The sequence below is a fragment of the Pan troglodytes genome, chromosome 8 (assembly GCF_028858775.2).
Source record: "Pan troglodytes isolate AG18354 chromosome 8, NHGRI_mPanTro3-v2.0_pri, whole genome shotgun sequence".
NCBI lineage: Eukaryota > Metazoa > Chordata > Mammalia > Primates > Hominidae > Pan > Pan troglodytes.
In genome coordinates this window covers 21,720,111-21,792,199 of record NC_072406.2, presented here as the reverse complement: position 1 = coordinate 21,792,199, position 72,089 = coordinate 21,720,111, and the positions used below count along the sequence as shown (strand labels likewise).

The 72,089-nt window shown below is 35.6% G+C and overlaps 1 long non-coding RNA gene across 1 annotated transcript; it reads right to left on the bottom strand.

The window, feature by feature from the left end:
- Positions 1–32,002: 32,002 nt before the first annotated feature.
- On the bottom strand, positions 32,003–48,446 carry LOC107966899 (uncharacterized). Its single transcript, XR_001706956.4, has 4 exons — positions 48,338–48,446; positions 42,392–42,550; positions 32,691–32,771; positions 32,003–32,106 (listed from the first exon to the last, which is right to left on the bottom strand). It is a non-coding gene; the product is annotated as an uncharacterized LOC107966899 (long non-coding RNA).
- Between the last annotated feature and the right edge of the window lie 23,643 nt (positions 48,447–72,089).

Sequence of the window (72,089 nt, the reverse complement as noted above, 5' to 3'; positions counted from 1 at the left end):
TACAGTTTTGAAATACTAAGTCTGATATATCATTTTGGATGGATTTTTCACAGAGATAAAAACCGTGAAGCTATATGCTTAAATCTATAAACTCAAGAGAGGGAGAATGTGTGAATGATCATGTGGTTGTATTAAGCATAAATCAACCCCAATTTATGCGCTAGATTCAAAAAAGCTGAATGTAACACAATGGAGTAACTGAGACAACTTGATTTAATCTGGTCAAGTATGTCATCTTACCATTATCATTGTTTTTAAAAATTTTTTTTTGCTTGTTTGTTTAGGTTTTTAGATTTTCATGGATTAGGGGTGATGGTGAAGTTGCTCTTATCCAGTTATAATTCTAAATTCAATTTTCAGGTTTATGTTAATAGTGAGAATATCAAAATAGCACTTAGAGTACAATAATCATGTAATGTTTTCTCCATCCCTATATTTAATTTAACTGGTTGGCACTATTCAGGTCAAAGTCAATTTAAATTTTTGGATTAGTAGAACATATCCTTTGCTGAATATCAGACTTATCTTCAAAGTGATACAAACACTTCCCTTGCTTTATTTTCTGTCTATAAAAACTTTGGAATGTTTTTAAAGACATTAATATTTTTACATGTGCAGATAAAGTCTTTAATAAAAAATATTTTTCTTAATATCGCTGCTTACTTTTACATCTCGATAGCTCACTAATTCATTCTACAAAGCCAGGATCACCCTGATACCAAAGCCCACAAAGGACACATACACACAAACAAAACCACAGATCTATATAATATTCCTGATAAATATACATGAAAACATCCTCCACAAAATAGCAGCAAATCAAATCCAACAGCACATCAAAAGATAATTCACCATGATCAAATGGGTTTCATCCCAGGGATGCAAGGATGGTTCAACATAAGCAAATCAATAATTGTGATTCACCACACAAATAATTTAAAACAAAAACATATAATTATTTCAGTATGCAAGAAAAGCATCCAGTAACCCTTCATGATTAAAAACCGTCAGGAAACTAGGCATAGAAGGAACATACTTCAAAATAATAAGAGCCGTATTTGACAAACCTACCACCAACATCATACTGAATGGAGGAAAGTTGAAAGCGGTCCTCCCTAGGAACTGGAACAAGACAAGGATGCTCACTTACACCACTCCTATTCAGCGTAGTACTGGGAGTCCTAGACAGAGCAGTGAAGTAAGAGAGAGAGAAATAAAGCACATCTAAATAGAAAAAGGGAAGTTAAACTATCTCTGTTTGCCAATGATATGATCTTACATCTAGAGAATCCTGACGTACCAATGTTTTATTAAAACAAAAGATAAAATCCCTTAAAACTCTGACTCTATTTCATATCATTTGCTCATTTATACATTGCCTGAAATCAAATGTACATGAACTTGTCTGTTTCCTCCACTTAAAATCCTGAATATAATACTCTCATATGAGGGAGAAAGGAGAAATACAAAATGATGATTATGCGTTGAAGAGAACAAAAAATTAAATGGGAGAATTCTGAATGAACTACTTATCACTCCACGTTAAGCAATAAATAAAATTGAACTTCTCTTTAATCTAGGTGTACTTATTAAACATTACATATAAACTGGGTTTTTAGAAAGTAATATTTAATTCTCTATCAAGTCTTTATCTTAAAGGCCCATCAAATTAATACCTTTGTAAAATAAATATGCATACTTTATGTTATGGGTTTTATGTAACGTTTGGCAATTCTAGTTTGCTTATGAGGAATGTGTCTAGATTCTGATCCTCTTCTCTTCTTTATGTATACTACTATCTAAGAGATCTCACCAAGTACCGTGGCTTTAAGTACATCAACCTGGTGTTGACAACCAGAGTCATGTCTTCTGGAATTCTACCCTAATCAATAGAGTCTATCTGTAGCTATCTACCTGGGAATGCCTAATAGACTTCACAAATCTGACATGCTAAAATGAAGTTTTGGGAGTTTCTTCCTCTGAAACCTATTCCATCTCATTAACAGGGCACTATCCATCCAGTTGCTTAAGCAAAACCTAGGAAATAATGTTGATTTCTCCTTTTGTCTTTTACCTGTATTCCCCAATCCCTTCATCCACATCAGAGTTTACCTGCAAAATGTACCCTGAAACCAACTTTCCTCTTCATCTAGTCAAAATCTATTTGGAATTTTCATCACCATCTTTCTTAGACTTCTGCAGTAACTTCCTTAGTGGTCTCTGCTTAATGTTTCGATTACTTTCCTTGTTTTTACTTTTGACCTAGAAGAAATAGTACACTTACTGAAACACCAAAAAGATCATTTGGATCCCCTGTTAAAGTGGAAGAGAAAAGTCCTACTTGGTGATTAAATTCAGCCACTGAAGAGGCAAATAGAGAAGACTACCAAAAGGCCGGCATCATGTACACCTACAGAAAGTAACAAAAGAAGAGATCCCATTGGCATTTTCAGTTAAAAGTATTTGATAAGAAAAAGAGTTACAAACATTGAGCAGGATAAATAAACACTATGACTATTTTCAGAAATATACTATACCTGGAAAATATAAGAGGAATAACTAAAAAGTAATTTCAGACAGTATTGTGATTCAATAAACAGAAGGCCATAAAATTAATATAGAAAATTCAATAGCATTTCCTATCCCCTTTAAGAAAAGGCAAGAAACCAAACCAACTATCAGTTAGAAGGTTTTAAGAAAGCAATCATTAACTAAAGCAAAACATAAAATAAAACAAAACAAAATAAAATAAGCCATGTTGGGGTGGGAGACACAGAAATCTATTTGAAGGGAATGATTGGCACACGACACCTTGAACAAATGAAAAGTGATACTATTCTTTTAAGGGGAAAAATTCAACATCCTAAAGATGGTTGGTTTCTTTAAGTCAATTCAACCTGCTTTTACTACAATACTACCTGCTTTTTAAATTGATTATGTGTCACATTTTTCTTCCTTATTCCTATGTCTAGTAACTTTTTGTTATATGCTTGTATTTGTGGATGATAAATTAGGGACGCTGGATTATTTTCCCTAAAAGGTGTTAGGTTTTGATATGTCAACAGTTAAATAACTGCTAGAATGTTTGGTCCTGTTAGATTTGGTTGTATTATTTGCTAAGATGAATTAAATTTTGTTTAGTCCCTAGTCTTAATGAGGAACCTTCCCTAGAGTATGGCACTTACCCATAAAGCATGGCTCCTCTGATATCTCAACTGAATGTGAAATATCTAGTAAGTTAGCTCCTTTCCTTCTGAGCTCATCTCTAACTTCTCCCTATGTCATGCAATACCTCGTATCTCAGTGAAGCTGAGGATCACAGTAGACATCCCTGCTTGGGCTCATGGGAATTACCTTACATTCAGCCCTCAGAGAAGAGCCTATGGGGGACATTCACCCCCTACACACAGCTCCTCAACTAAGGGAGACCACTGCATTGTTTGGACTCCACCTCCCTAGCTCAAAGTCTGCAGTGAATCTGGACTCATCTTAATATTTTCCTTTTCTCAAGGATCATAGTTCTGCTCAGCCTATTGTACAATCCTTAAAAAGAATTGCCTCCTATATTATTCTTGTTGTTCTTTGTTTACTGCAAAAAGAAAATTCCAGTACGAGATGCATTGCTATGGCCCCTGGAGGTCGCTATCTAAATATATTTTTAATAGTATTTAAAAAATGATACTTATAGAATACCTTTTAAAATTTTAGTTGGAAACTATGTCTATGCAGTGCCATTTTAATTTTAAAAAGTATGTATTTTCTTGTCCCTTCATTTCATATATCAAAAATAAATCTATTATGCTTTCCCAAGGATAACAATAATTTCTTCTGAAATTTTCGTAATAAACAAGTATTATATAAAAACCTAACAATAAGTTCAAACCAATAAAAACAATAAACAGTAAGCAAGACAAAAAGATAAAGGGAAATGCTCTTACATTTCAGTTTACATGATTGCCTCTTTCTAGGCTAAGGGTAGATAAACAAGCACTATTTTTTTGCATTGCTAAATTCTTCTCAATGCCAAGTACAACTTCAACCTAGTAAATAAAAATGACAATTCCATGATATATCTGCACAAGGCCTCTAGTTGAAAATAGAATATAACACAGAAGTTATTTTGAATTATTAAATGTCATGCTTTGCAATATTTTTTTTCCAGTAGTATAGGTGTATTTTATTTTATTTTATTATTATTATTATTATTATACTTTAAGTTTTAGGGTACATGTGCACAATGTGCTGGTTAGTTACATATGTTAATGTTGCCTGAATATATTTTTTTAAATTAGACCTTTTAAGATAATTGTGGGTTCACATGCAGTTGTAAGAAATAACAGAGAGAGAGTTCTTGTATACTCTAGCCAGGTCCCCAGCAATGTTAACATTGTTAAGTGTTTCTATTTAAACAAACATGTCACCAGCAAAATTTCTTTCTTTCTGACTTGTATGCGTTTTAGTTTTGTTTCTTGCCTTATTGCATTGGCTAGCACTTCTGTCACAATGTTGACTAAGAATAGTGGGAGCAAACATTCTTGTTTTGTTCCCAATCTTGAGAGAAGTCTTCAGTTTTTCACCATTATATATAATGTTTGCTGCAATTTTGTTTGTTTTTGCAATGTTTCTTATCAAGTTGAGGAAGTTTTCCTCTATTCCCATTTCTCTAGAAGTTTTAAAAATTATATATGGGTAAATTTCTGAGGCCGAGCATGGTGGGTTCACACCTGTAATCCCAGCACTTTAGGAGGCTGAAGTAGGAGAATCACTTGAGACCAGGAGCTCAAGACCAGCCTGGGCAACATGGTGTGACCTGTCTCTACAAAAGATTAACAACAACAAATTAGCTGGGCATGGTGGCTTGCACCTGTGGTCTCAGCTACTATGGAGGCTGAGGTGGGAGGATTGCTTGAGCCTGGGAGGTCAAGGCTGCAATTGAGAAGATCCTGTGATTTTTTTCTTTTTTAGCCTGTTAATAAGATTAATTGATTTTCAAATACTAATCTGGCCCTATATTCCTGGAATAAACCCCACTTGGTTGTGGTGTAAATTATTTTTATATATTGCTGAATCCTATCTGCTAATGATAAGGAAGTTTGCATCTACGTTTGTGAGAGATATTTGTCTTTAATTTTCTTTTTATTTCTGTACTAGTTTTGTCTGGTTTTAGTGTTGGGGTAATACAACTTCATAAAATGAATGCCAGTGTATTACCTTCTCCTCTCTATTTTCTGAAAGATGCTGTGAAAAATTAATATTAACTGTTTAATATAATTATCCATTGTAACCATCTGGGAATTGAGATTTCCCTTTTAGGAGTTATGAATTACAAATTACTGATGCAAATAATGAATGCAAATTTCATGATAGTTATGAGGCACTTAATTGATATATTTTGTGTTTGATGAGTTGTAGTAGTTTATGTTTTTTTGGTGAATCAATCTATTTCATATAAGCTGTCAAGTTTACGTGTGCAAAATTGTTTTAGTATTTTGATGATTATTTTTATGTTTTCAGGGTCTGTAGTGATATCCTTGACTCATTCCAGGTATTGGAAATGTGTATCTTTTCTCTCTTCTTTTCTCTGTCAGTCTTACTTAATTACAAAATTGAGCTTTGTCAATTTTATTGACTTTTTAAAAAAATAAGTTTTTTTTCACCAATTTTCTCTATTGTTTTTATGTTTTCAATTTCATTGAGTTTTGCTCTGCCTTTTATCCTTCTTTTGGCTTGATTTGGGTTCAAGGTACTCTTCTTTTTTCTAGTTTCTTCAGATGAGAATTGTGATTATGGATTTGAGACTTTTCTTCTTTTCTAATGTTGGCATTTAGTGATATAAGTTTTCTTCTCAGCACTGCTTGAGTTTTGTCCACAAATTTTGATATGTTGAACTGTAATTTTCATTCAGCTCTATCTATTTTTGTTTACCTTGAGGCTTTCTTTTTGACCCATGGATTATTTAGAAATAGGATGTTTCATTTCAAGGGTTTGGAGATTTTCCTGTAATTTTCTTGTCATTAATTTCTAGTTTGATTTGATCATGGTCAGAAAACATGCTTTGATTTCAACTTTTAAATGACTTTCATTGAAAAGCAAAAAAAAAAAATAGATATTGGTGTGAAGTTGCAAAGAAAAGTGAACACTTAATGCATTGTTGTTTGGAATGTAAATTAATTCAACCACTGTGGAAAGCAGTTGGGAAATTTCTCAAAGAATGACGAGTTGAAGTAGCATTCAAGCTGGCAATCCTGTTACTAAATATGTAGCCAAAGGAAAATAAATTGTTCTACCAAAAGGACATATACACTTGTATGCTCATTGCATCACTGTTCACAATAGCAAAGACGTGGAATTAACCTAGGTGCCCATCAATGGTGGGTTAAATAAAGAAAATGTGGTACATATATGCCATGGAATACTATGCAGCCATAAAAAAGAATAAAAGCATGTCCTTTACAGCAACACAGATACAGTGGAGGCCGTTATCCTAAGCGAACTAATACAGAAACAGGAAAGCAAATGCTGCATGTTCTCACTTATAAATTGGAGCTAAACATTGGGTGTTCATGAATATAAAGATGGGAAAAATAGGTACTGGAGACTAATAGAGGGAGGAGAGAGGGAGGGGGACAACAGTTGAATAACTTATTATTGGGTACTATGCTCACTACCTGGGTGACAGGTTCAGTCATACCCTAAACCTCAGCATCAAGCAATGTAACTTTGTAACAAACCTGCATATGCACCCCTTGATTCTAAAATAAAAGGAAAAATAAAAACAAAATAAAATAAAGCAACAAAAAAATTATTGAGGTTTGTTTTATGGCAAAAATATAGTCTATCTGGATATACATTCCATCGTTGCTTTAAAAAAAGCATATTCTGCTATTCTTGCATAGAGTGTTCTAAAAATGTTGATTATATCTGTTCTTGAATGGTATTATTGAGTTCCATATCCTTCTGATTATTTGTCTAGTTCCATCAATTTTTGAAAGAAGGATGTTGAAATCTCTAACTGTGAATGTGGATGTGTCTATTTCTCATTTCATTTCTGTCAGTTTTTGCTTCACATATTTTGCTTGCCAAATGCGTTGTTTGGTGCATATACATTTAGGATTGCTATATCTTATTGGTGGATTGGTCTGTTTTATCATAATGTCTGTCTCTGATACTATTCTTTGCTCTGAACTTTATTTTATCTAACATTAACATAGCCGTTCATCTTTTATTTTTATTAATATGTGCATGATATATATTTTTCCATCATTTACTTTTGACAAGCTCATATCATTATATATTAAGTTGGTTTCTAACATTCAGTACATAGTTGGGCCATGTTTGTTAATCCACTCTGCTGATCTCAGACTTATTGGTCCATTTAGATTACTTAAATTTAATATATTTGTTGATATGATGGGGCTTAAATTTGCTATTTTATTTTTTGTCTGTTCTAGTTTTCTCATTTCTGCTTCATTTTTCCTGTCTTCCTGTGACTTACTCAAACATTTTTAGTATTTTTAAATTTATTTATAGTGTTTTTATGTACAGTGTTATAATGTTACTTGTTCAAGTGAAGTATAGAACAAATATCTCCCTTTATATTCCTTTATCTTACCCTGTTTATGATGTAATTGTCTTAGATATTTTATCTAAATTAATTTAGAATCACATCAGTGTTCTAATTTTTAACTGTTAAACATAATTTGGAAGACTCAAAAAGAGAAGAAAATGTATTGTGTATTATGTTTACTCATAACTTAGATTGTCTTCTTTCTTCTTTCCTGATGTCACAAGATTCCTTCGTTTATCATTTTCTTTGTTAAGAGTATTGACTTTAGCAGTTCTTTTAGAGTAGATGACAAATTCTTTAGGTTTCTGGTTGCAAATTCTCTTACTTTTTTTTCATCTGAGTCTTGATTTTGCATTCATCCCTGAAGGATCTTTTCACTTAGATATGCTATTCTGACTTAACAGTCCCTCTTTAGATACGTGAAGTATGTTGTGTCACTTCCTTCTGGCCTCTATGGTTTTTTATAAGAAATCCATTGTCATTTAAATTGTTTTTTCTCTATGGGTAAAGTATTGTTTCTCTCTTGCTGTTTTCAAAATTATATTCTTTGTAGTTAAAAAATTTTGTCTATGATGTTTCTTGTGGTGGTTTTCTTTGGGGTTAGCTTGCTTGAGATATATCCAGCTTCTTCTTTTTGAATCTGTGAGTTTATTTTTCTTTACAAATTTGGGAAGTTTTTAGTAACTCATTCTTGAAGTACATGTTAATCCTTGCCCTTTATTCTCTTATTCCAGGTCTCTAATACAATGAGTGGCAGAATTTTGTTATAAGCCCACATATCCCTAAAGCTTTGTTAATTTTTTTCTCAGTCTATTTTCTCTCTGCTGTTCAGATTGGGTAAGTCCTCTTGTTCTATTTTCAAGTCCACTAATTCTTCATTCTGCTTCATCCATTCTGCTATTAAACCCATCTATTGAGTATTTGATTTTGGTTATTATATTTTTCAAAATGTTCCTTTGGTTCTTCTTTATATCTTCAATTTCATTTTCAGACTTTCTTTTTTTAAATCTTTTTCTTTTTGCTGAGACTCTCTCTTCTGTTATTGACGTATGTTGTATGTTCGTAGTTTCTCATTAAAGAATTTTTATGATCATTGCTATAACATCTTTGCAAGTAATTCTAACATCTCTTGTCATTTTGCTGTTGGCATTTAATAATTATCTTTTTTACTCTATTTGAAATTTTCTTGGTTCTTGATATGACGAATGGTTTTATATTGAAATCTGAGGATTTTGACTATCATGTTATGAGACTCTGGGTCTTGTTTAAACCTTCTCTTTTTGCTCTCCTTCTTTCATAACTCCTCACCTGGATAAAGAGGACAGCACGTCATTACTACCAGCTGTAGGTGTGAGTACAGGCCCCCTCACACCTTCTGTTGATGGCTTATTACCACCAGGCAGAGTAGAAGTTCTGGTTTCTCTAAATTTCAGTTGAATCTGTAAACTTATAATACTTATCTTATAATGCTGGTGAGAATATAAAATGAAATGATGCATGTAATATATCAAGCCACTGTCTGATGTAGAATAATATTACTAACATTTATGATTTTGAAAATTAATAACAAAGTTGGAGGAAATACACTACCAACTTCAAATGCTAATATGAAGTTACAATGATCAAGATAGTGTGGCATTGGTGTAAAAACAGACATGCTTATCAATGGTGCAGAATTAAAAGAATAGAAATTAACTTCTGCTCTGATAGGCAATGGAGTTTCCAAACAGCACTAAATCATTCACTGGGGGGAAAGATGGTATTTTTTTTAACAAATAGTGTTAGAAGAATTGGATCTATAAAAAATAGACTCGAACCCTACTCACACTATACACAAACATTGACTGGAAAATGGATCAGAGACTTAAATGTAAGAGCTAAAGCTATAAAACTTTTAGAAGAAAATAAAATAGAAATCAAGCACACAATATACAAAAGAAAAAATGATAAGTTAAACTTATAAACTCTTATGCTTTATTGTTTTAATTTTTTCTCCTGTTGCACGTCTAGAAAAAAAAACTCTTACGCTTTAAAAGACACTGATAAGGCAATGAAAAGGTAAGTCACAGACTGGGATTTGAAAAAAGTTTTATACATCTAATTTAAAAAGGAATCAAAAAACAGCATCTAGAATATATAGAAAAATTTTATGACTAACAAATAAGGCAAGTAACACCATTCAAAAATGACCGAAGGAGTTGTGTAGCCATTTAGCCAAATAAGTTATGCAAATGGATAATAAGCATGTGAAAAGATGCTCAACATCATTAGAAATTAGAGGAGCACAAATTAAAATCACAAGGTTCTAGCGTACATCCACTGAAATGACTATAATTAAAAAGTCTAATAATAGCAAGTATTTGTGGGGATGTGATGAAACTCGAATTCTCATACATTGTTGGTGGGATTGTAAAATCATAAAAACAACTTGGCAATTTCTTTAAAATTTAGAAATGTAGTTACTCAAAATTCCACTCCTGGAAATCAACTCAAGATAAATGAAGCATACACCTAAACTTTATTTGTGAGTATTCACTGCAGAATTATTGATTATGACCCCAAACTGAAAATAATCCAAATCTCAATCACTAATCAACAGACAAGATGTGAAATGTCCATAGCGTGGAATGATATTCATCAATAAAAAGGAATGAACTATTGAAACAGTCAACAACATGGATAAAACTAAAAAATAATCCAGTCAAAAAGACTACATATTTTGTGGTCCTATTTATTCAAAATTTCTAGGAAAGACACATGTATAGGGACAGAAAGCAGATCAATGGTTTCCAGGGGTGGAAGGTGAGAGTGGGATTGATTAAAAGGCAGCTGGATAGAAATTTGTGGAGTGATGGAAGTCTTGTAAAGTTGTGGGGATGGCTACGAAACTGTAAATTTGCCAAAAATCATTGAATTGTATATAGTATTCCTCCCTTGTCCATGGTTTTGCTTTCCATGCTTTCTGTTACCCACGGTACAATACCATAAGACATTTTGAGAGAGAGAGAGAGGCCACATTCACATAATTTTTTTTATAATAGGTTGTTATACATGTTCTATTTTATTAGTAGTTACTTTTAACCTCTTACTGCACTTAATGTACAAATTAAATTTTTTCCTAAGTACATATGTATGGGAAAACATAGGAGACCTGGGGTTCAATACTACGCATGGTATGCATGGTTTCAGTCATCCTCTCCTGGGGTTCTTGAACCATATCCTTCCAGGATAAGGGGAAACTACCATCCTTATAAATGGATGAATTTTATAGTAGATAAGTTTTATCTCACTGAAGCTGTAAAAAGAAGCAAATTTCTGTAAAAACCAACAACCAAAATACGCTGGGTGCGGTGGCTCAGGCCTGTAATCCCAGCACTTTGGGAGGCCCAGGTGGGAGGATCAGGAGGTCAGGAAATTGAGACCATCCTGGCCAACATGGTGAAACCTCGTCTGTACTAAAAATACAAAAATTAGTAGCCGGGTGTGGTGGTGCATGCCTGTAATACCAGCTACTCGGGAGGCTGAGGCAGGAGAATCACTTGAACCCAGGAGGCAGAGGTTGCAGTGAGCCGTGGTCTCGCCACTGCACTCCAGCCTGGGCAACAGAATGAGACTGTCAAAAAAAAAAAAAAAGAAAGAAAGAGAGAGAAAGGAAGGAAGGAAGGAAGGAGAAAGAAAGAAGAAAGAAAGAAAAAAAAAAGAAAGAAAGAGAAAGAAAGAAGGAAAGAGAAAGAGAAAGAAAGAGAAAAGAAAGAAAAAGAGAAAAAGAAAGAAGAAAGGAAAAAGAAGGAAGGAAGGGAGGGAGGGAAGGAGAAAGAAAGAAAAGAAAGAAAAGGAAGGAAAGAAAGAAAGAAAATTAAAAAATGAGATGTGATTATCAAGAGATATTTGAAGTATTAGTTGGTATTATCAACTGCTGTGAAAATTCAGTTTTGCTTTTACTCTCAGGGAGGAAACTGTAACAGCAGCTATTTTTCAAAATTGTTTCTGGTGCTAGCTTTCCTGCTTGTACTACTACAGTGTGCAGTTTCTAATGAGATTCTCTAGAACTGATCAAAGTGTTTGTCACTATGGCATCCAACCATTTGAACAAACTTTCACTGGACATGCAGCCACCTGCCCAGGAGAGAGGTACCTAATCCTTACCATTTTCTAATTTTGGGTGCCAGAGCCTTTTTTCAGATGGCAATTGATCAATGAATTAATTTGGAAGAGCTTATCTATAGGTTTTCTACACTAGAGCATAAGAAACACCTATATTAAATATATAGACATATGCAAATGTAGTATGGTGAGGATTCAATCATACAATGACCTTCTAAATTTTAAAGCAGTATGAAAATATACAGTGTTATTATTCTGGCATTTTCATTTATTTCTTACAGGTTTTCCTAGAAAAAAATACATAATGAAAAATATAATCATATATATAGACATATTTGTATATAGGTATACACATAAATGTACACACATTTGCATGTATAAGCATACATGCTCATAACCACATACATATCCATAAAAATAGGCCTATATAGATTTGTTTTTATTTTATTTTATTTTATTTTATTTTAAGATGGAGTCTCACTCTTGTCCTCCAGGCTGGAATGCAGTGGCCCAATCTCAGCTCACTGCAACCTCCGCCTCCCGGGGTTCAAGCGATTCTCCTGCCTCAGGCTCCCAAGTAACTGGGATTACAGGCGCCTGCTACCATGCCCTGCTAATTTTTGTATTTTTAGTAGAGATGGGGTTTCACCATGTTGGCCAGGCTGGCCTCAAACTCCTAACGTCAAGTGACCCACCCACCTTGGCCTCCCAAAGTGCTGGGATTACAGGCGTGAGCCACTGTGCTTGGCCCCTGGCTGTTATAAATTGAGTTGTATCTTCCTAAAACTTACAGGTTTAAGTCTTAATTCCCAGTACCTCAGAACATGACCTGATTTTGGAGATAAGGTTTTTATGGATATGATCAAAATGGGGTCATTGGGGTTGACCCTAATCCAATATGACTGGCGCCCTCATTAAAAGGGAAATTTTGGATACTGAGACACATGTAGGGGGAAGACAATGTGGAAAGACACAGGGAGAAGACAGCTGACTACCAGCCATGGAGAGAGGCCTGGAACAGGCCCTACCTCACAGCCCTTGAAGGGAATCAATCCTTCCCTCACAAGGAAACAGGACACCTTGGTTCTGGAGTTCTGACGTCTAGAACTATGAGACACAATAAATTTCTGTTGTTTAGGCTCCTGTGTTGCTTAAGCTGATCTAGAAAACTAATACATTGGCTCACAAGCTCCTTACTGAATTTTAAGATCCTGACACATTTAAATTACTTTGGACACACTAATAAATGAAACTACTATACTAGAATATCTAGCATTACACTTAAATCCAAAAATTCAACTTTATTAGTCTCCAGTCTTCAAAATAGAGTTCCTGCATGTATATGCATATATATGTATATTGATCATCATCCTTTATTCACTCAATTCCTATTGAGTGTTGACTATATGAGTAAAAGTGCTGTGGCATTATAGATAAAACAGGTATAATGTTATCTATCTGCCTAACTACCTACCTACCTAACTACCTATCTACCTACCTAGCTATCTATCCATCTATCTAGCTGTCATCTATCAGTCCTGCCTCCTTATTCTGTATGTAAGCTGAATAAGTGGCCTCATGCTTGATTTCTTTATTACCCTGACACATTGCCACCTTCCTTATTCGAGAAAAGAGGTGCTTTATAAATATTATTGTACTATTGATCCACCCTCACTTTGAGAAAATCCCATCTTCGATGCTTTCTTATTGCATGAATATATCGTCTATCATGTCTAGGTATCTCTTACCAAAGTGTCTTTAAGGACCTTTCTTTAAAGATCTCATAGATGCTTAAACAAAAAGCCTATTGGCAGCGAGCTTATAGACACCTCCACATATCCCTATCTTATCACCATCCATCCAGCAACATGAAGCAGAATCTAAAAGTTAAGCTTGGACCCCATATCCAATGTGTTGTTAGATCCAGCAGAGTTACCTTTCTAAGAAATTCATTTCTTTCCCTCTCTCCCACCAATCCCAATCTTCATTTGAATCCAAGTTCGGCATCACCTTCCCTTTGGACTATTGTGACTATTTTCTCCTAAATGACCTGCTGATATTCTTTCTTAAGCCTTCCAATCTGTTCTTTACATTGCATTCAAAAGGATCTTCTCAATATCAGATCTGATCTTGAAACATTCCTGATGGAAAAATTCAAAACTGTCTCTTGCTTTTAGAATAAATATGTAAGTCCCATCGCATCCTCTATAGCCCAGACATCTAGTATGATATCTCTTCCACATCGGTGGACTCAGCTCTCACGAATTGCCCTTGCTCTTCCCATCCAAGTTACATTGACCTTTCTATGTCTTTCTGTTTTCCTTCCTGTCTAGTAAATTCCCACTCATCAGTAATCTTTGGGTCAATTGTCTTCTTTGGGATGTCTTTCCCGATGTTCTTGAATAGATCAAATTCTTCTATTTTAGGCTTTTATATTACCATGGATTTATTTGTTACGCCACATAAAAAATTTGATATTTCATATTTACTTATATAGTTATCTTGTGAATATCTGTCTCCCTACCAGCATCTAAGCTTCCAGGTTTTAGAGATAGTGCATGTTCTCTGTTCAAAACTGATTACTCTGTACCCACTTTCAGGATAATATGTATTTGTATAATGAATAAATGAACACAACAGCTCTCACAATCTCAACCCTTGGAGATCATGACTCGCTAAGTTTGAAGAGGGAGTATTAATGTCAGTTTTAGTGAATGTCTTTTGCATTAAATTTGAATTGGGGAAAAACATAATCGCAAATGAAATGCCACGGGTAAACACAGGTATAATACAAATAGACCTCTATGTTTACAAAAAATGGTCATATATTTGAAAAGAATAACTTATAGATCAGTTTATCTTCATTCACAGCTTTTTAAATTGAGAAAGGTCATTTTAGAAGGCAAACATCTCACAGTTTTAGTGATTTAAAATATGTTTTTATAGATACGATTCAGTCTACATAAACCAAGCGAATTCCATCAGTTTTTGTCTATGAAATTGTTGCTGTTGATAGCTAATGTTTGCTTGAAGAAAAAAAAGTTAAAGAATTAAAACAAACAAAAAGCCATGTATTTGAGTTACCACTGTACATCCTTCTAATAAAGCTTCCCTCACTAGACTCAGAGCTTCTTACTAGAATGACTCTTTTCTGTTCATTGTGTTTTACTAGCACCATGTCAAAAACTCGTCATTAGAGATGGGCTTTTTAAGACATTATGTGTATTTAAAACCTCATCATACTCAGTCATAGTGAGAATATACAAGATATAGCTTTGTCATATACTGCTAATAAAAAATAAATGCATCTAATATTTTTGCAGAAAAATCGGCCAATATTTCAAAAGCCTTTAAGGTTGGAGTATACTAAGACCCACAATTTCCACTTCTAGAAATAATTATTTGAAGATGTCAGAAAGTAAACAAAGCTACAAGTACATGAGATTACATTGTACCATATTTTATAAAAGCTTAGTATTTAAAATATTCCTGAGGTAAAGGGCTGTTAATACAAATTACATTACATCTATTTAACTGAATACTACTAAGCTATTAAATAGGTTCAACTGTTAACTCTCAACTCAATATGGATGTCTAACATGCATCACAAACCTCTTAGGCTTAAAATAAAATTCTTGATCCCAGCCTCTACAATTCTGTTCTTCTTCTACTTTTCTTCTATTTCAGGAACAGATACCACTGTTCTTCCAATCGTGAGGCCAAATGTCTACAGTGATGTTGTTTAATATGCTGACTACTAGACACACATGGCTCTTGAGCCCTTGAAATGTGTGTGTTTCACCCGAATTAAGATGTGTTGTAAGTGTAAAACACAAACCAGGTTTCAAAGGGTTAGCACAAAAAAAATTTAAAAGAATGTAGAATAGCTTATTAATATTTTATTAATTACATATTGAAATAATATTTTGAGTATGATGAATAAAGTGCATCATTAAAATTAATTTCTCTTGTTCCTTTTACTTTTTTAAACTGGCTACTAGAAAACAAACTACATATGTGCCTTACATCTTTTTCTATTGGACTGTGTTGATCTAGAGCTGATATTAATTTTTCTGATTTCCTCAGATACCACCCCAATTCCCAACCATTGGCAGACCCTGTTTCATCATTCTCCAATACCTACTGTGAGCCTGCCTGTCTCCCCAACAGTTTTCACAGTCCAGGAACCTATGATCTCTGCCCTGGCCACTGCAAGAGCCTGCTACCTGATCTCTGTGCTTCTCCTCCAGCCTCTGTCTAGTAAAATCTGCACCCAGAAGCCAGAATGATCTTTCTTTAAAAATATTAATCAAAACATAGCACTTGCTGGGCGCTGTGGCTCGTATCTGTAATCCCAGCGTTTCAGGAGGCTGAGGCAGGAGGATCACTTGAGGCCAGGAGTTTGAGACCAGCTTGAGTAACACAGCAAGACTTCAGCTTCTAAAATTATTATTATTATTATTAGCCAGGAGTGGTGGTGCTTACCTGTAGTCCTAGCTACTCAGGAGGCTGAGGCGGGAGGATCATTTGAGCGCAGGAGTTCAAGGCTGCAGTGAGCCATGATCGTGCCATTGCATTCCAGCCTGGGCAACAGACAGAGTGAGATCCTGTCTCTAAATAAATAAATAAAACAGGCAAAGGGCATGGCACTTGTATAACTTCCTATAACACCAAAGATAAACTCTAAATTTGTTTACTTGGGATTCAAAACCTCACAAATTTTGGCACCTAAAAATCTTGCATCCCTTTATATGCAGTACTCCCTCCACCCACACCCCACACCCTTTTTCCTGTTATGCCAACATTCCAAGGCCTTGGGACGTTTCACCTCAATGTTCTCTCTGTCTCATTTCACAAATACGATCTGCCAACATAATTCTTTTTTCTTGTCATTCAAATCTTACAATTCAAATATTATGGATTCAGAGATTTTTTTTGGACCAGTCAAACCAATCATTCTCTATTCCATCACTGTAAATTATTTTTCTGCCTTACATGAATCAACATCTGATATTTTCTTATTTGTGGGTGTATTTATTGTGTTTAATTTATCACTAGAATACAAGCTCCCTGGGAGCAATTACCTCCTGCCTATCTAGGTATCTGCCATGTCTAGAACAATACGCGACACACAACAGGAATATTATAGACAGTGCTTGAGAAAGAAATGAATACATTAATTAGTTAAGAATATTGTGGTTAATGAATGTTTATTGGCACAAAGTTGACTGTTAAATGTAAAAAGGTTTATAAAGCCTATTGCACTGGGTTCCTTCATGTTTGAAAATAATACATATGTATGTGTGTGCATGTATGCGAAAAAATAGGAAGAAAGGAAAGGAAGAAGAAGAAATATAGGAAAATTATACATACATCAAAGTGGAGGCAAAAGTGGTTATCCCTGAATGGTGAGATAACATGATCTTTATTTTCTTTTTTAAATGTCACTGTTCTTTCTAATTTCAGGAGGGTAGGTAGAAAATGTATATATTGCTTTTGTAGTTAAAAGAACAAAATTTTAACAAACAAAAAATATTTACAGATAAATTAATTCTAGTCTCAACTTCACAATTTCTTCCCAAAACTTATTACTATAATTACTCATTAGATCATATGGCCTCTGTTTAGCAAACACACATGCGCGCGCGCACACACACACACACACACACACACAAACTCACACCCCAGAGTCTTACTTTTCATTAAAAATTTAGAAAAATAAGTTGTAACATATCTTTTACTTCAATTGCACTGTATCAATTTAGCATATTGTACAAAGGAGTCCATGAAATAGGGTAGGGTCTCACAAAATAATCCCTGATTAGAGATAATTTAATTTTGATTTGATCTTTTCTCAATTAGCAACATGCTCATTTTAGACATTTTAGATATTATCCATTAATCCAAATATTATTGTGTAGAAAAGCACCATATCTAATGGGTCAGACCAAGCTTGGCTTCCATCAGTCCTGGTGTTGTATAATTTGTACGAGAAACAGATAAATGGTTTTAAAAGGTTATACTGTCATTGTTAAACCATATATCATTATATTACTATAGTCATAAGAAAGGCATGTGAAAGTCAACACAAAAAGAATATAATAATGGAAAAAAGAATATAATATTAAACAGCAACTAGGATATTTTGAACTCAAAGTAAACTAAAATTCTTTGCCTCACAAATAAGCTACTGGTCCAAAACTCATAACATGAAACAATTTTTCAAATGAGAAATAGCAGTGAATATTCATTTGAAAATAAAGACAGAATTTAAGCAGGTAGGATTTAATTAACCAAACTGGAACATAGCCAGACCTCTTCAGCTAACATCTCTGCTCATTAATAGATAACATTATTCCTGCCCTGCTAAACCCAATGTCAGGAACAGAAAACATCCTTGCTTCTCTTCCTCATTGGTAAATATCCAAAATTAAATAGGATATTAAAATGCAAGCATTTCAATTTAAAAAAAAAGTGTTTCTCTGTAAAAGGGGTATAGCCACTTTTCCACTATTAAACTGTTACAATTTGGAAGAATTTATGTCTAGGCAATAATATCATCCACCGTACTTTAAAATATAAAATTGAGTGATTAGATCGTTACTGCATACTACAGTGGACTTGTCATGTTTTGTCTAACAAGCTCCTGTTCCTTTCCTTTCTCCAAGTTGCACTCCATTATTTCAGGAGCTACTTCAACCCTGGTCCTTTGAATAAAGTGCTTATTGTGGGAATGGTATCCTGGTCCACCATGATGATCCAGCAATAGATGCACAATTCAAGCCAGCTTATTTTCCAGGATTTTTCAAATTGCATGTAGAGGAGTGACCTTTCTCTCTCCAATAGGAAATCTGAAGCTGTGGTCCCCATAGAATGCTGGCCCCCAATCTGGCCTCACCTAAGGGTGAGGCAAATTGAAATTAAGATTGTGAAATAGATGCCTCAGACATCAATCAGAAATGTTTTTAAAGAGAAAGTGTGAATAAGGAAGGCTGGAGGCTAGAGGACGCTTCATTTGTGTCAGACTTCTTTGGCAAGAGCTGTTACATATTCCAAAAATCAGGTCATGGGAGTTGGCAGTGGTGTCTAACATAGAATAAAGTTTGGGAGATATAGTCCTCTCAGAAACAGTAAGAATATTTATAGACATAATTACAACTAATAATTTGATCTGGGCTTGATAAATTATCTTTCATCAGAGTTCAAATATCCATCATCATAATGATTCTTTTTACTCATAATATTCTTGGGAAGTAAAGGAAGACTCAATATTACTATATATAATAACAAGAATATTGTTATACAGCAATATTATATACTAATATGTAATATTAGTATATCTTTATTACATAATGTTATATAGTGTTAATAATAATAATGTTTCAGTGAAAACAGAAACATCAGCTGGGACCAAGCTGGAGAGACAGGGTCAAGGTGGTTACTTGAAGGTGCGATTCCAGTCCCTCTTCAGAGACACCTTTATATCCATCTGTCCAGATCCTGGTGGTTTAATCTATTCTTACAATGCTTCTAACTGTTCCTGTATCTACTGCATCCCCTTCTTAAAAAGCTACTCTCTGTTTAAACTAACTTGATGTTGTCAATTGCAATAAAAAATTCTATATCACCTACAAAGGACACAGGAGATGTGTATATAGGTAACAATACACTCATTTCTATTTTTCAACATAGATGGCATGGTGCCTCAGGAGGGAGGCTGGGCAATTGCGCTACAGTATTTCATGGGGTAAACATGTGGTACACACAAATAACTGCTTGACTTTTACTTCGTTGAAGTTTTGCCCCACATAACCCTATTTGAGCTACATTAAAGTCCTGCAAAGGATGCAAACATGTCTTTATTCAGCAATTTTTCCCAAATGTAAACAAATCCGACCAAGACTTTGGAGAAATTTGTGCAAGTTTTACATGCATACTTACTATGTGAACGTGGAACTTACCTTAATATACTTCAGTGAAAGGGTAATTGGATGACCTTAAAATCTTTTTAAAAATCGGCTGGGCACATTGACTCATGCCTGTAATCCCAGCACTTTGGGAGTCCAAGGTGGGTGGATGACCTGAGGTCAGGAGTTCGAGACCAGTCTGGCCAACATGGTGAAACCCCTTCTCTACTAAAAATACAAAAAAATTAGCTGGGCACAGCTACTCGGGAGGTGAAGCAAGAGAATTGCTTGAACCCGGGAGGCAGAGGTTGCACTGAGCCATTGCACTCCAGCCTGGGCAACAGAGCAAGACTCCATCTCAAAAAAAATTTTTTTAAGTTAGTATTTGCAAATAGATTTATATCCTGGGAATATCAAATAATCATGGATTATCTATGAGTAGACTCAATATGTATGGGCTCATCACACAAAAGTATTTAAGAAGGTTAGGGAAACATTACTAATATGAGAAAAAACTAATTTGGATGTAGACAAGCATTGTTCATTTATTCAACAAATATTTATTTTGCCACTGCTAGATACATACCCAAAAGAAAGGAAATCAGTACATCAAAGAGATATCTATACTCCCTAGTTTGTTGCAACACTATTCACAGTAGCCAAGATTTGGAAGCAACCTAAGTATCCATCAACAGAGGAATCAATTAAGAAAATGGGGTACATAGACGCAATGGAGTACTATTCAGCCATAAAAAAGAATGAAACCCTGTCATTTGCAACAACATGGATGAAACTGGAGGTCATTATGTTAAATGAAATATGACAGGCACAGAAAGACAAATTTTGCATGTTCTCATGTATTTGTGGGAGCTAAAAGTTAAAAGAATTGGACTCATGGGGATAGAGAGTAGAAAGACAGTTACCAGGGGCTGGAAAGGGTAGTGGGGACTGGAGGAGTGGGTATGGTTAACGGATAAAAAAAATATTTAGAAGAATGAATAAGATCTAGGATTTGATAGCAAAACAAGATAATCATAGTCAATGATAATTTAATTGTACATTTTTAACTAACTAAAAGAGTGTAATTGGATGGTTTGTATAACAAAGGATAAATGCTTGGGGGGATGGAGATCCCATTTACCCTGATTTGATCATTACACATTGTACATCTGTATCAAAATATCTCATGCACCACATAAATATGTATGCCTACAATGTACATATATATATATATATATATATATATATATATTCTGCACCTTCTATATGGCAGATGCTTTTAGAGATACTAAGTTTTTAGAGGCACAAAGTCTTGGTCTAATGCTATTGTTGTCCTGAAGCAGTGCTGTGCAATGGAAATAAAATGAGACCACACACGCAAGCCACATTTGTAGTTTTAAATTTTCCTAGTGAGAACATTTCAAGGAAGAAAACAAAGAATTGTAATAAAATACCGTATTTAACTTGCTATATTTAAGATACTATAATTTCAATATGTAAACACAATTTAAAATTTTTAATGCAATATTTTACACTCTTTTTTCCACACTAAATATGTAAAATTCATTGTATATTTTGTTTGTTCTTGTATTTTTAAAAATATTTTATTTTTAATTTCCGTGGGTACGTAGTAGTTGTATATATTGATGGGGTACATGTGCTATTTTGATAGAGGCATGCAATGCATAATAATCACATCATGAAAAATGAAGTAACCATCCCTTTTCATGTTTATCCTCGGTGTTACAAACCACCCAATTATATTCCTTTAGGTTATTTTAAAACATACAATTAAATTATTCTTAGTATAGTCACTCTATGGTGCTATCAAATACTAGGTATTGTTCATTCTTTCTAACAATATTTTGTACTCATTAACCATCCCCACCTTCCCCCCACCCCATACTAACCTTTCTAGCCTCTGGGAACCATCCTTCTATTATCTATCATTGTGTATTTTATACTTATAGCACCCTCAGCTGAGACTAGCCACCTTTCATATGTCCACTAGCACAGGTGGCCGGTGGCTGCCATATTGAACAGTGCAGGTCTACAGGGTAGTAAAAGCTAAGGCCTTATTAAAGTCCAGGCTCCACAAGCCTAGGAGATATAGACTGTCCCCATCTTCTCAATAAAGTAATTGAGGTAAATGGAAATTAACTTCGTTGCACTCACACAGTGTCTAAGTGTTCTAAGGGTCTATTCCTATCCAATAAATCACCCCCAAAACGTGATTGCCTAAAACAATAATTTATAATTCTCCCATGCTGTTGTGTGGATTGACCTGACCTGACTAAGAGGCTCTTTCCTGTGCCTGTAGGCCTGTTACTCCAGAACTTGAGTCAACTGAAGGCCTAATTGCAATGGACACAGATGCTGGCTACTTCCTTTGCATGTCAGGGGTTTCTGCTGGGTTGGTTTGCACAGCTGGGGGCTTGGTAGACACATCTCTCTTATTCTGTGTGGCTTTCCATTTGGCTAAGTCCAGGCTTCCACACAGCAAGGCAGTGTCATAGTGATTGACCATGTTAGAGATACCTGGATTTCCCAGAGAAAATGTCCCAAGAAGTCCCAGGTGGAAGCTGCAAGACATTTATGACCTAGCCCAGGAAGTCACTGTCATCTTTTATTGCCCAGAGCCAGCCTGCATTGCTAACAGGACAGAGAATGTGTACTAAGAAACATGGTTTGTTGAGAATCTGTCTTAGGAGATTAGTTTCCAAAATAAGCAGGAGAGTAAGAATTTAAAGTCAATTAGCCAGGCATCAGAAATCATATGCTTAATAACTGTGGTTATTAAATACTATATAATAACTACTGTATATGTAGAATATACCATATGATATGGTTCGGCTGCATCCCCACCCAATCTCATCTTCAGTTGTAGCTCCCATAATTCCCATGTGTTGTGGGAGGGATCCAGTGGGAGATAATTGAATCATGGGGGTGGTTTCCCCATACTGTTCTCATGGTAGTGAATAAGTCTCATGAGATCCGATGGTTTGGTAAGGGGTTTCCCCTTTGCTTGGCTCTTATTCTCTCTTGACTGCCACCACGTAAGACATACCTTGCACCTTCTGCCATGATTGTGAGGCCTTGTCAGCCACATGGAACTGTGAGTCCATTAAACCTCTTTTTCTCTATAAATTGCCCAGTCTCGGGTATATCTTTATCAGCAGCATGAAAACAGACTAATACACAACATATCCCACATGTATTTTTATTCCCCAATACCTAGTATTGTGGCTGGAACATGACATGGACTCAGTGGATACTGCCAAATGAATTAAATAGATGTTGATCTACATATTCTGTTTATCTAGAGTTTATGAGACCTTCATTGTGAGATCAGTGTAACAAGAATTCCTAAGTTTTTAATGCATTCAGATCATGATGTTATGTGCTATAGGGAGTATTATAAGGTTTTATGTCCCTTGAAATCAACAGCTGGGTCTCATTCTTTTTGGATCTCCCCATACTGAATAGTGCAGTGTTAATCATTTAGTATGCACTTGATAATTATGTTGGATTTAAAAAAGTATAATAGGAAATCTAAACCAGAATCCTACAGGCAAGGAAAGCTACAGAATATTGATTCAGGCTTCCAGACACTTATATAGGGAGAGCTTAGATTGACAGGAATGGCATTGAATAGCAGCAGATATTAGCACCTCATGTCACCTTTCCTACAGTGTGTATACGTTTTGAAATTCATTCTAGCTGCCTAGCTAGAACTAGCTGGAAAGATGGTATAATTCATAAAGCTAATAATCTTTTTGGCACATAGTTTGTGATATGGCACTTGGATTCTAAACACCTATATGATTTGTGCTGCCAATTGTGACTCAGTGGCTGGGAACTTTTTATTCATCTTACAGTAAACTGGAGGACTTTGTAGCTTTATTATTTTCTTACAAAGATTGACTAAAAAAATACTGCCACTCATCGTAAATAATTATCACCATAAAATATTCATAGGCTAAGACATGTGGATATGCCTTGAGGATTTTCACATGAGGAAAACCTAATAATGTTTAATAGATGCAAATGGTTACATTATATCAACTGAGTATAGCAATAAGGAAAAACTTCAGTGAAAAATTCCCATTTTCCTAGTTAGTATCATTATATACAGACTGGAGCTTCTCTTGGATGATTTTAGACTAATTTCCCCATTGGAGTTTCATGCTGGAGTGATACATGAAATCCTGATTTGCTTCCTCTTTCTTCCTAATATCTGAAAGCTTTCATATTGATTTTCAGAAAAGCATTAGCTAATTCACAGAGAGGTTTTTGTGTAGGACCTGAATAACCTTACGCGTGGTGCAACGCTGTTACTCATCTTCTTTCACAGGCAGTTTAATGAGCAACACATGAAAGCACAGAATCTATTCTCACGGAAAAGTTTGAACAAGTCAAAACAATCTCAGCATCTATTCATGTTACGGTATTCCTCATGGTGTTGAGAAACACCGAGTTTATACTTTCAAAACATCAGGATCATGCCTGGCATACAAACCTTAACAAATGTTAGAAGTTATTATTATTATCATCTATATCATTATAATCAAGTCTTTAACAAGGTTTAGTTTTTTTTCAGTACAACCATAATTTGTTTTAATATAGGCATATTAGTATTTACTATACTTTCCTTCTTAAAGTACTGTCTGTAGGATAACACCACTGAATTTGCAAGATGATGATATCCTATAAGCTTTCATTTTCTAAAGTGTAAATAAGTATGGCTTCAATCACAGTCATTCTTAGTTTGCACTATTGTCTGTAAATGGGCTTTATAGCTAAAGCATATTGGCTCGACATCAGAAAAAAATCGTAAATGGTTTTTGATGGCTCTTTGCAAAATATAACCAATTATTGATTTGAAATCCTGCTTAGCCACAACAGAATACTCTGTAATCAATTACATTTGGAGGTTTAACCTATAGATAGAAGACATGAAAAAACTGAGTTAATGACTTTTTCAACTGGCCCAACGATATCCCTGGGGGGCAAAATGTAATCCTCAGGACTGTTGGTAATTTCCAATTGTTGCTGCCACACTTGCTGTTGGGGGCAGAGCTTCCTATGACTGCGCCAACAGGCTACTCTAGACTATCACTTGTGTTTCCGCAATAAAAGACCAATGCAAGCCATTTTTTTCCTCTCTTTTCCAAATACTACTGATCTTCCTATTTCCATGGTAACCGACTCCTGCTGGCATGATCAAGAAAAACCTGATTTGGGATTTTAATTAATTGCTTAGAAATGGAAATGTAACAGGGACTGGCAGTTCAGCTAAGCACATTTTGCAAAGTGAATAAAAATAGAGATTCTGAAATACTTGAAATTGTTTCAGTGGCTGTAGCACATCTTTTGCTAGACACCTTAATTTATTCCATTCTCCAAAATAAATCTGCCAAAAGTACTAAGCCATTTTGTCAACACAAATCATTTTGGCAAATACTTTAATCCCTCTTCTAAACAAAATGCATTGTAATTTAAAAAATCTAACCCATCGGTGTGAACCCACTGGGTCCCATCTAAAAATACTCCTGAGACTTTAGTAGATCATGTTTAAAGGAGTTGTCATCTCCTATTTGCAGGATAGTCCCTGTTCTTGTTGCCTGCTTAGGAATAAATTCCTTGAACCTCACCATAGCAGTGGCTTCTACCTATTAGAGAAATGAAAGCTTTAAGGTTAGTTTTGTTTTTTTTGTTGTTGTTGTTAGTTTTTTTCTTTTTTTTTTTTTGCAGACAGATTAAGAGCATGGGCTCTGAAGCCAGACTGATAGCTTAAACTCTCGGTACCTGTATTTACTAGTTGTATTACCTGGAGTAAGTTTCATAACCAATCAGAACTTAAGTAAAGTTCCTCATAGATATACCTCTTCACGTACCTTACAGCAATACCTCTTCCTACACACAAGATAACAATAGGGTCAGCATTTATAAGGTTGCAGTGAGGATTATATATGTTAATAGATGGAAAATCCTACAACAATGCCTAGAGATAGTAATAGATTTAGTAAATATATTATTAATCTTAAATTTGTATCTTAGCCTATCCATATGCAAACTCTATTTCGAGTTTCTTATAATACTTGGTTTTAAATATTTCCTTTAAAACTACAACACATCAAGAATTTTTTAAAAACAGGTTTTCATTACGAAGTGTGACCTGTCATTTCTTTAGAGAAATATTAACTCTTGCTATAAGGTACATAAAACAATGCCATCTAGGGCAAAATAGATTTTTTTTAATATTTAAAAGTAATGCTGGGCGCAGTGGCTCACGCCTGTAATCCCAGCACTTTGGGAGGCCGAGGCAGGCCAATCACAAGGTCAAGAGATGGAGACCATCCCGGCCAACATGGTGAAACCCCGTCTCTATTAAAAGTATAAAAATTAGCTGGGTGTGGTGGCAGGCGCCTGTAGTCCCAGCTCCTGGGGAGGCTGAGGCAGGAGAATCGCTTGAACCCGGGAGGCGGAGGTTGCAGTGAGCCGAGATCACGCCATTGCACTCCAGCCTGGGCGACAGAGTGAGAGGCTGTCTCAAAAAAAAAAATAAATAAAAAAAAATAATAAATTTAAAAGTAAAAATTTCTACAATAACAAGAAGAGGAGTGATGCAATTTCAAGGTGTTTCTGGAATAAACAAAACCCTTGCTTGATTTGCAAGTATTTTAGTTATTCAAAGGTAACAAATTATCATAGGCACAAAGGACAATAATAGTAATTAAATATTATTTATTGATGTAGTTGATGAAATAATCTGATTCAGTGTTCTTGTACATATGGTGGCAGGCGCCTGTAATCTCAGCTACTCGGGAGGCTGAGGCATGAGAATCACTTCAACCTGGGAGGCAGAGGTTGCAGTGAGCCAAGATCATGCTACCTCATTCCAGCCTGGGAGATAGAGCAAGGCTCTGTCTCAAAAAAATAAAATAAAAATAAATAAAAATTTAAAAATTGCCGTAGCTTGTACGCATATATATATATATATATATATATATATATATATATATATATATAAACATGTACATATTGTACCATAGGTTTGAGAAATTTATATGATAAGCCATAATAGCAAAGATAATATATTGAAAATTACTTGGAAAAATAACTCTAATTAAATACAGCCTTCCTCACTTATTAACTGAGATCCTTGATCAACAGTTTTGAGTATGAGTTATTCCACCTTTACTATCATTGCCGTTATTAAACAATAATAAGAACAAACTTATATGGAGCTAGATGCTGTAAGGAATAAAACAGGAGGGTGAATATTATGTTGTGCTTACTATAGAAAGGAACCTGAGATCTCTTACTGTAGAAAATAATGTTCACAAACATTACAGGCAATGGAAGCAAGGGGAACAAGATCGGAAAGTATTAAATGTGAGTCAGATATGGAACTAACTATTGTTCAAGCATTGGTTTCATTTTTAAAGCCATTTCTCAGAGTAAATTCCATTCACCAGTGAGCATATTTCTGACCTCAAAGATCAGGGAACTCCTCTGGCTGTACATTCCCACAGCATCCTGTCCTCACAACTGTGGCACATTTATCACACTTGTAATTGCCTGTCCAGTGTGGCTTTCTCACTAAATTATCTCCACAAGGCTCAAGATAATCTTTTCTCGTTCATTTTTGCACCCTGAACGTAGTGTCTGGAAGAGAATAGAGATTGAATAAATGTTTATGTGAAATAGAAATTAAGTATTAACTGGTCTCCAAAATCTATATTAGAACATAGTCATGCCTAGCAATCATACCATGTATGATTCTCATCTCTCATGAGAAGATACTGTCCATGTAGACCAGCTTCTAGAATAGGGCCTGGTGCATAATAGGCACTTAAAATACTTGGTGAATGAATGAATAAATGAATGAACATGAAACATAGAAAAATGTTGTCAATATTAGAAAACTTAATCCAGGCTATGAAGTGAGAAGTAATATACCACAGCCTAGATAAAAAGTAAATTTCTTATTTTCTCCATCCTATCAGTATTGCACTTAATTCCTTTTATCTATAAACATATGGATTGAGGACATATTCTCGGGCATTTATGGTGACTTGGAAACCATATCACTCTTACGATTGTCCCCTGAGCAATACCTCTTCCCACACACAAGATAACAATAGGGTCAATAAATTATATTATTGGCTTGTCCTGCAACCTTTGTCTTCCACCACAACAACTGAATTTGGACTTCTTCTTCACATTATTTATGGATGTCTGTTCCTTTTCTAATACTATAAACTGCTTGAGATGCAACTGCCAACAACCTCAGTCATGGCAATTTTTTGTTTTGTTTTATTGTTTAATTTTTGTATATGCCCAAGTCTGTGACTAGAGTAAGCATGAAACATGTCATGGGTACAATGAACAAATGATCTTTATCATAGTAGTAATAATAATAGCTAGTGTCTATTCAGTGTTACTATGCATTCTCTTATTTAATCCCTAAGACCTTATTCATTCTATTATTCTTTTACAGATGAAGTAACTAAGACTTAACAGAGTAATGAGATTCTCCTAAGTTCCCATAACTAACAAACTGCAGATCTGGAAATCAAACACAAAGAAACTGGCTTCAGTCAGGCTCATTGGCTCATAGTGGTAATCCCAGCACTTTGGGAGGCCAAGGCAGGCAGATTGCTTGAGCCCAGTAGTTCAAGACTAGCCGGGGCAACATGGCAAAACCCTGTCTCTACAAAAAGCACAAAAACTAGTCAGGAGTGGTGGCACAGTTCTGTAGTCCTAGCTACTTGGGAGGCTGAGGTGGGATAATTGCTTGACCCCAGCAGGTTGAGGCTGCAGTGAGCCATGCTGGGTGATAGAGCCAGACCCTGTCTCAAAAAACAAAACAAAACAAAACGAAAAACAGACAGAGAGAGAGGCTTGCTTCAAAGTCCACCCATAACTAACAGACTATGTATTAGTCTGTCCTCATGCTACTGATAAAGACATACCTGAGACTGAGTAATTTATAAAGGAAAGAGGTTAAATGGACTCACAGTTCCACATGGCTGGAGAGGCCTCACAATCATGGTGGATGGTAATGAGAAGAAAAGTTACATCTTACATGGCAGCAGGCAGGGAAGAACTTGTGTAGGGGGACTCCCATTTATACTTATTCACTACCACAAGAACAGTACAGGGGAAAGCATCCCCATGATTCAATTATCTCCACCTGGCCCCACCCTTGACTCATGGGGATTATTACAATTCAAGGTGAGATTTGGGTGGGGACACAGCCAAACCATATCAGGGTACGTTGCCAGATACAAATGTTAGCTTCCTCTATCTCTGCATTTAATTTTCTGTATTCAAGAAGACAATGATGCTATGTAATAATAATATGTTATGTTATATTGTATATCATGTATAAGATGCAGTATATGCATTTTATATAAATATATAACTGATTCTTCCTGAGTTCCCCATCCTGGCTGGTTCTGAGTTCTTCCTAATTAGGTAAAATCACTAAACATAGGGTTTCACATCATGTTGAAGCTCTCCTGAATAACTTTTGTTACAATTGTCACTGTGAATTTATTTGAGTACTTGATAATATCTTTCTCCCTTATCTATAATATAAATGCCATGAGGAAGGCATCTGTTTTCATTTCATTTCTATCCCTAATGAGAATACAATATTTGGCCCACAGTTGGCACGTGACAAACACTTGTTGCATGAATGAGTGAATAAATGAATGGTTGAATCTACAAGATCAAAACAAGTGGAACTTTAGATCTTATCCTTATTTTCCCCTGTAAGAGTATTTCTCAGAATTTGAGTGCCTTTGCCCTCCCTGAACCTTTGCTGTGATGAAGGAAGGGTTGCAATGAGAAATCTTAAGACAATTTTGGCATTAAAGAAGGCATCAGCTCTCCCATTTCAGTCATGATGGGTCTTCTCATCTCAATTTCCCCCAAACTTGCTTATTGATACAAGGATATAGGTGGTATATAGTGTTCTTTATGTTTACCTTAAAACATTTGTATAAGTTTAGGGGTGTAAGTGCAGTTTTGTTACATGGATATATTGCTGGTGAAGTCCAAGCATCTAGTGGAACCATCACTTGAATAATGTACACAACACCTGTTTTGCAGTTACTCATCCCTCATCCCGCTCCTACTCTCCCACTCGTCTGAGTCTTCTATGTCTATTATTCCACTCTCTATGTCCATGTATACACATTATTTAGCTCTCGCTGATAAGTGAGAATATGGAGTGTTTGACTTTCTGTTTCTGAGTTATTTTACTTAAGATAATGGCCTATGGTTCCATCCATGTTGCTGCAAAAGACATCATTTCATTCTTTGTATGGCTAAAATTATTCCATGGTGTACATTTACATTTTCTTTATCCAATCATTTGTTAATGGACACTTAGGTTGATTCTACATCTTTGCTATTGTGAATTGTGCTGCGATAAATGTCTAAGTGCAGGTATCTTTTTTATATAATGATTTATTTTCCTTTTGGTAGAAACCCATTGTTTACCTTTTAAAAATAACTTTATTAAAGTAAAATTAACATGCAAAAATCTGTCCATGTGTAAAGCATACAATTAGATGTTTTGACATATGTATACATCCATGTAACGGTCACCAAAATTATTTATTGAATGTACTCATCACCCAAAAATTTCCTCCTGCCCCTTGGTAAACTCTCTTCCCACTACTTCCTACCCCATCCCCAGGCAACCACTGATCTGCTTCCCACCATTACAAATTAGTTTGCATTTTCTTTCACTCAATATAATCATTTTGAGATTCTTCAATGTTGTATATAATAATAATTCATTCTTTTTATCACTAAACAGTATTCAACTGTTTGTGCATTCATCTGTTGATGGACAATTAGTTTGTTTCCAGTTTCAGCTATTACAAATAAAACTTCTATAAATATTTATGCACTAGTATTTGTTTGGAAATGTACTTTCATTTCTTTTGGGTAAATATCTAGGACTTAAATGGCTAATATAGACTGTAAGTCTATTTAAGAAATTTCTAAGCTGTTTTCTAATGTGGTTGGACCATTGTTTAAAATCTTAACATTTTAAAATCTTACAATATTTTACTTTAAATGGTGTTTTTCCAAGATGTACTCTACCCAACTTCTCATATTACTTAGTCTATTATACACTAAAGAAAGATAAAAATGCATTTTATTTAACCATATAATTAAGTAGTTTTAAATTCCAAAACAAAAGTTTGATGGAACACATTCAAATTATTGTGGAACAGGTGTTTTAATATCTTTGAATTGTCCAATCACCATAATTATCCACTTTACCGTCCATGTTGAAGCAACCTTCAATATTAAATGATATAGAAGCACTCTGCATGAATTTGGCAGCAAAAAACTATAACACATCTCAGTGAGATCATTTATTTAATTTGGTAAATCAACAATGTATGAGGATTATCAATGAATTTAACTGCAGTACATAGAGGAAAATTGAGTAAGAGCTTTAAAGAATCAAAATTATTGGATATATTTAATGACTTGCAATCTAGCTGTTTCACTTCTACGGTCAGGAGGTAGAAAACATATCTCAAGAAGAATTTTAAAGCGAACTCTAAAACACACTGTGAAGACACATGTAGTTGATAAAGCTACTGAAATTCAGAAAGAATCAAATCAGACCTCATCGCTGTCCCCAACTGATAGAAAATATAAAATTAAAAATACTCTGTCGCAAGGACAAAACACCAAACACCACATGTTCTCACTCATAGGTGGGAATTGAACAATGAGGACACATGGACACAGGAAGGGGAACATCACACACCGGGGCCTGTTGTGGGGTGGGGGGAGGGGGGAGGGATAGCATTGGGAGATATACCTAATGTTAATGATGAGTTAATGGGTGCAGCACACCAACATGGCACATGTATACATATGTAACAAACCTGCATGTTGTGCACATGTACCCTAAAACTTAAAGTATAATATAAAAAAATTAATAGATTATTTTTACCAAGAGAATACAATAAGCCTCCATGAGTCTATGACATAAAGAAATGGATGAATGAATGAATGAATGAATGGGAAATAACAGCTCTCCCAATGAATAAATGTAGAAGGAAGATGGAAATATGAATTCACCAATAGGATACCACAGTAATAATTGTTGCAGGCAAGATGTACCAGTGAAAGCCAAAATTCATGGGTAAAACTTTGAGGAGAAAGATTATATGTGCCTAGTGCAAAATTATCACCCTCAAGATACCCATTCATTGCTAAAGGAAAAATAGTAATTTTAAAAATGGAAACACCTGGAAGATGCCATCTCAGCCAAGTGATCAAGATTAAAATCACCAGTAGTAAGACATATTGACATCCCACACTACCTGATTTGATACACTAAGAAGGGCTTATCATTTCTGTGGTACTCTTGGCCAACAATGCACGTGTAACATTTATTCATTGAAACACATTAGGCAGATCCAAATTGCAGGACATTCTTCAAAATAGCTGTCCAATACTCTTCAAAAGTGTCAGGTCCTGGAAGACAAAGAGATACTGAGGAACCATCACAGAGTGGGAGAGGACATAGAGTCATAAAAACTAACTGTGGTGTGGAATCCTACATTGGATCATGGACCAGAAAGACAGCACTGATGGGAAGACTGATGAAATCTGAATAAGTCTGTAGTTTGGTTTAAAGAAGAAGACTAATAACAATAATGGTTTAGCTGCTGGCTCCTTAATAAAATTTCCCTAGTTACTGTAATGTCTGAAAATGAACCCCCTATGGTGGGCTACTGTGACTGTTCACTGCATTTGAGAATAAAGAATAATTAAGGAAAAAAATACTCTGTCAGCCTAGGCAATATAGTGAGACTCTATCTGTACAAAAAAAAATTTAAAAAGATAATAAGCAGGGTATAGTGGTGGCACCTGTGCTTCCCAGCTACAGGGGAGACTGAGGTGGGAGGATCCCTTGAGCTCGGGAGGCTGAGGTGAGCTATTATTGCATCTCTGCACTCCACCTGGGTGACGGAGCAAGACCCTGTCTCAAAATATAAAAAATAAATAAACGCTAAGGTCAATAGGTCTACAATTCTTCTGGCGATGAGTCATCTTACTTGCAAAATCGGTTTGTGGACTTGGCAGGAGTCCAGTTCAGGTTGTTCATCTTCATCGTTTTTCTTGTTTTAGGGGGGTCACTGCCAAAAAGTGGGTAATGAAAAGAGTTAAGGTCAAAAGAGCTGCATCTTCAAAGCAAGGAAGCTACTCTTCAGAGAATAATTTTCTGGACAATTGAAAAAAAAATGTCTAAAGATACACAAGATTTTTGTGTGTTTTTATTCCCTGTGAAAGAAGCTCTTGAGAGCAAAACAAAATGAAAGTGAGCCTTTGCTTCTTGAGGTGAAAGAAGACAGTTCCTGGAAAGAAGAGGCAGTGTAATTCCCGGCAACACCTCCGGTTTGGTCACCATTTAATGAAGAACACAGAGCCTGTTGACTACAGACACCAGGTATAAACTGTTCATTTGCAGCTTTGTTAGCGCCTTTGTCAAGAGTACATTCATATAACGACATTATCAGATAATGCATTTGAACAAGAAACTAATGGTGGAAAAAAACAACTGGACAAGGTGAACAAGACTTGCCCACATGTAAATGATTCTGGGAAATAACATTAATAGCTTCATATTTTTAATAGCAGTCATTTTAATATTTTTAGAGTCTATGATAAATATCACACTTGAAATCCCAGCACTTTGGGAGGCTCAGGTGGGCTGATCTCTTGAACCCAGGAGTTCGAGACCAGCCTGGACAACATGGGGAAACCCCATCTCTACAAAAAATACAGAAGAAATTTTTGGGGTTTGGTGGGATGTGCCTGTAGTCTCAGGTACTCAGGAGGCTGAGGTGGGAGGATCACTTGAGCTCAGGAGGCCGAGGTTGCTGTGATCCAAGATTGCACCACTGCACTCCAGCCTGGGCAACAGAGTGAGACCCTTTCTCAAAAATAAATAAATAAATAAATAAAGTGTATTTATTAACCATACACCTTATTTTATTTTTAAGTGTATGGTTAAACTTTAAAATAAAATAAAATGTATGGTTAATAAATCAATTTTGTAAGGACACCCATAATTTGAAAAAGCAAACTACTATACACACGTAGCCTTAATTGAAATCTTCATAAAATGCATTCTTTGAATAACAGCATCAGTTTTGGTAAGTGGCAAATATTAAAGAAATAGAAGTTAGCCAATTACCAAAAAAGGAAAAGACATGAGTGATGCCCAGAAATGACAGCAAAAGCCGTTGAAGATGTAAAATGTTTTTAATGCATAATCTTAGTTTTTATGCAAAGGTGTTCATGAAAGCTCATACAGTATTAAACATGTGCAACAGTATATTTGTTTCTATGTGTGTGTGCATATATATACATATATGCATCCATGCTACACATATATAACTCCAACCTCAGTTTCACCAAACTGTCCTCATCCATGATGAGAAGCAAACTGTAAGATGAAGTTGTAATCATGGAGATTAACAGTATGTTTTCACCCTGTTTTTACCTCCCCTTAATATCCTGACATAGCTTTTGGTTTCACTCTACTCTTTGACCTTTGGATTTCTGAACTTTATTTTACCTTTTTTGTTTGTTTGTTTTCTTGGAAGGGTTTTAACCTACTGGGGCCATTGTCATTTACAGGAAGCTACAGGAAGCATGTGTGTCTGCCTCTGTGTGTGGGAGAAGGGGACAAGCTGCCGCGTTAGAATAGAGACGAGGAGGCAAGGGAATGGGCATTTTGGACGTTGCCTGCATGCTAAGCCCAGGGGCAGAATGGACTTAATTACTTAAATATCTATCTCTAAAATTCTACTTAAAACACTTAAAAGCACAGATATTGTTTCTTTCTAGAGTTACCATTTGACCTGAACTTTCTACTGTGCCTAATAAAATAGAAAAGGCCTAAATGTAACTTTAGGATTCAAATAGTAAGGATATTCATCTTTAATGTTTTACTGCTCCTAAAAATGACACATTTTCTACCAAAAGTAGCTTCTTGTTTGGAATGAAAAAATTTTCTTTGCTATTTGTATGTGTGTGTGTGTGTGTGTGTGTGTGTGTTTATTCCACTTTTTTTCCTCTAACAAATATTTCGAAAGTCAAAGAGAGGGATTTTCATTTTAGATGACGATTAACCCATTGTGAGAGAAGGCTTGACAGTTCAAAGACAATTTGTCACCAAGGGTTGAGGCTGGCATGAGTTACAGATTCTCCAGGCTCCAATTCGCGTCCTTGATCTACCTCATCTGTTTCCTTTCTTTGCCTTGACTCACCATAAAACGAGTCCTTGATAAATTTGGAGTCAGTGAAGGCGACTGCTTAGTTTAATGTGTCAGGAGAAATTCCTGATTTCCATTCCAGACCACTTGTGGAGCTGTTGCCCTTTTCTTGCAGTATAACTTTCCGACTTACACAAAAGTGGCTATCATGCTACGGATTGCTGACTCTACAATATAGCATTAATTTTAAAGTGGAATATCCTATGACACTGCTTTCAACAGTCAGTATTATTTGATGTTATCTTTTAGTCTTCCAGTATAAAAAGACAGTAAGAACCTGGCTCTACCTGGCGTTAATAACTAAAAATTCAATATACTCCTGCAAGATATAAATGTGTTAGTCTTTCTGAGAAAGATCAAACTAATTTAAGAACTCCCCTCATATTGAGAACAGTTCACAGAAATTTATAGCTGCTTCTTTCCGTGAGATAGGATCTCCTGCTTCAGTGTATGTGCTGAAAGCCAATTAAAACATTACATACCTTGAGGATATTAATATGAAGCAAAAGAAAATGACTGATGGGAAGGTCGAAGCAGACTTAGCAAAGCAAAAGCAATGTCCAATAAAGAATAACCTGTAGACCTCCTACAACTCACCAACTTCCTAAAATTTATTATATAAATGTGGACAATGATAGCTGGGCTCTTTTCCAACTCTTAAGTTTCTGGACAGTCAATTCCTTTATATGAGCAAAATTCTTGGGAGACAAACTCTATTCTATATTCCCACTAGGACAATGACTCCAGGTATCTTGCTTCAGTAAGGACGCCAGACTCAGAGCCTATTGGAATGGCCAGTATGGCAGGGCGAAGAGTGTTCTATCACCAACTGGAGTAGAATGAATTCAGATTCTAGGTAAAAGTTTTCGGTAGCCACAGAAGGCATTGGCATTCTTAAACAAATTAAATGTGTCGACATTCAGTCTTCCTTGAAATAATTGAAAATTTATATGATCCATGATTATTGTTTTGGTTTTTTATGAAGTCCTCCACATTAGCACATGAACCTTTGGAAAATAACCACATAGACTTAAGCAATCAGTGCTTTGTTAACACAGCTGAGAACAGTGGGTGGGCCATTTTTTTTCAGGTGAGAAAAAGCAGGCTGAGAACTGAACAGCTCCAGTCGCTTCTGTTTGTTTGAGGATCTTATCCCCAGGGCTGTGTTCTCTTGGCTGGGCATACCTGTTGATCACGCTGCTTAACTGTAATTATTCCAGACAGCTTTTTGGCTCACATTGTTGTTTCATAGGCTTCATAAATCATACAAATTATTACCGCAGTAGAAAACTATAATTACCCACAAACCCTGACATGCCAAAATGTGTATTAATTAGATAAGGTAATAAATACTTTACTGCACATGGCTATAATCATTACTTCAAAAATGACATCTATACATATGCCATCTTGATATTCTGCAGCAAATGATTCAATATAATTTTCAGTTCATAACAGAATTGTTATCTAATTTGATTAATTAGTTATTGCTGTTCCAAGGTGTTTTAAGTATGAAAAATGATGTAGAATTGTTAAGTTTCACGCTTAATGTTATGATCACATGAGATGCAAACTATAATTTGTAGAGAAATTTCTTATGGGGATAATTTATTGAAGTGTATATTTCTTAGTTCTAAATTTGGGTTAACATAGGATGTTTCAAGAATAATGATCACTATTAAAATTTTGCTCATCCCATTTCTCTAAGGGTTTAAAATAATTAATTCTTTATTTCAAAAAATAATGAAACTTTATATTTGGTAGGAATAAGCATAATGTTCTGAAATGTATACTTTCTATGCACTAATCAAGCCTTACATTTCAATGTGGAAAGAAATTCCAAGAGTGGACTTGAAAGAACATATTAAGTTAGTGTGCTCTCATATAAATATTCAGTACATAATACATTGTCCTTACATCTTTAGAAAGATGTGTAACTTCAGAATTATAAGATAATGTGGAGTAGAGCACTGCAACTACATTCAAGACCCTATTATGTCCCCATATATTCCACCAAACCTATTGATTTTCAAATCAGTTTTTTTAATATATGCAGAAGAACTGGATCTTATTTTTGATGCTATAAATGTCGTGTATATAGCAACAGTTCTATTTGTATTTCAACTGATACACCTGAAACAATGCATTCAAGTAAAAGTTTTGTCCTGAAGAATAAGAAAAGACATTAAATTTCATGGAGATGAGAGATAAGTCAACTAAACTACTACTGGATTAAATATGTTCCAGAAAACATTAACACTGGTGCATTTTATTTGAGTAGAGGTATTCTTAAGGGATCTTTAATATGAAGAAATAAAATATAAGTGCTTCATATTTTCCTATTTAGATGATTATCTCCATGAGTCATTTAAAAATGAATTCAGAGACAATTGATTCACATGTCCTCATTTTACCAATATTGGGAAATGATTAGGGAGTGTCACGAAAAGGAAATCATGTTGAAGATAACATATTAGCTATTCCACTGCAAAGTCCTTTCAAAAATAATGAAAAAGATTCTGTAATGGAGACAGTAGAAGTAGAACAACTGTGCAACAATTTTTCTGCAACTAATCTGCTTCTCAATGTCTAACATTGTGCCTAGCATATATTAGGCATCCATTAAGTATGGGTTGAATAAATACATGTGATCACATAAAATTTATCCAGGAGGTGAGGAGTGAATTAAATGACATTGTACTTTATCAAGTAATAATATCATTATAACAGATACTTTGGTGAAATTAGAATAATTCAAAGATGCTGCTAATTCAGAATGAAAAATAATACCATAAAATATGGAAAGAATGAGGAAGGAAGCATTTAAAGAAGATTTTGTTTTAAACACTCAAAATCTAGCTGATATCATGGGGATTCATTTGTCCAAAATCTTTTAGTACATCACTGAAAAGGCAGAACACTAGTAATAAAAGATTCAAAACTGTGCAAACGTTATATCCCAATATCTTAGCATATCCCATATATGGAATTATCTATAAATATAGAAAGAAAATTTGCAAATCTGTAGTTTATTGGGCATTTTGTAAAAGAGAAGATATAGGAATTTTAGAACATGAGCCAATTCTAAGGTAGCATTTTTCTACTTAGACTATCTTGTAGTCAGTATCATGCTGGCTGTTGTAGAATGGTGCAATCCAAAAGAAATCCATTAATAAAAAAACACTATTGATAATTCCAGCTTCTGGTTCTGTAAATAAGTCATATTAGGTTGTTTACAACAATCTTCCTACTGAAAACTAAAAAGGATACGAGATAATTTTTAATATAATTTAATTTTAATTTTAATTTCTGAGATACAAGTGCAGGTTTGCTACATAGGTAAACGTGTGCCCTGGTGGTTTGCTGCACCTATCAACCCATCACCCAGGTACTAAGCCCTGCATGCATCAGCTATTTATCCTAATGCTCTCCCTCCCCCTGCGCCCCCAACAGGCCCCAGTGTGTGTTGTTTCCCTCCCTGTGTCCATGTGTTCTCATTGCTCAGCTTCCGCTTATAAGAGAACATACAGTGTTTGGTTTTCTGTTCCTGTGTTAGTTTGCTGAGGATAATGGCATAAATGTTCTTTAGAAGCATCAGAGAGCCATTAGATTAGTTAAGAAATAACCAGGCCAGAATCTTAGAGCGGTAACCAGAGGAGTAAGTGGCATTCTGAGGACATAGGTTAATTCAGAAAAACTTGAACTTCAGGGCAAGAGAGACAGAGACCAAGTCTCTGCACCTATCCAATATGTACCATCCACTGGGAGGCATCCATCCTACCTTAAGCAGGGCTCTGAAAGAACTACAACTTCAGGGAAAAACTAAAGGTGCACAGAAGTCAGCCAGCCTCGTCATGCTTGGAGAACTACAAGTTTTCTTGCAGCTGAGTCGAACAGGAGAAATGGAGGGAATCATCGTATGTTGATTCTATCTAAGACAGACTCATCTTTTGTTGTCACATGTCAAAGTTATGACATTGCAAATCACATCTGGAAATCTCAACATAGAACTGATTTTACACTTTTCAGTACTCCTATTTACTTTCCCAGGAAAAAATAATTGATTCAACCTGTCAATCAACCACTTGCTCCGTAGATAGCCATTAAATGCCTTTTCTGCAAAGTACTATGGGGCACAAAAAATTGGAGAGTACCTTCTCATCTTCTCACATTGATCTCTCATTTTCCAGCATTTAAGCCCAATTGTTTCAGGGTATGACAAGACTTCAAATAACATATACATTAAGCAAATTTTCCTAGTTTCATGGGATTAATCTTATTTACTGTTAGGAATCACCTGGATTCTCAGGTCCCAGTTTCACAAATGCCATACCTTCTGCCCATTAGGTTAGGCACTTGTGGGGATTTATGGAAATCCAGATATAATAAAATACATGTAATTTAGGCAGCCCAAGAAATAGTGACGTATTTATTGTGAAGAAGTAGTTTAGGTACTGGCCAGAATTTGGGTTCACAGTCAAATAAAGACCTTTATTATAAGCTCAAAATGAGACTCAAGAAACTGTAATAAGTGGAATTTCAAAATCTAGAAGATCAAAGATTTTATATTAATATAAACATAAATTTCATCATTAAATATGTATTAATTGAGCACCTAATTTGCATCGAACACAATGCTAGACAACCCAGTAATTAATAGAGAAGACAAGGTTAAGTTTTTTTCCCAAACAAAATTGCCTATTCAAAAGAGGTTTATGTAATAGACATTTGTCATTCAGCCTCATAGTTAATTATTGAGACAATTTTATCTTTAAACTAAACAATTATGAATCATGTGCCTATTTTTGTTCATCATTATATCCTCTATTCTTACATAATATTTGGTGCTTAGATAATAATCAATGTTTGATGAAAGAGTGAATGCATTAAATAATAAAGGAATAAAAAGAAAGCCTCTTTCAGATAATGGCACTCACCTATAAACCTTTAGAAACCCTTATATTCTATTGGAGGATTAATGAAAAAGAATATTGTAATTACTTAAATTCCATCTGATGATGGCCGATATTGTGGTTCTTTATGTTTATTATGTTTATTCTAAATGATTATCTATTTCATAATGCCATACCTGGTAATTGCTGAAATGATTTATGATTTCTGATGAAGCTTATCTATTTGGAGGGGTTAAAAGAAAAACAGCATGAGACTATGAAAATAAAAAAGGAGAAAGACATAGTTTGTCATTCAGTTTTATGTGAGCTGAATGGTTTATAGTGAGAAACTGTTGGATGCAATTTCAGTAAGCAAGGATTTTGTGGAGAGATTAGATCAGTTACAAATTGCTAAATCTGATGGCTTAGATAAAAGTTTTACCAGAGGCTTTAAAAGAAGTAGAACATGTTTTGGGGAGAAGCAATTGCCTTCTGGAGAATGCACTTATATCTATCTATCTATATCTCTCTCTATATATAGATGTATAGATATAATTTTTATTATGCTTTATTTTATTATAATTTTTATTATACTTTAAGTTCTGGGATACATGTGCAGAACGTGCAGATTTGTTACGTCGGTATACAGGTGCCATGGTGGTTTACTGTACCCATCATCCCGTCATCTACATTAGGTATTTCTCCTAATGCTATCCCTCCCCTCGCCCCTGACCCCCTGACAGGCCCCAGTGTGTGACACAGGCCCTCCCTGTGTCCATGTGTTCTCATTGTTCAACTCCCACTTATGAGTGAGAACATGCGGTGTTTGGATTTCTGTTCCTGTGTCAGTTTGCTGAGAATGATGGTTTCCAGTTTCATCCATGTTCCTGCAAAGGACATGAACTCATTCTTTTTTATGGCTGCATAGTATTCCATGGTGTATATGTGCCACATTTTCTTTATCCAGTCTATCACTGATAGGCGATTGGGTTGTCATAGTATATATTTTTAACAGCAAATTAAATGTAGACAGATTGTGTAACTAGATCCGCAATTAGAAGAAAATGATTGAATCTTCAGCTAGGACAGACAAATCATCTTTATATGTGTATAATGCATAAATACATAGATAGATATAAGTAAATATCCTGTGTGTTCCTTTTTTAAGTACCTCCCTGCTATGCTAGATCACTAATATACAAAAGATCTAGCATATAAAAGGCCTAACATTTTTGTTTGATTTTGTTTTTCTTCATCTTTTCTGTTCTTGGCTTGGAAATAATCTTGAGGTGATCTCTCACCTCACCCATTAAACCCTGTGGGGATAACAGGAAGGAGTACATGTCTTTAAATCTCTCTGAACACTTCAAGCATTCAACTGCATTGAGTCCAGTTTGAAAAGTTTTCAAAATGTTAAATGCAGTCACATTTTGAAAAGACAACCTCTCCTTGACTCCTTATTGATTTGTGGGTGTGTATGTCTGTAGGTCTGCGTGTATGTGTGTTGTCTGATGATTGGAGAAGCAGGAAAAAGATTGCAAGAAAAGTCCAAAACCCATTTTTTCCTGAAGATCAGCCAAATAAGATGTCATTAAAATTGGGCAGTTGATCCTCAATTCCTAAGAATGCTCAAATCTTCCTAAAATTGTGCACAACTTTACATTTCACTCTTGAGCTTCGGCTTTGGCAGTTAAAATGCATTTATTATCATGAAAAATACCATTAATCTTTACTTTTAGAAAGCTTTTTAAAAACTATATTGTTATAAGAGATGCTTTGAGACTTTTAATCTATTGAACTAAAAAGATCAAAGACAACTAATTCAGACTTTTAGAGAATTTCAACTGTGATTAAAATTCAAGAAAAATATATTAAACATATAGTATTAAATGTCTAAGGAGACTTGAGATCATTTTCTGGCTGAAGCCCTTGGGCCAATTCCTAAAGCCCTATCTTGCCATGTTTGGTTTTATGATATGTCCATAGCCTAGTATGTAGCTTACACACACTCAAAATCAACATCAGTCACATCTGTGCACATGATCAAATTCAAAGTACTACTGGGAAATGTAGATATTCCTAAAGAAAAAGAATGCAAATTTTGTCTTTAGAAAAACACTAAAGGTGTTTCACTGTATCTTCCAAATCTTCTGAGTCAAGGACAAACAACGTTAAGTGACATATCCATATCACTGAGCACAGGATTTAATTGTGGTGGTAATACTGATAGTAACAATGTTAAAACCAACTACATTTTTCCCCAAGGGTTTTTTCTTTTCCTTCTTATTCTTCAGTTTTTAAAGTCATTAAAAGGTAAAACTAAGGTGCAGAAAACCAAAACTTTAAGTCCAGATGGTCTGTTTCATTTTGGAATGAGTTATCCAATCCTTAGGCTTGATTTTTCTCATGTGAAAAATCTCTTCTTAGGCTAAGATATGATGTCACTACCTCAGTTTGAGTTTTTCACAGAATTAAATTAGAACTGGAAGGAACTAATTTATTTAAGTCATCAGCTCATTCTGTAGACCATTGGTATTAGCTATGCAAAAATAGCAAAATATGCTATTTTGATTCACAACATACCTGTTTTATAGGAGTGGCTGAATATCCCGGAGATGTCCAATGAACTCTTTGGTGGAAAGGGATGTGGCAGTCACCCAAATAGGAATCAGAGTGGTTTTAATGCTTCAATTTCCAGTTGATTTCAACATATGATGCATTTCCATTCCTGCTGCACTGGGGCTATTGGCCACAACAAGTAAGCATGAGAAGCCAGAGCTCAGATTGCCAAGGAAAAGTTGAGACAAATAAAGTTCATGGAGATAGAGTGTGTCTATAGTTACAGCAACAAGACCTGTACTTGGGAGGGAATCAGGGAACACAGGTAAATACAAGCAAACCGGAATCAAACGAGGCCATTCAGTTACATCATACCAATGAGCTGCCAGAGCATGGAAGACAATTTCTGTCTTAGCCGTGAGGCCTCCTATGTGCTTCCTGCTGAGACAAGAACCAATTGCAAGAATTGTTCTGCAATTGAGTGCAGACAGTCCTCATTGCAGAGGTGTTAAGAGGATTAATCTAGTTTGAGTAAATGATGTGAGTTTATATCTAGGTGAGAGAATGACAATGTGTCACTCCTCTTGTGTGTTTTACAAAGCATGATCAGAAACAGGCTGATCTCACAAGTTAAGTCTGTGGGGCTAAAGGACTGTCTTTGAAAGTACTTTGCAGCATGGCTATTTCTCCCATTAAATTCAAAGGTTATTCCAGAATAGCTCCATACTGGTCTGTACTTATGCTCTATGTATCTTCTCAAAAGAGAATTCAGCTAGGAGAATCCCCACTTGCAGACAACGTTTCTGCTCCCTGAGTTGGTGGTGAGCCTTCCTTAGAACTGGGAGGCTGAGCCAAGTTAGTCCCAGTGGGGAGTCACTTTGCCAGTTACACTGTCTCAGTCTCTAACCATTTCCAATCTAGGTAGTTGCAAATAGAAAAAGTTGAACTTTTGCAAAATCAGCAGGAGAGAGTCCCACCTAAGGGTGAGGCAAATTGAAATTAAGATTGTGAAATAGATGCCTTGGGCATCAATCAGAAATGTTTTTAAAGAGAAAGTGTGAATAAGGAAGACTTGAGGCTAGAGGACGCTTCATTTGTGTCAGACTCCTTTGGCAAGAGCTGTTACGTGTTCCAAAAATCAGGTCATGGGAGTTGGCAGTGGTGTCTCATATAGAATAAAGTTTGGGAGATATAGTGCCCTCAGAAACAGGAAGAATATTTATAGACATAATAGGAACTAATAACTTGATCTGGGCTTGATAAATTACCTTTCCTCAAAGAGTTCAAATGTCCATCATAATGATTTTTTTTTTACTCATTCTTGGGAAGTAAAGGAAGACCCAATATTATTATATATAATAACAACAGTATTGTTATACAGCAATATTATATATTAATAATATATAATATTATGATACATTTATTATATAATATTATATATTGTTAATAATAATAATGTTTTTAAGGAGAAAGAAATCAAGTTCAAAGTGATTTAGGAATTTACTCACACTTATACAATGAATCAAGGGCTAACCAGGCTCAGCCGGTTCAGAGTTTGGTGCTGTGGCTAAAGAGAAAGAATCTCATTGCTGGAAAAAAAGTCCCCCAGAGTTAAAATGCTGTTCATTTTTCTAATCTCTGTGGCTCTAATCTATGCATCCACTTATCTTTAATATGGCTTTTTAAATTTTTCATTATACGTAGTTGAAAATATCTTGAAAATATCTCTTTAAAACTCTGCTTATGTTCAATAATCTGGGATACAGTGATAGAGTTAGAAAATCATCAATGAATATGCTAAAACCAGTAGTTCAAAGTTTGGTGAAGAAGGGGATATTTGCACAGTCTTAGAGCATCCCCTCACAAACACACATTAGTCTCACAGTCTCCCCTCACAGTCTCTGAGTGTCTTCTCACAAATACATACAAAGAGGAAAATAGAGACTCTATAGTTGAGAAACCTAGTGGACAGCACATTTATCAAGCAACTACAACTAAAGTCATCAGTAATAGCAAACCAAATTCAAGTGCTTCCTGAAATAACATACTCAAAGACAAAGACTACATGAAAGTAAAATCTCATGAAACTAAATGCAATGTGTGATTCTGGACTGGATCTTATTAAAAATATTATTGTCCAGGCATGTTGGCTCACGCCTATAATCTTAGCACTTTGAGAGGCCAAGATGGGCGGATTGCTTGAGCCCAGGAGTTCCAGACCAGCCTGGGGAACATAGTGAAACCTCATGTCTCCAAAAACTGCAAAAATTAGCCAGGTATGCTGGTGCATGCCTGTAGTTCCAGCTACTTGGAATGTTGGGGTGGGAGGATGGCTTGAGCCCAGGAGTTTGAGGCTGCAGTGAGCCACAGTCGTGCCATGGCAGACGGGGTGTCACTCCAGCCTAGGTGACAGAGTGAGACTCTTGTCTCAAAAAACAAAGAATTATTAGGACAATTAAAGACTTTGAATATAGACTGTGGATTAGACAATGTGTTATATATTTAATATTAGCAATGTTAAATTTCCTAATTCATGTAGTGGTGATATTGGAGAGTGCTCTTATTTTTAATAATACACACTGGAATATTTAGGGATAGAAGGTCATCAACACACTTTCATCTCAATTCTTAAAAGGGTTCTGAGAAATAAAAATATCAATATAGGATGCTAAGACAATGAAGCAAACTGTAAATAATTGGTCAATCAATTTATTTATTTGTTGACTATCTAAAGTCTAGGATATCTTCTTAAGAAAGACTTGAGACATTCAACAAATTATTACCAATTCCCCAATTATGTGTCAAAAACTGCTCTAGAACTGAGGACATATTGGTGAGAAAAACACATAGAGTTACTCTTAGGGGCTTGACCATATTTACCTGTTTTCCAAAGCATTTGCTTAATATGAACTTCTCCATTTAAAATAAAATATGAAGTGGGATGGAGACTAGAGCCCTTTTTCTTGAGATAAATACCCTTATTTCTTGAATTCTAAAAGTAAAACCAAGTAACTGAATCAATGGAACAAGTCTTTACAGCCTGTTCACCTCCTAGCCCAGGTTCTGTGTCAAGCAGCAGTTCATGTTTTATATTTTCTCCCCTTGCTAAGAGGGATTCGTTTGATTGTTAAAGTTTGTAAGCGTTATTTGGCCGTGGTTCCTATCACATCCTCGATCTTGAAGTTATGTTGTACTCAAGTGGAGGAAAGGACCCCGTTAATTTATATGCCTTTTCCTCCACTAGCTCAACTCTCTGTACATAAACAGAAGTAATTTCGAGCAGTGGGGATTCAAGGATAATTTTTTAAAAAATTAAATCATTTCTTACCACAAATAAAAGACGCCACATAAGCATTACTCTCTGTAAAGTTCACACTCTGGACTCATTCTAAATAGTCTTTATTCAAAGCCCCATTTTGAAACTGTTTCATAGGATCAGTGATCATTTGTTATAAGATGACAAGATATAAAATTTTAATTAATTGGTCACAAGTAAGTAAACACATGAACCTGATATTATTATTTTAAAATTATCTATTCATTGTTGGGTAACTTAAACTAATTTACAGACTTCTATAGGTGTAAATATGTAGGTGCCATGGTTTGCCAAATGTCCGTGAGGCAGAAAAGTGAATTTAGTGTAATGAGAAGCATTGACTTTTTAACTTTCTCATACAATATACTCAAAAAACAAGGCTTGTAAATGTAGACAATTTAGGTAGAGTATCACTCTGGCCACACTTGTAACATTTATGCATGCCTCTGTCAGAAGAGTTATAATAATTAGAGCCCAAAATAAGATGCATAATAATTACTATTATTATTCAACAAGCATTTATTGTCTTGAAAGTGCCATGAACTCTTCTAAATTCAGGAGATATAGCAAAATATATGCGATAAGTCACTCTCGTGGTACTTAGAATTCAGTGAAATAATAGCTATCTGCTTTATTTTGTTATTTAATAACAAATTTAAAATGATTCATAATAGCAAAGTATTAATCTAAATATTGATCAAGTTTAAAATTATAATCTTCATAAAAATTCTAGGAGATACAAGGTATAGCTATTTTATTTTACAGATGAGTAAATTGAGTACAAAGATGTCAAGTAACTTATGCAAGGTCATATAACTAGAAAGCAGCAGAATCAGGCTGGGCGCGGTGGCTCACACCTGTAATCCCAGCACTTTGGGAGGCCGAGGCGGGTGGATCATGAGGTCAGGAGTTCAAGACCAGCCTGGCCAACATAGTGAAACCCCGTCTCTACTAAAAATACAAAAATTAGCCGGGCGTGGTGGCACATGCCTGTAGTCCCAGCTACTCTGGAGGATGAGGCAGGAGAATTGCTTGAACCTGGGAGGTGGAGGTTGCAGTAAGCCGAGACCATGCCATGCCATTGTACTCCAGCCTGGGTGACAGAGTGAGACTCCACCTTAACTCAATTCTAGGGGAATTGTGAGACAAATGGGTAAAAACCCAGAATAAAGTGGAGGATTAATGCAGGAGATTAATGAGAAATTAGGTTGAAAAGTAGGTAGATTTAGACTACAAAGTACTGAGTGATAAACTAAAGAATTTTGTCTTTATCTTTTAGAAATCAGATAACTATAAAATATTTGGGGGAAAGGAATGTGACACAATGGCCATCACTTCTCAGAAGATTAAAGTGGTAACTGTTGTGTAGAGCCTACTATAGTGGAGAGACTCAAAGGAAGTAAAGGCCAGGTAGGATATAGTCTAGAATTTAACCCAGAAATAAGATTTTTCACTTAGAGCAGTAGTGGTCACAGCAAATAAACTATAGTCAGCCAAAGGATGTCTGTCTAATTAAGTGAACTGAGGCAGCATACATTCATTTCAGCAATTACAATCATATTGACTCTGCCAATACATAGTAGAACTACGTAATATGGTTACATCATCATGAAGGTGTTCCCAATGATGAGATTAGCAATCAAATCATGCAACCAGTTATGATTCTCCTTCTCCTTTCTAGTTAGCTGCCTTGATGTTGATTTGCTATTTTTTTGTTTTTGGACTTTGGTGTGTCCTAAAAGCACCCTTTTATCAATTAACTATGCTCTAGGGAGTATGACTCAGAGGTATTATCTATGCAAGGAACAGGGAAATGACAGATTGAGACTATTATCTGATTCAAAGAATCCACTACCGTAAGTGATGTAGCCTAAATGAACTGAATGGTACCTGTAAATCAGCTTGAAAGATAATGTTCTCTGTACTCTACATTGTTTTGTTGTATTCTTTATAGGTTATTCCAGTTTTTTCCTTTTCTTCTCCTTCCCAAGTTTATGTTTCTCTCCTGCCTGTCACTGATTCTTCTATTTAAGGGTAGATACAGTAAAACAATAAAAATGGGTCAGCATTGAAATGTCTAAATAAATCTGGGGAAGGCAGTTGTAGAAGAGTTTCATATGGGAACTTGATGCACATTGTCCAGCATAAGGCTGGTATACAGGGAAGCTGAGTTTTCTGAAGTTAGCGACGTGTTAGAGTATAAAACATGATGCAGATGATGGTAACATTAGCAATGTCTGGAATAACTTTCTACATAGATGGGATTGGAGAAGTCCCACAGAGTTCCAGAGACTAGGAAAACCCCTCAGATAAATGTCCCATCTGCTTACTGATGCCTGAAATTATATAAGAAGAGTTTCATTTCTTACCCCAAGGCATTTGATTCCTGTTAAAATGCAACTCTTCTGGGTATGGCAATACTTTAAATTGTTGCTCTACCCAAGGGCCGGGGAGGGGGGAAAAGATTATCAGAGGCTTTCTTTAAAGCAGATTTTGACAAGGAGAGGGATGTAGCCACTGGACCCTGGTGGAAAGCAGTGGAACAGTACAACCTTAATCGATAGAGGCCTAGGAGGGGTGGGAAAGGAAATAGAATGGATAAGAAGAATGCAAAATGCAACAGAAAGAACGGAAAGCATGTGAAAAGATCTTACTTTCTCTTCTGGTTCTGAGAATTGATATTGCTGGCTGAGACTGTCCTTTCCTTAGCAATTTGTATCCTTTGTTTAAAGTGTAGCAGAATTCAATGCATGTATATCTCTGCCAATGTGTAACTCGGGTGGAAACAGACACCCTTCTAACGTCATAAGATGATTAATTGTGATATACCTTTGCCAGTTTGGGGTGTGGTGTATGGAAATTACCATAACCCACCCCACCTTTTTTGCTGACCTTTTTCTCTTTTAAACCTAGCTGTGCAAGTCTAGTAATTTACTTGGAAAATATAATCATAAATTTTTCAGTCGGGCACATTATATACAGAAAGTATTATATTTATTATATTATATTATATTCACCAGGTTTTTTTATACCACTTTCTGGAATAGAAGCACTAGTTTACTCAAAATGAAGCAGATCATTAATATGATATTCAGTTAACTATTGAAGATTGCTCTTACTTAACCTATACAGATCATTAATGCAAAAGAAGTCACAGATACTTCCCAAAAAAAGACATACAAGCAGCCAACAAACGTAAATAAAAAAGCTCACATCACTGATCATCAGAGAAATGCAAATCGAAACCACAGTGAGACATCATGTCACATCAGTCAGAATGGCTGTTGGTAAAAAGTAAAAAAATAACAGATACTGGCGAGGCTGCGGAGAAAAGGGAACACTTATACACTGTTGTTAGAAATGTAAATTAGCTCAGCCCACTGTGAAAAGCAGTTTGGAGATTTCTCAAAGAACTAAAATCAGAACTACCGTTTGACCTAGCCATCTCATTACGGGGTGTGTACCCAAAGAAATATAAATCATTCTACCAAAAAGATACATTCATGCATATGTTCATTGCCGCACTAGTCACAATAGCAAAGTCATGGAATCAACCTAGGTGACTCTCAGTGGTGGACTGAATAAAGAAAATGTGGTGTGGTATATATACACCATGGAATATGACACAACCCTAAAAAAGAGTGAAATCATGTTTTGCAGTAACATGGATGCAGCCAGAGGCCATTATCCTAAGCAAATTAATGCAGGAACAGAAAACCAAATACCAATATTCTCACTTATAAGTGGGAGCTAAACATTGGGTACACACAGATGTAGAGATGGGAACAATGGCCACTGAGGACTAATAGAGGGGGAGGGAGGGAAAAGGAAAGGGCTATAAAACTACCTGTTGAATATTATGGTCTACCTTGATGATAGGATCAGTCATACTCCAAACCTCAGCATCATACCATATACCCAGGTAACAAACCTATACATGTTCTGCCTGAATCTAAAACACAAATAGAACTTTTTTTTTAAGTCTTGAACAAATTCTCTGGTGACCTTTGAGTTTGTGGGAAAATGCTTAATTTTAAAAGAGAATTAATGTGTTTAGCTTAAAATCAATGAAAAAAATATCTACAACACACTGGATGGGACTTACCCTGATTTTTAGACAATTATAGTCATGTTTCAGTTGTAGTTTTACATTTTGCTACTTCCCAAAACTCTCTGACAAAATAAGAAAAAACATGGGTAACAACTAACTCCAAGAAAATGCTCTTTTAAGTGAGAAAATTATTTCCATAATTATGTTTGTTCACTTTGAATTTTCATAGTTAAAGTTACTTAAATATACTGATATCTGTATGCTTTTGTTATCTATCTAGATATAATTCAGGAAAATCATGAGAATTAATTGAGAAAACAGCAAAAACATTTACATTTCATTCCATATTCCTGCTAAATTCTCAACTGATTTTCTCAATTTTTAAAAAAAGACTTTGTTTCTACTGTTAAATTCTAATTTGATTTAACTTTAAGTTCTGGGTTACATGTGCAGGACGTGTAGGTTTGTTACGTAGGTAAACATGTGTCATGGTGGTTTGCCGCACCTACCAACACATCACCTAGGTGTGAAGCCCAGCATGCGTTAGCTATTTATCCTGAGGCTCTCCTCCCCCGATTCCCACCCCTGACAGGCTCCAGTGTGTGTTGCTCCCCTCCCTATGTTCATGTGTTCTCAAAAAAAAGATTTTTATGGAAGAAGGTTTATATCTTTTTAAATAGAAACACGTGACCCATTTGGATAGGAGTTGTTAAACTGTCACATCAATTTCAACAACCTAAGTTGATATAATATCTCAAAGCACTGAATTCTGAAGATTCAGATAACCTCCAGTTTACTCTCTTTATTTCACATGATGAAAATTGAGCCAAAGAGGTTGAATAATGCACCTGAAGACTTCACCAAAACACGTATTTGATGTGGTTTCCTAATTCTCTGCATCATGAAGATTTTGCTATAGAATTTTCCCATTAAAAATAGTCAATATGCTTAACATCTTAGGTTTGGGGGAGTTTCCATGTTTATTGCTATGTGTTTAAATTTTTATAAAACACAGAAAAAAACTAGTCAAAATTCCTAAGTGGAACAATCCAGAACGATGAATGGAATTTCTGATTTTATTAATTGCCTCGGAAATTGAGGCCGAAAGAGGTCAACCGTCCGAAGTTCACACAACTAGTCAGTGGTAAAGTTGGAACGAGTGCCATAAACTTTTGTTTAGTCAGCTTTGCAGTGCAGCCTCTTTAGATGCAGCGTATACAGAGAGAAATGTGTTGAGAGTTCTGATGACAGGAAATCTTGGCTGGAGTTCATAGGTAAAGAGATCTTCTGAAGAAGTGATTGGCAATACCAAAATGTCCTCTGATATTACTGAATTTGTGTTGTTAAGATTTCAAATGTCTGAGATGTAAATATAGTGGTTTAATGTGAACAAAGAGTAAATCCAAAAATAAAAGTGAGGAGGTGAAGAAAAAGCAGTGAAAACACTTAACATGCCTTAAGCATAAAATAAATCAGACTTTCACGCCAATGCCCCAAATTTCAGAAAACCAAATACCATGTTCTCACTTATACATGGGAACTAAATGATGAGAACATGTGGACGCATACAGGGGAACAACACATGCTGGGGAAAATGGTGGGGCGTGGAGGGTGGGAGGAGGAAAAGGATCAAGAAAAATACTAATGGATACTAGCCTTAACACGTGGGTGACAAAATAACCTGTACGACAAACCCCCATGACATTAAGTTTACCTATGTAACCTACGCATGTACCCCTGAACTTACAATAAAAGTTTAAAAAATATGCATTCCTAGGCAATTCATTATCTTGCAATATTCACAAGATGCAAAACCAACACTTTTGTGACTGTGGTTGCATTATAAGGGCATATAACTTTCTGCTTTAAGTATTTGATGATCTTTTCTCCAAATCAAAACCCCAGAGATTCCCTCATGGATGAATAATCAAGTCACAATTATCTTTATATCTTCTCTCTTATTCCCAGCACCAAGCAGAATGCTTACCCACAGTAGGTTCTTAAAAAGTATAATTGTTAAATAAATGAAGAAATGACTAATGAATGAGAATAAGTCAGCCCAAACCATTACTTGAAAAAAAAATGAAAATTTCTGAGCAGATTTTAGAAATAATGACTGCGAAAGAAGACAATGGCCAAAAGAGAAAGAATATTGGTATGTATAGGATGGCTCCCCAGTGTTAAACACAATTAGTAAAATAGTTCTCAAATTTGACCAAGAGCAATGTATACTCAAAGAAGTCACCCACATCAGACATTTCTCCATAGAGATACGTCAAGTGTCTACTATGTGAAGGACAGATGTCAAATGTTGTCACTCATGGAATCTCAGTGAAGAGGCAGTATGATAAGATGGTGACAAAGCGATTAAAGAAACAGCTTAAAAAATCAGAAAAATCTAGATTAAAATCTTGCCTTTTCTATTCACTACCTGCATAACCTTGAGTGACTTATTTAAATCTGCTAAGGATCAGTTGCAGTTGTGTCGTTTAAAAAGCAAGGATAGTGCTTAAGTCCAACATGGTTGTGAGAGTTAAATGAAATGATGTATGTGTAGCACCGAGAAAATGTCTCATGTAGAGTGAATACTTCAACACTGCTCTCCTTCCTTCATTCTCCTCATCTGGAGTTATGCAGACAATGATAAACAACGCATGGCTATTCTGTGCCATGAATAGAAGAGTGGAAGGTTCTATCAGTTGGGCTTGGATGCACTGTCTGTGCCTCCATCTAGCTTTTTAGCCCATAGAAGATAGTGGGTTCACTTCAATGAAAGTGAATATTTCCAGGAAAGCATAAACCCTTTGTGAGGTGTAATCTTGCTGCCCCCACAGGAGGTGACACCACAGGCAGTCAGAGGTGCTGAGGTGCAGTGGGTGCTCAGGAGATTCCTGGAACCTGATGTTCACTTCACTCCCACCCAACTGCTGATAGAAAAGCAAGAGGCACAGCAGAGATCAATTCCTGTTGCTCTTTTTCTTAGGCACAAACTGGACTACATTGTACAGCCTCTCCCGTAGCTCTTGTGGCTAGACAAATGAGTTCTGACCCACTTCCAACTAGTAGAATATGAGCAGAAGTGCTTCTGTCCCCACAAAGACTTTTCTAAATCTCCATGATTTTTCTCCTTCAGCTCACCAATGCCTGAGTCCTGAATTATTGATGAAAAGACAGCTGCCCAGTAACCTAGACATGAGCAAGAAATAAGAGCTGGTTGTGACTCTACGCAAATTTAGGAGGGAACTCTATTTCCTTTAGGGGGGAAATATTTTCACTACACAGACATGAGTATGACTAAAAAGCTATTTTAGCAGATAATGGTTGCCTACTCTAAAGAATTCGAGAAGAAAGATGAAGAAAGACTGACTTAGTTTTGTTCTTTCATCAATGTTCACGTAAACAGGATAGGCAACAGGCACCACAAAACCAGAATGATTTGTAGATGCCAAAAGCACTTTCAGCAGCTAAATATCTCTTTAATTCCCACCCAGTGGACTTTTTAACTTCCTGTGTTGAGGTTATAGGAGAAGGAAGGAAGTACCTCAAGGAAAAGACTCTTGCATTTAGTTTCCTGCACTTGCTTGGTAGGCAAAAAATATACACCTATTGAGTAAAAAGATGTATGTAATGACTCTATCCCAAAGCTGCCTCAATGTTTATCCTCTGAAACATAAAGAAAAACTATTTTTATTCACAGATGAATACAGAGTTGCTGATACTGTGACACTCCAGGGATAAAGTAGTGTGTGATTAGTGCCTGGGTGCACCCTGCAGATGGAGCAGAGTTCAACGGACAGCTCCAGTGGAGTCTCTCCCTATTTAAGGGGCATTTATCAGGGACAAAAAGGGCAGATCTCAGAAGAAAAGAACCTTAAGAAATGTACTGCCAGTGGAAACAGTTACTAAGAGTCAAGGTGAATTTCTCCTATAAAACTTAGCCTCCAGGCCAGGCACAGTGGCTCACGCCAGCACTTTGGGAGGCCTAGGCGGGTGGATCACCAGAGGTCAGGAGTTCGAGACCAGCCTGGCCAATATGGTAAAACCCCTTCTACACTAAAAATACAGAAATTAGCCGGGCGCCCTGGTGCACACATGTAATCCCAGCTACTTGGGAGGCTGAGGCAAGTGAATCACTTGAATCCCAAAGGCGAAGGTTGCAGTGAGCCAAGATTGCCCCACTTCACTCCAGCCTGGACGACAGAATGAGATTCCGTCTCAACAACAACAACAGCAACAACAAATCTTAGCTTCTAAATGGCTCTGCCAGCAGAGTGTGGAAAACAGCAAACAAATTGAAATAAACTGAATCAAATAAGCATTAAGTTAGGGTAGCACAACGTTGAATTTGAACCCTCATATAGCAATTAATGCCTTTATAAAAAAAACACTGCTCTGAACTTGCATTGAAAGTGAAAAAGCAATAGAGAAATGACCTTAGGAATGTGTGGTAGGCACAATTCTTTGTTGGTCTTACATTCTAAATCCAGGGCTTTAGAATTTAATTCTAGTATTTACTTTTCTAGTCTATAAAATGACAATAAATAACCCACCAACAAATAATAATGTGTGGTTGAACGCAAAAATATCAGGTGTTTCAGTCTATGTGCAACAAAGATAGTGCAAATGCAAATCTATTGAAATCCAAAGGAAATGATGAATGCGTTACTTCCAGATACTTTTCTGCAGACAGGAAACGTTCAGTTGCTCTTTTTTTCCCTACATTATTTGCAGTTAGAGGAAGTCATCAACACACCAGATGCAATAGGTCATTCTTCAAACTTGACTTGTTTCCACTTTAGCAACAAGTCCTTGAACTATGGAAATTCTACAAGCCAGTCAATTTATTCTCAGAACCAATTCTAAAATGAATCGGTTGGAGGCACAGATGTAAAAGATTTAAACTCTGAACTGAATCCAAAAATATTGCAACAATCACTTTCATTTTGCCAGATTCAGCTGACTGCTTTTGATGACTTTATGCTTCTCCCTGGAACTTCTGATCAGCTATGACTCTAATACATAATGATGAGAGCCAATAATTAGCTCTTTGATGCCAAATTACATCAATGCCTTGAATTTTTATTATTAATTACTGTGGACAAGGATTGATAACTGCCATGGCACTCAGGAATCAGCAGGACCTGACCCTGGCTGCATCCTGCATCTCTAGTTGTGTCCTTCTCCCTTCCTTCTCAGTACCCTCTCCTTCATTCATTCTCTAAGCATCATGGCATAGTTTCCAAACATGTCCTGTTCTCTCTGCTTTCTCGCTATGCTTTTGTATCTGCTATTGAAATAGGAGGCAGGACTCAACTCCAGAGGTTGGATTCAACTCTGGACCAGATTGAAGACTAGTTGAAACAGGGAAGAGGCGAACGTACCTCTCCATAAGACTTGCTTGCCAGTGCCAGGACTGTTTACCATTGCCATGGCAACACTCAGAAGTTGCCGCCCCCTTCCATGTCAATTACCAAAAAGTTGCCACCCATTGTCTAGAAATTTCCGTATAATCAGTCCCTTAATTTGCATATGATTAAAAGTAGGTATAAATATTACTGCGGAACTGCCCCTGAGCTGCTACTCTGGACACACTGCCTGTGGGGTAGCCCTGTTCTGCAGAAACAGTCACAGAGATGTAATACTCCTGTCTTAATAAAGCTGTTTTGTTCTACCAACATAGCTCACTCTTTAATTCTTTCTTGAACAAAACCAAAAGCCCTCTCGGGAGAAGCCCCAATTTTGAGGCTCACCTGCCCTGCAACACTATTACATCTTCCTGCCTACAGGAAGAAAATGCCTACAGTTGGCTAGTCCTTGAAAGTTTCCCTCAATCAATTATCTACTTGGGGAGACCTTCTTTGACCCAACACAAGTTTATCTCCTATCATGGTTTTGCCCTAACACCAATCACCATGTGCAATAATTACTTATTAGGGTTTACTTTTCATATAAAGTCTTTGAAGGTACCAGTGGGTTTCATTATCTTTTTTTTTTTTTTCAGTGGCGCTATCTTGGCTCACTGCAACCTCCACCTCCCGGGTTCAAGTGATTCTCTTGCCTCAGCCTCCTGAGTAGCTGGGACTACAGGCACGTGCCACCATGTCCAGCTAATTTTTTGTATTTTTAGTAGAGATGGGGTTTGACCGTGTTAGTCAAGATGGTCTCCATCTCCTGACCTCACGATCCACCCGCCTTGGCCTCTCAGGTGCTGGGATTACGGGTGTGAGCCACCACACCCAGCCCATTACCTTAAGTCCACGATAAATTGAAGGTAAACTGTTGGATTAATATGTATATCTTCAACAAGACTGTGAACCTTTGCAGGACAACCACCAAGTCCAATACCCAGCATATATATATATATAAAAAAGAATACTGAATGGACTAATGTAATCATGTATTTTGTTAGACATAATATGATCATTACCAATTGTGGTACCAAAAAAAAAAAAAAGATCCTAATCTATTCCTCGGGTCTAATGCATTAATACATTAATTCTTCTCAATATTACAATTGAGAACTTTTTTTATGAAGGTAGAGAGTCAAAACCAAAACCATTATCTGGTGTAAAGATTTGTAAGGTGTGTATTTACCAAAGAGAAAATTCTAATTTTCTTTTTAAATATTGAATACACTTTTTTATTTTAAGGTAATTTTACATTTATAGAAAACTTATATAGTACAGAGTTCCTATATACCACACACCAAGTTTCTGTTATCATTATCTTACAATAATGTAATGTATTTATCACATTTAATGACCTAGTATATCAATAGCATACCTTTAATAAAAAGCCATAGTTGATTTCAATTTCTTAGTTTTTATCTAATGTTCTCGTTTTCTCTTTTGTGATCCCATCTGAGATACCTTATAATATTTGGTCATTATTTCTCCATAAGCCCCTCTGGGTATTACAGTTTCTCAAGCTTTTCTTATTTTTGATGACCTAGACAATTTGAGAAGTATTGGCCAAGTGTTTTGTAGAAAGTTTCTCAATTTTTTTTCTTGGGACAAGTAAAAAATTAAAAAAAATTTTTTTAATGTATTTTAAAAACAAAGTCCCTTAATTGAGATTCATCTGATCTTTTTTTTCAAAATTAAATTCAAGTTATGGTTTTGGGAAGAAGACCACAGAGGGAAAATGCCACTCTCATCAAATCACCTCAAGGGAATATATTATGAACATGACCTGTCACTGTAGTTGTGAAAGATGATTACATGGCTGAAGTAGTGTCATCAGGTTTCTCTACTTCAAACTCCTCTTCTTTTTCCCTTTCCCACTTCACTCTTTGGAAGAAGTCACTGTGTGCAGCCCACACTTAAGGAATACAGAGTTATCTAGGGCAAATCATCCACAGAAACTCTTCTGCACAGATTTTTGTATTCTCTCCGATTTATTTGTCAACTAATTACTTATATCAGTATAGATTAATGGATTTTCATTTTATACTCTGGGTCATATACATCACTAGTTTATTTTGTTATTCAAATTGTTCCAGCTTTGACCATTGGGGATTCCTTCAATTAGCTCTAGTGTCCTTTTGAAACGTCTTCAATATGGTGGTTCTTTCTCTTTTTCTTTTCTTTTTTTGTGAGCATTTTCTTATCTGTCACTACAAGATGTTCTAGGTTCATCTTGTGTATATCATGTTCCAATCCTAGACTCAAGTCATTTCTTCACTGAGCTCTAGTTTCTTTTATTTGAGAATATAATTTGAAACCAAGATCTAGGCACTAGGTATGCTTGTTACTACTGGGGTACCGGGGAATCATTGCTCCTAGGCCCTCTGAGGGTCTAAGCTGAGACAGCAAGGAAATGTATGTGTGTTTGCTAACCTATGTATATACATGTAACTCATGTAAATTTTTCTGTATGTAACCTTCTGTATCTATATTAAGCTAAACATATATTCAAACTAATGCCCACAACTTTAATTTATCACCACATGGATCATTGTAGTCTCTTCCCTTCCTTACTTGTAGCCTCCCACTCCAGCAGTGAGAAAGTTGACTTTCACCACTCACCATTTAAGTACCTAATTGTTCAAAAGCACTATGCATGTATGCTGCTTTCAGAATTGTGGATCCATAACCCATTGTGAAAAACCTTTACCAACCAGAGTGCAGTTCTTCTGCACAGTTCCTTTTGCCATTAGTATTCCAGGCTCCACATATTTGCAACATTATGTAGATCCCACCTTCTCCCTCTCCATGCGGTATGGTTGTTTTATACATTTCTAATACACTTGGAGTCTTTTGCAACATTCCGCATTTTATCCTGAGATCCACCAGTCACTTAGATAATTTTTTAACTGGCAAACATTAAGGCTAACTCTTTTTGTTATAAAGTTTTGTGAGTTTTGACAAATACATACTGTCATATATTGTCTATGACACTACCAAAAAAATAGTTTCCCACCCTAAAATATCTTCTGCTCACCACCTATTTAACTCACCTCCTCCAAAGCTCCAACAACCATTGATGTATTTATTGTCTTTATAGTTTCCCCTTTACCAGAATATTCTATAAAGGGAATCATACAGCTTTTTAAGACTGGCTTCTTCTACTTAGCAATATGCATTTACTATTCACTCATGTTTCTGCATGTCTTCGTAGCTCATTACCTCTTATCAATGATAGTACTCTATTGTGTAGTTGTACTTCAGTTTGTTTATCTATTCACATATTAAAGGACATCTTGGTTGTTTCCAATTTTGGGCAATTATGAAAGACAGTGTTATAAACCTTCGCATGCATGTTGTGGACATCAGTTTTCACATCAGTTGGGTAAATACCTAGGAGCGGGATTACTGAGTTGTATTTATGGCAATGTTTAGCTTTGTTAAAAGCTGCCAAACTCTCTTCCTATGTGGCTGTGCTCTTGCATTTCTACCAGCAACAAAATAAACTTCTTGTTGCTTTGCATTCCTGCCAGCAATTGGTATTTTCAACTGGAAAAGGATGACAGGGCTGGCCACCATAATAGGAATGCAATGGTGTCTCATTGTTGTGATAATATGCAATTATCTAATGGCTAATGATGTTGAGCATCATTTCATGTTTATTTTCCATCTGCATATCTTATCTGGTGAGATGTTTATTAAGATCTTTGCTTATTTTTAAATTGGGTTGTCTTCTTATTGTTGGATTTAAAGAGTTCTTTGTATATTTTGGATACAAGTTCTTTATCAGATATAAATTTTGCAAACATTTTTTTCCCAGTTTATGACTTGGATTTTCATTCTCTTAGTTTTTTTGCAATGCAGAAGATTTTAACTTTAATAAAGTCAAATGTATCAATTGTTTTCATGAGGTGTGCTTTTTGTGTTGTATCTAAAAATACATTGCCAAACTCCAGATCACACAGATTTTCTCCTGTTTTCTTCTGGGAATGTTATAGTTTTGCATTTTACACTTAAGTTTATGACCCATTTCGATTCAAATTTTTGGAAAATGTAGTTTCTGTCCGGATTTTTAATTTATATATGGGCATTTAATTGTTCCAGCTCCATTTGCTGAAAATATTATCCTTTCTCTAATGACAGATTGCTTTCATTCCTTTGTCAAAGATCACTTGGCTATGCATGTGTTGGTCTATTTATCAGTTCTTTGTCTTGTCCTATTGATCCATGTGTCCATCCTTTCACTAACACCACATTGCCTTTATTAATGTACCTTCATAGTGAGTCTTTAAATTTTAAATTGGGTAGTGTGAGTCCTCCAACTTTATTTTTATTTTTTAAGATTACATTGGCTATTCTTGGTCTTCTGCCTTTCAATATAAAATGAGTCAACTTGTTAGTTGATATCAAAAAATAGTTTGCTAGGATTTTTATTGGAATTGTATTGAATGTATAAATTAAACTGGGAAGAATTGACATCTTAACAATAATGACTGTTCTGATTCATGAATATGGAACATTTCTATATATATGCTTTACTTCCTTCATCAGTGTTTTATAGTTTCCTATATGTACATCCTGTACATATATTCTCAGATTTATAACAAAATATTCCATTTTTGCTGCTGTCATAAGTGGTGTATTTTAAATTTTTTCATTTCAATCACTCATTGCTGATATATAGAAAATTGGTTGGCTATGTATGTTAATCTTTTATCCTGCCACTTTGCTCATTAGTTCTAGGAATATTTTGTAGATTATTTGGGATTCTTTTGTATATAGATAATTATGTCATCTGAATAAAAATAATTGTTTCTTCCTTTCCATTTTATACATTTTTAATTGTTTTTTCTTGTCTTACTGTATTAACTTAGACTTCCAGTACAGTGTTGTTTAGGAGCAGTTAGAGAGGACAATATTGCCTTTTTCTCTATCTTAGAGAAAATGTATCTCTCCATTAAGTATAATGTTAACTGTAGGTTACTGTAGATTCCTTTTTCAAGCTGAGAAAATTTTACTCTATTTGTATTTTGCTGAAAGTTTTATCATGAATGTGGATTTCGTCAAAAGCTTTTTCAGCAGTAATTGATATAATCATATAATTTTTCTTTAGCATGTTGATATAGTAGATTATATTGGTTGATTTTCAAGTGTGAAACCAATCTTGTATAACTGAAATAAATGCCACTTGGTCATAGTTTATAATTCCTTTTACATATTGCTGGATTCAATTTGTTAATATTTCATTGAGAACTTGTGCATCCATGTTTATGAGAAAAATTAATCTATTTTCTTGGTTAGCCCAGCTAGAGATTCATCAAGGTTTTTTGACAAACCTTCTCAAAAAACAATTTCTGGTTTCTGAGATTATTTTTCTATTACATTTGTGAAATTTATGGTTCCAATTTCATTGATTTCAGCTCTAATTTTGTTATATCTTTTCCCCTGCTTGCATTAAGCCTAAATTGCTCTTCTTTCTCTAGTTCTCTTGGGTGGAGGCTAAAATGATTGATTTTTTTTAAATCTTTCTTCTTTTCTTATGTAAATATTTGAAGCCATAAATTTCCCTCTAAGCACTACTGTTGCTGCATCCCAAAAATTTTCATAAGTTCTGTTTTCATTTTTCTTTAGTTCAAAATTATTTTTCAATTTATCTTGATACTACTTCTTTGATACTTGGGTTATATATAAGCATGTTTTAAATTTTCTGTATATTTAGAGATTTCCAACAATTTTTCTGTTATTAATTTCTAGTTTCGTTCCATTGTATTCTTTTATTATTATTTTATTTTTTATTTTTGTTTTTTATTTAGTCTTTTATTATTGTTTCATCTTCCTCTTTATCCCTGCTCATCTTCTATGTTCTGGGATGTGCGTTTTCTGAAATTAATATTGCTATTCCAGCTTGATTTGTTTTTCTTTTTTGAGACGGAATCTTGCTGTGTCATCCAGGCTGGAGTGCAGTGGCACAATTTCTGCTCACTGCAACCTCCATCTTCTGGGTTCAAGCGATTCTCCTACCGCAGCCTCCCAAGTAGCTGGGATTACAGGTGCGTGGCACCACGCCCAGCTAATTTCTTGTATTTTTAGTAGAGACAGGATTTCACCATGTTAACCAGGATGGTCTCAATCTCTGACCTTGTGATCCGCCCGCCTCTGCCCTGCAAAGTGCTGGGATAACAGGGCTGAGCCACTGCACCCGGCCCTCCAGCTTGCTTTTGACTAGATACATCTATTTGTATCTAGCCAATGATACATCATTCTTCTTCTTCCCTTTATGTTTAACTGAGTCTTTTCATTTAAATCCAGTAGATTTTTATTTTTTTCCACTCTGGCAATCTCTGTCTTGTAATTGGCATATTTAGACCATTCACATTTAAAGTAATTATTAATACAGTTGGATTTATATCATGCTTTTACCTGTTTTCTATATTTTGCATTTGTTTCTTCTTCCCGCCATTTTTGTCTTCCTTCTCCTGTCGTTGGACATCAATGCTCCTGGTTCTGAGGCCTTTGGACTCCTACTAAAAAATACCACTAGCTTTCTTGGTTCTATAGCTTGCAGATGGTAAATCATAGGACTTCTCGGCCTCCTTTGTTGTATGAGCCAATTCTTATAACAGGTATATAGACGTATATGTACATCTTTATATTATTGTTTCTTTTTCTCTAGGGAACTCTAATACGATCTCTTGTTACTGAATCAAGGTGATAACTTAGGTTCTTACTCTGTGTCTCTTATATTTTCTTTTAGAGAGGGAGGCACATAAAATAAAAATTGGAACATAACATTTACTTGCCTAATATTTGTAAATGGCTTCCTGAAACTCTAACATTTATTGCACTGCTGTGACTCCCTTGAACATCTAGTTCTCTGAGATCAGAGACCCTGACTTTTACAGAGACCCTGACTTTTACATTCAATGCTATATCTCTATAGAGCCTGTTAGGAGAACTGGCATTTTTGTTAGGGCTCAATAATTATGTTGTGATTCATGAGTGAATCTGTTAAATGAGAAAACCATGTTATCACATCACGTCGTTATTACCTAATTACAACCTTCATTATCTGTCTACCTTCAACAGACTGTAATCTCCACAAATACAGGGACCACCTACTTTTATAGTTAAGTCACAACGTCAAGCACAGTGTCTGATGCAACTCAATAAATATCTGTTGAATTGAATTGATCCTGTAATGTAAATATTGACAAGTGTATATGAAATCAAGTTTCTTAATAGCATATATCCATTTCATTATTACTAAGTGCCTTGTTTTCACATTACTACATTAATATATCATTAATATTATTTAAATTTGCTGAGTTTCCCTCATGGAAATTAAGAGCCTGGGGAACTTGCTCCAGTTGGAAGCTTGGGCTGGGAGCTAAGAGTTGGCATGACGTGTAATAACTTTTCACATTTGCATATTATTTGCTTTTTTCTGAATAACTTAACATACATTACCTCATCAAGATCCCATAGGAGACATTTGTTTTTTCTCTCCTATAAGCATATTTTATTTGCCGATGTACTTCTTTTCCTCTATATGTTTCAGCCTCTGTTGCCACGTGGAAAAAGAGGAATAGAACAAATGAAGCCTGCAGAGTAGTCTCATAATATATAAGCACCAGGAAATTCTTGTTACAACAGGGGAGCATTATTAGCCCTATGTCAAACTATCAGTCCAACTATTAGAAATGATATGTATAATGATTGCATAAATTTCATGTATTCAAATTTAATATTGCAATTGAATTATAGAATTTGGATTGAAAGTTATGATCTCTTCAGTGAAAATGTTGGATGGGATTTGATATTTCCTTCAGGGCTTATGTACCTCTAGGGAGCAAAGACAACCAACATGATCAAATTTAATAATCCATGATAGATATGCACCTAAATAGCATTAAAATATATTGTGTGCCAATTTTTAACAAATGACCTAGAAACAATAATTGCCCTTTTAACTCCTCAAAAAATGATATCCTCCTCAAGATAAATTGGTTCTAAGGACACTCAATTTAGTTTTTAAATTTAGAAACTCAATAGTCAAAGTCCAAAGTGTCTTGAAGGCTGAAGATTGTGCTTCTCTGGATGGCAGGGTCGTCTCATGGGATCGTGTCGAACTTAGGCAGAATTAATCACCTTCTTTCTGAAATACAAATAAGCAAGAAGGTTTTCACTTTCTATAGCCATGAAGCATATCACTGATGCTTCAAGGTTGAAAATAATGAATACTGATTATAATAGTCAAGAATAACCCAAAAATTAAAGGGAGATTTCAAAAGGTAACTAATCCTATGGTCAATATCCTTCTAATATGTTAACTTGAAGAGAAGGGAGAAAAAAATAACTTGAGTAAACCCTAGAGATGATTGCAAATGAGGAGATTACACACTCAAGACTGGAAAGTTACAAACGGAAAAGCTGCAGATGGATCTTGAGAGTTTAAGATGTAAAAGAAAATCAAGTGAATAAGATTTAATTTAGATAGACAAAATGCCTTTATAAGAAGAATAATGTCAATGGGATTTATAAATCAAGTGAATACCAATTAGAAGGCAAAATAAAAGACAAGAACCACAGACAAGTGAAGTTCTAATGTCAGAGGATATAACTAAAGATTTATATTTGGGTCAAATTTCACTATTTTGGAATAACAGGGTACATTATTTTTTAAGCAGATTTTTATTGTTTATATAAAAGTGAAACTTTTATGTTTGAAAGGTGGGGGGAGTACAGTAACCCAATATATTCACCCAAGACCCAGAATAATTCAGTTTAGCTAATAAACATGCATAAAAGGCTTATTAGCCAGGCTCATGCCTGTAATTCCAACATTTTGGGAGGCCGAGGCAGGTGGATCGCTTGAGGTCAGGAGTTCCAGGCCAGCCTGGCCAACATGGTGAAACCCCATCTCTACTAAAAATACAAAAAATTAGCGGAGCGTGGTGGCTCATGCCTGTAATCCCAGCTACTCAAGAGGCTGAGGCAGGAGAATTGCTTAAACCCTGGAGATGGAGGTTGCAGTGAGCCAAGATTGTGCCTCTGCTCTCCAGCCTGGGTGACAGACAGAGACTCCATCTCACCAAAAAAAAAAAAAAAAAAAAAAAGTATTATATGCGGGGGTGGTGCAGGGGCAGAAATTGGGCTAGATACCGGAGGTTAAAAGATGAATAAAATATGGTCACCACCTTTCATGAGTTTATAGTCTATTGCGGGAAACCATTACATGATTAGATAATCTCAATATATTATTATAAATGTTAAGTAAATTATATATGCTTAAGTGACATCAGAGTGCACAGGAGGCTATAAGAAGGAACAACAGTGATTATAAAGGTTAGATTGACTTATCTGAATCAAATACCCCTTGTAAACCTTTTCAAGGGCATTCATAATTCCAGGCTTTATGGAATGAAGATTTGTTGAAAGAAGCAAAAACAAACAACAAACAAAAAACTGTAAAAGAAATATAACCAATGACTAACCATTGACACAAGTGTGACTAGGAATATACACCGTATTTTAAAGACTGTTTTCTCTTGTATTAGTACAAAGTATTTTGTTAATTGCAAGGCACATATACGTACAAAGTCACAACTGAAGGAGATTCCTCAGTTTGTCTCTTCTAATGTAAATTTGGGACTTCTGCATGGGATCAAGATAGAGTAGCCAGGACCAGATTTACCCTTGACCTAAAACAACCTAAAATCAGGACAGATATGTGAAATAACGGTGCTCAAGGTACTGGACCTCAGGCAGTGAAGGACCGTGATCCATGAGAGGCTGAAAACAAACACAGTAAGCACAGTAGCTGCTCCGCTTACTGTCTTGATAGAGTTTCTTGGCTAAGCAGGAGACCCAGGAGGAACCGAGTGATCACCCTGAGTATGGAGAACATGTTAGTCACATTCGCTATGGTTCCTCTTCCCTCCCACTGCTAGAGCCATGAACAAGCATAGATCATGGAACTCCACCATGAAAACAAGGGTCCTGGGACCCCAGAGGTAAAAGTTGTGAAAGTATGGCTCTCTACTTCAACACTGCAGCTTTATAGAGTGTCTCACTCTCAAGCTAATTCACACTCAATCTCTAGCAATTTGTCAAATTCTCATTTGCTTCTGTAGTATATAGTTGCAGTGTCTTCAGCTCCAAGTAAGTAGAGCATGGCTGTGATACTCTGGCTTCATCTGTCACTCCAATTTCAGGGCAGAAATTTGCCCTGAGACCTCAGTTCTCTAATGGGTTCAAGAAATGTCCTTGACTTTCAGTTTGTTCAGCTTTTTCTTGTAAGAATGGGAATTGACAATTCCTAGCTTTCTAGTTATCAAAGCTAAACACACAGAAGTCAAAAGCTGACATTTTTAAAAATACAATTTAAAAAGTAATTTAAAAATATAAAATAATTGGGAATCTGAAAAATGATGTGCAATGGCTGTATACTAAAAAAATACTCTGAAAAATTGAAGAACGTCAAGATGTTAGAAGAGATACACCATATTCATATTCACACATCCAAAGACCCAATCTTGTTTAGATTTCACTTCTCAACAAATTGATCTATATTGATCTGTAAATTCAATGCAATCTCAATAAAAATTCAAAAAGGTGGGTTTTTTTTCCAATAGAAATTGACAAGCTAATTCTAAAAGTCATGTGGACATGTAAATGACTTAGAACAGCCAAAACAACTTTGACAATGTATCAAGTTAAAGGAATAACACTAGTTCATTTTTAACTTTTTAAAAGCTACACTAATCAAGATATTATGGTATTAGTTTCAAAATAGACTACTAGATCATGGAACAAAGAATGGATTATGAAACAGAGCCCAGAAATTTACTCACCCATATATAGACAATTATCTTTTACAACCATGTAAAGTGAAGAAACAGCAGTCATTCAATAAATGGCTGCAATAATTGGATATCTACATGCAAAAAAAAATAACTTGGAGCATATATAAAAATTAGCTCAAAATGAATCACAGACCTAGATGTAAAAGCAAAAACTAAAGCTTTACTAGAAATTTTTTGTGACATCAAGTTAAACACAAATATCATAAATAAGACACTAAAACATTAAATAAAAATTTGATACATTTTATTTCATCCAATTTAAAACTGCAGGTCTTTAAAATACACTGTGAAGAGAACAAAAAGATAAACCACCTACTGGGAGAAAATGTTTGCAAACCTTATATACCCGATAAAGGCCATGTATGCAGTCCATGTAAAAAGTTGTCAAACACGATGACAAGAATACAAACTCCCCATTAAATAGTAGGCCAAAAATTTGGACAAGAACTTCTTCAAAGAAAATGTATGAATGGCAAGGAAGCACATGAAAGTCTACCCAATGTTATTAGCTATTAGAAAAATGAAAAGTAAAACTGCAGTGTGATACTTCTGTATACTACTAGAATGATTAAAATTAAAAAGCCATCAGACCATAGCAAGATTTAACAATTCCTGTGGAGAGTTGGAATACTTATGCATTGATGGAGGACAATAAAAAAGGCTGAACCACTATGGAAAAGAGTTTGGCAGTTTCTTAAAAAGATAGACGTACACCTCGCCTATGATCTAAACATTTCACTTCCAGGTGTTTACCCAAGAGAAATCAAAACATATGCTCATACAAATACTTGTACACAAATGTTCATAAGAGTCTTTTTGCAGTAACAGCAAACTGGAAATACTTCAAAAGTTGATCAACTGGTAAATGAATAAATAAACTGTGGTATTTCCATGCAACAGAATACCATTAAGCAATAAAAAGTACGAGCTGCTGATACACAAAACAACATGGATGAATTGAAAAAATAATTATACTGAATGAAAGAAGCCAGAAAAAAAATGTATACAAGCTGTATTCTATGTATATGAAATTTGTGAAAATGTATGCTAATCTATACTGACAGAGATCAATAGTTACCAAGGGATAGGGAGAAAGTCATGAGGAGAAATTACAACTGATGAGCATTTCTTTTTGAGATTGTGGCCATGTTGACTCCTTTAACTACGGGTATATACATATGTTTAAACTTAGTTTAAAGATGTGCAGCTAATTGTATGCCAAGTATCTCTAAGCAAAGCTCTTAATGTTCAAAAATGTATTAAGAAGTAACAAATTATAAGATTTTTACAGACATGTCTATATAAGTTTGAACATGCTTTGAAAATTGTTTCATCTTTTATTGGCTTAGTTGGGGGAAATGATCTCCTGAACTTAGTGCCATCAGGAAGTTTTTATTTTTGTTTTTATTTTTTGAGACCCAGTCTCGTCTCACTGTGTTGCCCAGGCTGGATCGAAGTGGTGTGATCATAGCTCACTGTGGCCTCAAACACCTGGGCTCAAGCAGTCCTCCCACCTCAGCCTCCTTAGGGGCTGGGACTACAGGCATGAGCCACTGTGCCTGACCAGAAAAATTTTTAATATCATGAGAAAGGCACAGAAGCCATCCCTGGTTTCAGATATTTCGCAACTTAGAAAAATACCATACAGATATGTGAACATAAACTCTTCTCACACACAAACAAGAGTAGCTTAGAGGAAGACACAATAAACTAGATCAGTTGGCCATTTAAAGGCACAGTAAGTATGATTTTTATAAAATTTATGGATAATGAATTTATTTTACCTTTATTTGAGTTCTCTAGCATTCAAATAAAAAGAGACAGAGACAGAAACAAGATTCACTAGCTTTTTTCTGTTGTATCTTTCTCGTATTTTTCCTTAAGTGACATCCATATGTTTTTAGATAGGAGGTGTGATGATCTTTTTATTTTTTGGCTGCTACAGACCTTAGTTATTAAATCAAATACTAATCTGAGTGTTGCTGTAAAGATATTTAGTAAAATGCAATTAAAGTCTATAATCAGTTGACTTTACATGAGAGATATTAACCTAACAGACAATCTGGGTTGGGCTGGTTCAATCAAGTAGAAGCAACATGAGCTGAGCTGAAGCTCCCCTGAAGAAGAGAGTCCACCTGTGGACAGGAGCTTCAGCCCATGCAGAAGTGTTTCAGCCCGTCTTTCCAGATGGCCTGCTCTATGGATTTTGAACTTGCCTAGCCAACCCCACAATTGGACAAGTCAGTTCCTTGCAATAAATCTCTTAATCTATATCACCTTTTGCTTTTGCGCCTCTGGTTGTATACTGACTGATAAGTATAAAACCCTCATAAATAAATTAATTTTAAGCACAGATTTCCCAACCTGCCCATCCTGCACTAGTCTCTCTAGGCAGAATCAATGCCTCCTTCCTATGCCTCTCCGTTTTCTTCATACATTGTTCAATTGTCCATCGAGCATAGAACACATATTCTGTTATAGATGCTGTCGGTTCCCATATCCCTCTTCCCTATTTGATTGTGAGTTTTTTAACATTATTCATCCTTTCTCTGCTAGTACCTAACAAATTCTTGTTGAAAATCTATTGATAACAACACAAATTTATGTATTAAATAAGTGACTCAATGCATTTGTCAGACAGGTTTGTCCTGTCTCCCAGCGGGGTGGGCTTTTACTTTTTGCACCAACAACTATCTTTGTATATAGGCTGTGAGATTATCGTTCTTTCCCATTTGTGACAATCATAATCTAAATTTTAAAAGATGACTCAAAATTCAAATCACCTATGCTACCAGGCTACAGTTACTTAACAATTTTAAGTTAAAGCACATAGAATTCTCAAAACACCCGCCTTAACATTCATTCCATAAACACACACAATACAACACATTACCAAGGGCTCGCTATAACACAAATTATTGAACATTTCTGTTCTGATTCCAGGTCACTCTGTGATTCTGATTTTGTTAATGGTCACCTTTGCATTCAAACTTTGCAACAGCAATGCAACTTGAAGTTTTCAAAACCATTTTAACAGCAGTTGTGAAAACTGGGAGTATCTCAGAGGCATTTTGTACCATCAAATAAACATGTTTCTTAGGAGATGTTTTTTTTAACCTGTTGGAGATGGAAAATGAGACACAGTACAGTACTAACTTTTGAGCTAAACAGCCTCTTTTGATTGCTGGAATTGTGATTGTTCATCAGTAAATGTTTGTCCTCCTTAGACCAATCACTGCTGGAATATTCCAGCTTGTTTATTGATTTCAACTAGAATACTTTTGACATAAAGCATAGAAGATCTTCCTTGTCAATTAATACTAGAGAGTACTAGGAGAGAAACTTTACTTGTAATAGACTTGCCTTTCTGTGCCTCTTCTTATGAACCAATAATGAGGAAAATCTGAGTCTTTAATGCATGACCTTCGTGGCATTAAAAAAAATGTAGCAATGAAATCCTTTTATATTTTATTTCCATTTATCTTTCATGCAGGTCCATTTCTTCCCATGTGTGTATCCATGTGTGTGTGTGTGTGTGTGTGTGTGTGGTTTTTGGGGTGTTTGCTGGACTGAGACACTTTCACAAATTCTCTGAGGTAAGTAGATAGCCACATGGAAATCAATAGGAATTTTCTTCGTTGTATATCGAAAAGCAAAAATCCAGCACAGTATATTTCTTACAGAGCTTATCTAAGAAAAGTTGGTCGAATCTCTCTTTGTCATCAATGTCACATCTGAAAATCTCTACATTACTGTAATTGCCTTAACAGTGCTTAACATCAAAAATATCCAAAGAGCAGTAAGCACTGAGTATCTCCAAAGGACATCCACATGGATTGTGTTACATTTTATCATTGCAGTTTGCTCTGTGGTCTTTCAAAATAGTTTACAGTTTCATTTCTTTAAACTTGTCCTAGCACATTATTAGAAAATGCTGTCATTTTCACTTATTCCAGCCATAGTGATGACAATAGTTCCATGGAGGCTCATCTGGTTTCTAAGCTTTATTTGTGATTCATCCATGAATGTCTACAAACAACTCATGTTAATTTTTTGTATTACAATGGGGATTTATTTATGTTAACACTAGGAAATGAATCATAGTTATTTGATGTTTAAAGTCGATGATGATATAAAAGATCAAGTCCCTATCTTCCTGAGTGCTGTATAATTGTTAGGGTTTCCAGAAAGGATAATTGTGCACCCTAAGTATCCCAACATATGTGTTCTGATTTATGAAGCAGAAATGTAAAATACTTGTTATTACCTTAAGGGGTGTGGATTGACAGCATGTCAGTATTTAAATTGAGCACACTTAAAACTATTCAGGTACCACACAAACCAACCAACCAAGAATCCAAGACAAGTGGCCACTGTCTCAGTGAGTACTAATTATTAGTGGAACAAGAGCATGCTGTTCATCAATGAACTAAAGAAAGAATGGTAAGATCTCTGTCCTCTGGCTTTAGAAGTTCAAGTCAGAAAACCATATATCAAAAGTCCAGCATGCTTTCAAATATTTCACCATCAAAGAATGGCTTTGGAGCACAGGGGAAATTGACTTGATACAAAATTCCTGTCTGTAACCATCTATTTAAATAGACCTCACTGTGATCCCAATGACAACAAATATCAACAATTTGTCCTGTCTTATATAATATCTTCTTATTCTTATGTTTTCTTCGTTGGCCTTTTTCCCCTTTGCCCAAGCAATTCTGCAGGCCGTGTGCATTTTCTCTTAGCTCTTCACCACACAGTCATTGTGATAAACACATACTGAGTATCTCCAGCAGATGTAACACTTAAATGAAGGCTGCAAGTACATGTTTCAAAATAGAGAAGCTTTCACCCTTGACTCCTAGGAACTTAGCTTATAACTAAAGATTCCAGATAAAAATCATTAATAAAAGCTGAAGCAACAGGATATGCTCCAAACTAAGGCCAGCTTCACGCCAGCAATTGCTCGGTGGTCAGAGCACCATGATAGACAAATCATTTAAAGAACTCTACAGTGGGAAAGTCCCCCTATTACTTGATACGTTGGTATTCTCTTGTGATCATTATATATCAGACACTGACCTGGATTCTGTAAAATATGCCAAGAAGAAAATCCCTTCACAAGCTTCCCAACCACTTGCTTCCTGTCTGTTATTCCTAAATTTCTAGTTGCTTGATAAATCCTTGATGATTAGGTATCATGGCAAGTGTTTCTGTGGGCCAGTGACTCACGGTGTACTGGACATACAGAAGATACACGAGAGGAGGAATGAAAAAAGACTTGCAATACTGGATGAAACTTGAATAAGCATGCCCTCCCTCTCCCAGTTTTTTCACTTGCCATAAATTTGGCACAATCACCTCTGCAGGAAAATATGTTGAGACACACACACACACCACACCACACACACACACACACCACAACACACACACACACACACACACACTCCTTGTCCATAGATGTACTTAAAATAAATTGCATATATTTGAAGAAAGTGAGAGAATTGGGTGTTTATAATGTGGATCATATTTAATTCAATTGGAGAATGTGAGTTGTAAGCAATAGTTTAAAATGATGGAGTGGCCACAGTCTTCTAGAGAGGATGAGGGACACGGTTCCAGGTACTTCTTCTTCATTTCCTTCCTTATCAGTGGAGTTTTTCAATCAACCTAATCTAGCAGAACATTTCTCCTAGGCTACTGAGTTATATTTGCAGGAAACAACTTTCCCCTCACAGAAAGAAATAGGTTTAACTCCTTCCTTCCTTCCTAGAATTCTATAATTCAGGGGGAAAGTGAGTTTTCCACAAGGTATTTAAAGGAGGAAAAGCGATGAATCTACGTGGAAAATTAGGTGAAGGAGTGGAAAATTGCATCGGCCATATAAGTCCAACTACATATGGATCTATTCCTCCATGAAAAACTGGAAATTTCACTTTAACATGGTACTTGCGCAGTCAGCAGCAGTTCTTAACAATGTCTTTCTTGCTGCTGACATCATATTTTTTCACCCCAATAATAGGGGATAATTTGGACACTTTCTGCTTTTCATTTAATTCTGTCTATTTCTGATTGCGCTTCTCCTACT